This window comes from Marmota flaviventris, chromosome 17 (assembly GCF_047511675.1).
Source record: "Marmota flaviventris isolate mMarFla1 chromosome 17, mMarFla1.hap1, whole genome shotgun sequence".
NCBI lineage: Eukaryota > Metazoa > Chordata > Mammalia > Rodentia > Sciuridae > Marmota > Marmota flaviventris.
Genome location: NC_092514.1, coordinates 26653290 through 26714237, shown reverse-complemented (window position 1 = coordinate 26714237; position 60948 = coordinate 26653290). Strand labels below are relative to the sequence as shown.

General features: G+C 41.1%; 2 protein-coding genes across 2 annotated transcripts in view; both read left to right on the top strand.

Annotated features, from left to right (window-relative positions):
- Positions 1–364: 364 nt before the first annotated feature.
- Pelp1 (proline, glutamate and leucine rich protein 1) lies at positions 365–27599 on the top strand. Its single transcript, XM_027921806.2, has 17 exons — positions 365–816; positions 9705–9769; positions 10490–10595; positions 14758–14907; positions 15157–15228; positions 22282–22341; positions 22612–22762; positions 22946–23075; positions 23210–23297; positions 23747–23835; positions 23916–24032; positions 24146–24293; positions 24420–24579; positions 25259–25314; positions 25481–25687; positions 25800–27308; positions 27457–27599. The coding sequence occupies exons 1-17, from the start codon at positions 568–570 to the stop codon at positions 27547–27549; spliced, it is 3450 nt and encodes a 1149-aa protein (XP_027777607.2). The 5' UTR covers positions 365–567; the 3' UTR covers positions 27550–27599.
- A 31792-nt stretch (positions 27600–59391) lies between these two features.
- The window catches only part of Alox15 (arachidonate 15-lipoxygenase), a 9168-nt gene continuing 7611 nt past the window's right edge, over positions 59392–60948 (top strand). Inside the window, exon 1 of the mRNA XM_027921815.3 lies at positions 59392–59688. Within this exon, the coding sequence (XP_027777616.1) occupies positions 59554–59688 (135 nt within the window). The 5' untranslated portion in view covers positions 59392–59553. The remainder of the gene's footprint in view (positions 59689–60948) is intronic.

Genomic DNA, 60948 nt, shown 5'->3' with positions numbered 1-60948 from the left:
AGATAAACTATTCATTAATGTGTTTGTGCATGGATTAATATTAGGAAAATACACACGTTACTGGGGGAGTGCCTTTGGAAAAGAGAAGGTTTTCTTTATAGTTGATGCCCTCCGTATAGTTTTAATTTGTTTTTCAAAGGCACGTATATTATATCATTTCCGGACTTGAAAGTGTGGTTAAAAATGTGATTTCAGACAAGCGGTTTCTTAAATAGGTAATATCAAATCCCAGAACGAAGGTGTCTAAAACTGTTTAAAGGAAAATTTTCGGATTTCAGCGCCTTTTGTCCGGACCACGTGTTTACTAAGGACCACAAGCCCGCCTCCGTCCCGCCCCGGGCGGGCCTTATAGGCCATCCCGGAACACCGGAGATGCTACACTCCCGCTGCCTCAGCCCCGGGGCCCCTCCACCCCGCGCATGCTCCCACTCAGCCTGAGCCCGGGAGTCCACCTCCATTCAGCCAGTGCGCAGGATCACAACCCCCTCCGTAAGCCCCCTTCTCAAGACGCGTCCGTCGCGGTGTGTTGGCGTCATCGCGCCACGCCACCAGTGGAGCCCGGGGAAGATGGCGGCAGCCGTTCTTAGTGGGCCCTCAGCGGGCTCCCCGGCTGGGGTTCCCGGGGGAGCCGGGGGTCTCTCGGCGATGAACTCGGGCCCACGTCTTCGTCTGCTGCTGCTGGAGAGCGTTTCCGGTTTGCTGCAGCCGCGAACGGGGTCTACCGTTGCTCCTGTGCATCCCCCAGTCTGTTCTGTTCCACATTTGCCCGGGCTCATGTGCCTATTGCGGTTGCATGGGACGGTGGGCGGGGCCCAGGTAAGTCTGAGCTCGCGTGCTCGGGGCTCTGTGGGAAGGTTGGCAAGGCACCCGAGGGCCAGGATTACGCTGAACCGAAGCTGCAGTAGGGAGGTTGAGGGGAGAACGGCAGAAAGCGAATCCAGCCATCATTTCAGACTAGGTTCACGTCTTTCCCCTTTATCCGCCGTTTCTCTAGGGGAAAAATTAGGCCTCATTTTTCTGTTGCTAGGCTATTTGGTAGGCACTCCGGAATGGAGTCAGTTCCAGGCCTGGTCACTGAATAATTGAATGATCTCCAGTCCCGTTTTCTTATGGAGATACCTGTTTTGGGGATTGTTTCCACAGAGTTAACGGACATATTCAACGGATAAATATTTACGTGGTCTTACTGAAAGCCGAAGGCTGTACTAGGCTCTCCATTTACAGACATGATGGCGATGAGCAATGCGCAGTGAAACGCGATGAAAATTGAATCCTAGCAGGGAACCTCTAACCTAATCCGGAGAATTGTCGAGATTTTCCAAGGGAACTGGAATGTAAAATGAGACCTTATGGATGAGTAGGGGTTGGGTAAGGAAAGAAAATGGGAGAGGGTTTTTAGAGGAAAACTCATGTGGGAAGGCCCTGGGGTAGGAAAGAACTGAAAAGGTTATTGTCCAGAGACTCAGAGGTGGAGGGAAAGTGTGAGTAGAGAGTCAAGTGTCATATTGAATACTTTCTTCCTCACACACCTTACCATGAGCACTCTATCAAATCCTGCTGCTTCCCCATAGATTTTCATTCAGCAAATATTTATTGGGTATGGGTTATATGTAACAATAATATTGTTCCTATCTCTAGGTAGATAAATTAGACATGGGTCTTTTCCCTAAGAATTTCTAGTTTAGTTAAGAACAGAAATGAAGGTAAGTAAAAGGGCCTGGAACTTGAGAAGAGAGATACATTGTTTGATCAACCCATTTAAGCTTAATCACCGACTTGACTTTCCCATGGTACCACAAATTTAACAGTTTCAAAATGGTACTACTCCAGGACAGTGCACAATTTCTAGTTCAGATTATAGCAAAATTTTCTCCTTGTCTTCTTACTACCTGAACAGTAGTTGGAGTGAACTTTCTTGCTTGTTTTTTCTTTTTTGGTGTACTGGGAATTGAATCCAGGACCTAACACATTAGTAGGCAAGCACTGAGTTATATCCCAAGCCATTTCTTTTTGGGTACCGGGGATTGAACTTAGGGACACTTAACCACTGGGCCACATCCTCAGCCTTGTTTTGTATTTTATTTAGAGACAGGATCTCACTGAGTTGCTTAGCACCTCACTTTGCTGAGGCTGGCTTTGAACTCTCCATCCTCCTGCCTCAGCCTCTTGAGCTGCTGGGATTACAGGCGTGTGCCTCTGTACCCGGCTTAAATTTTATTTTGAGGCTGGTCTCAGTAAGTTGCCAGACTGGCCTCAAACCTGCCATCCTGAGTAGGTGGAATTATAGTATGGATCACCATGCCCAGCAATGAGTGAGCTTTCTAAAGTAACTTCTGTTTCTGTTTGCTGCCTTTAAAAATCCTTCAGTACCTGGGCTTTCTTTCTTTTTTTTTAAATTTAATTTCAGGGCCTTTATTCTTCTCTTGAAATCCCTCCGTGAGCTGCCTTGGCTCTTGCCTCAAATCTTTTCAGTTCTTTGCTTGTTCCTAACCACCTATGATTAAGAAATGTTTATTACATTGTTTCTTTCATTTATATAGTATATTCAACCTCTCTTCTCTGCAGGAGCACAGCTAGGCTTAGATTTGTTTTATTTTTGTTTATAACTGAAAGAAAAATCTTATGGAAATATTCAGACATACACAGATAATGTTTCTAATCATTCCACCCTGAGCTGTCTCTATCACCCAAATTTAACAATGAACATTTTAGCAGTTTTGTTTCATTCCTTCTCAGCTCTGCCCCCTCCCAAGCAAATCCCAGATATTTCTCCTGTAACTGTATGCTCTTTGAAGGACAGTGGTTTTTCTTTTCTGCCTTGTATCCCTAGGGCTTAGTAGTGTTCTGTTCTAGCCAGTAGCTAAATATCAGTAAGATTAGAGCATTCTTCTGCTTGAAACTCTACAGTAACTTACCATTGCATGAGGCTGTACATGGCATGTTTACCTCTTGAACTCATCTCATAGGACACTCTGCTTGTCTTAATTGTGTTCCAGCCACCGAGGCTTACCTAATTTCTAGGATACACAGAGGCCATTGCTTATTAATTTTTTTTTTAACTCTTTGCTGGGAAATTCCTGGCAAAGTGAGCTTTTTTAAACTTAGATCTCAAATGTCACCATTTCAGAGGAATCTTTCCTGACCACTGTTGTAAAGTAGCCCCTTTTATTTCAGTTATTCTCTTTCATTTTATCCTATTTCTTTCCTAGCATTTACCACTATTTGAAAGAAGAAAATTTATCTACTTATCATTTTCTAAGTTTTCTCTTCCCTTCATTCCCAGTTTAAATTCGGTGATCCATTGTGATCAATTCCTTTGCTCTTCTTGACTTGCATTTACTTGGTAAGTGTTAAATCCAATTCTAACTTATTTTGTTCCTGCATCTTCACAGCTCAGTATAACTAGAGAAAACCGTGAGTCCTTGCTTTATGATTCCACTTTAAATTCATGGCCATTGTCCTCAGAAGTGGACTTTTAGTGTTGCCCAGCAAACCTGTTACAGTCCCACTTTCCTAGACAACTGTTTTGTACCTTCTTCAAACCTCTCCTAATATTTTTTGTTTTTTCCCTACTAATTTTCTACATTTTCACTCTTACTTGGTGACATCATGGAGAAAGGAGAAATGGATGGATGGGAATTTCCATAGACTTCCACCACCATATTTACCAGCTTACCTGTGACAAATGCTTTGCCTTCCCCCCTGTTACTAGTGATGAGCTGTCCATACTCTTACATAAGGCTGGTTCTTCTGCATGTGTACTAGACACTTTCCCTTACCACTTACACAGAACCTTGTTTCAGCAGGTCTCTACTCCACCATCATCAACTTCCCCTATTCGCTGGTGGATTGTTTTCATCAGTATATAACTCAAAGCTGCTTTAAAAAAAATTACCCTCCAGTTCCTGTCCCATTTTTATATTTTATTTTATGGCAAAACTCCTCAAAATAATTCTCTATACTTGATTGCTTCCATTCTTCTTCTTTTTTAAACATTAAAGTTCACAGAAAAGTTGAAAGATTAAAAGAAATCCTACATATCCTTTACCCACAAGTCAACATTTAATTCATTTAATTTATTTATTTGCAGTACTGTAATTGAACCCAGGGTTCTTTTACCACTGAATCTTTACTTCAGCCCTTTCATTAAATTTTTTAAAAATTTATAGTCTTACTAAGTTGCCCAGTTTGGCTTCAAATTTGCAATCATCTTGCCTCAGCCTCCTAAGTAGCTGGGATTACAGGTGTGCACCACCACACCTGGCCCAATACTCTTTAAAAAGGTCAAAATCAACTTGATGGTGGTGGCTTCTGTCCTTAATTCCAGGAATTCAGGAGTCTGAGGTAGGAGGATTGCAAGTTTGAGGCCAAACTGGACAACTTGGTGAGACCCTATCTCAAAATCAAAAGGATTAGAGATGTATTTCAATGTGGTAAAGTGCCCTTGGGTTTAGTCTCTAGTACTAAAAAGAAAAACAAAACAGTACAGGATAGTTGTTTTGTAAGATGCCCTTCCATTTGGTTTTTCTGGGTTTTCCTTAGATTGAGATTGTGCATTTTCAGCAGGAGTTCTGCATAAGTTATGGTGTGTCATTCTTGGAGCATCCACATCAGGAGGCATATATTGTCTATTTTTTTCCATGTTGATATATTAATTTTCATCTCTGGGTTAAGATGTATTTTCTAGGTTTCTCAACTATAAACTTATGATTTTTCTATTTGTAATTAATAGATATCTTGGGAGATGATTTAAATGTCCTGTGTCTTAACCTTTCATCTGTTTTGGCATCCATTAAAGTTCCTTCCCAGAATAGATTATTACTATGATGATTATTTCATTGGGCTAATCTGTTCAGCCACTTTGCCAAAACACTTTTTGGGGGTGATCTGGTAACTCTTGAAGGTAATCCTAGTGACCATTAAGAGAGTAAGTTCATGGGTCAAATTTGAGTCCTTATGTTACTTGACCCATCTATATCATTCAGTATAGTTGATTGTTCCTTCCTTTGTTTTGGGGGGAGTACCAGGGATTGAACCTGGGTATACTTAGCCACTGAGCCACATCCCTAGCCCTTTTTTATTTTTTATTTTGAGACAGGGTCTCGCTAAATTGCTGATGCTGGCTTTGAACTTGGGATCCTCTTACCTCTCTCATCCTCCCCAGCTGCTGGGATTATAGGTGTGTGCCACCGTGTGTCTGAATCCTTCCTTCTTAAAAGACTTTCTTTATTTGGCTTCTGGGATAGCACTCTCTCAATTCTCCTCCTACCACACTGTTTACTCCTTTCCAGTCTTTTCCAGTAAAGACTAGTTCTTCCTTATTTCTTTGACCTCTATAAAGGTTAAAGTTCCCAGGAACCCAATCTTCACATTGCTTCTTTGCTTTATTTATTCCGTTTATTTATTTCTGCTATATTTATTTCATTGGTAAACTGATCCAATGTCATGACCAAAAACTCCCAAATTCACATCTTAACCAGGAATTCTTGTAACTCCAGACTTGTCTACCCAGTGCCTGTTTGGCGTTTCCATTTTGATGCTAAATAAATACCACAGATTTAACATACCTGAAACTGAATTCCTGATTCTTACCTCCAAGACCTACTTCTCCTGAATCATTCCCCTTAGTAAATGGCACCTCTGTCTAATTATCAAGTGATAAACTTTGAGGTTATCTTTGACTTCTCTCAGTATCTCCCATCCATATCCAGTATGCATATTCATATCAAATTCCATTAGCTTTACCTTCAGAATTTAATTGGATTTTAACAGCTTTTTATCCACACTCTTACCAGGTTACAAAGAGATAATACTGGGATCAAACCAGGGCCTCATACATGCTACGCAAGAGCTCTACCACTAAGCTACATCCCGGCCATTTTTATTTATTTTTTTATTTTGAGACAGTGTCTCACCACGTTTTGCAGGTTGGCCTTGTATTTGTGATCTTCCTGCTTTAACTTCTGGAGTAGCTAATAGGTTATAGTATTCACCAGTATAATCTGGTATGTCTGTCTTTGTTTATTTACTTATTTTAACCATAAGTCAGATAATGTCACTTTTCTGCTTAATTCTCTCCTTTAAAAAAAAGTTTTTATTGAAATGTGATTCATATACTGTATAGTTTACTCATTTAAAGGGTACAATAGTTTTTTTTTTTTGTGTGTGTGTGTGTGTGTGCGCGCGCGCGCTGGGAATTGAACTCAGGGCCTTGTGCGTGCCAGGCAGGCCCTCTTCCAACTGAGCTATATCCCCAGCCCCAATACAATGTTTGTTTGTTTTTTTTTTTTTTTTGTATTTGCAGAGTTGTGCAACCATCACTGTGTTTTGAACGTTTTCATCACTCTATATAGGAACGTTGTACCCACTGATAGTCCCTATTTCCCATCAACCCCTCTCTGACTGCTTCCAGCCATAGGTGACCATTAGTCTACTTCTATAATTTTTTTTTTTGTGTGTGTGTGTGGTCACTGGTACTGGGGATTGAACCCAGGGACACTCTCCTACTGAGCTACATCCCAGCCCTTTTTACTTTTTAGACAGGGCCTTGTGAAATTGATGGATATTTGAATTATTTCTACTTTTTCATTGTTAGAATAATACTGTTTTGAACTATATACAAGTTATTGTGAGCACGTGTTTTCATTTTATGTAATATTTTAGTTAATTTTGTGCATAAAACAACCTAGGAGTGGAATTTCTGGGTCATGTATTCACTCTGCATATAACCCCATTTTTGTTGTTGTTGTTGTTCTGGGGATTGAACCCAGGGATACTCTATCACTGTACCACTGAGCCACATTTCCAGCCTTTTTATTTTTTCTTTTGAGACAAGATCTCATTAAGTTGTTGAGGCTAACCTTGGCTTCGCGATCCTCCTATCTCAGCCTCCCAAATATCTAGGATTACCCAGCACCTGGCTTATGCATATTGTTTTGAGGAACTGCCAGATTGTTTTTTCCAAAATGACCATCTTGCATTTTTATCAGTAGCATATGAGGGTGTGTCTTGTTCTCATTTGTCTTTAGATCTCTGCCTACACAGACTTTCAAGAGAGGACTTTTGTGCCCATTTTACTACTTAAGTACTATCTCCCTTCCTACTCAGAGCACTGCTTTCCTTCTTTACTCTGCTTTATTCTTTCTTTAAACATTTAGCACCATCTGACATATATGTACTGGAACATTTTATTGTTATTATTTTTGGTACTGGAGATTGAACCTGGGGTGCTTTACCACTAAGCTACATCCCCAGTTCTTTTTATTTTGAGACAGGGTCTTGCTAAATTGCTGAGGCTGGTCTTAAACCTGGTTCTTCCTGCCTCAGCCTCCCACTTTGTGCTGGCATTACAAGTGTGTGCCACTGCAGCCAGCTTATGTAATATTTTAGTTAATTTTGTGCATAAAACAAAGTTTGGGTACATTGAACTGTAAAGAAGTGAAGCTGACGCTCTTAGTCACCCATGTGGACAATCTGTGGTTGTTTGGTATCACCATCATTTGTGGCAATGAATTTATATGCTAAGCAATCATTTCTTATACTTATTAATACTTAAGTACTTTGCAGTGAAAAATATGATATGACACACCATTAATACAGTAAGTGATAAGGAAGCAGCACAAAAATATCATCAAAATCCCTGCATTGAGTCAGGTGTGGCGTCACATGCCTGTAATCCCAGCAGCTCAGGAAGCTGAGGCAGGAGTATCACAAGTTCAAAGCCAGCCTCAGCAACAGCGAGGCACTGAGCAACTCAATGAAACCCTGTCTCTAAATAAAATACAATAAAGGGTTGGGAATGTGGCTCAGTGGTTGAGTGCCCTGGAGTTCAGTCCCTGGTACCCACAGGAAAAAAGAAAGCAAGAAAAGCCCTGCATCAGTTATTGAATACCAGTATCTGCAAATAATGGCACCTACATGTGTTTTCATTGAAAGGTTACTGTGTACTGTTTTAGTGGTTTTTTTTTTTAACTGAACACAAACATGTGAAACAGCTGCAAGACTAGGAAGTGGGTCCTGAAGGAATGAGAATGCATTTTTTTGGATGACTTTTTGAAATGTTTCCTCTAGTCATCTGCCCCATTAACATTTTTTGTTTTAGAAGTCTCTCTTTGATTTTACAAATGGACATGATTTCTTATTCAGTTATGAATGCATATTGCTTTAGTCCTTAAGTAAATCCTTCACACATTTTCACCATGTCATCTGTAGGTACATTTTCCCCAATATTAACATCATCTTCATCATCACTGTTATCATGAACACCTATGTGTGCTGTAAGTAAATACACATGCTTTTTTCTTATTACGGTTACCTATAGAGGTATCTGCTTTTTTAAAATTTTTCAACAATATCTTTACATTAGAGAGCAGAGAATAAGCAGCAAAATAAAACACTGAGTATTGCATGTAATCCATGTGGAGCATTGTGAGGAACCTGTCATTGGCTGGTCTGGCCTTCATGCCTCCATTTTACAACCTTTTTTGGGTAGGCTTATGTGGGGGAAATTTGAGCTGTGGGAAAGAGAATTACAGCTGAAGGGGGCTGAGAGGGTCCTCTTTTTTTTCCCTTGGGGGCACTGCATAAGCTACTGTATACCTGTTTTAACTGGCCCCATCACATAAGGTCAGGTGTGGAATTTTCCACTTGTGTCATGCCAGCACTCAAAATGTTTTGGATTTTAGATATTTGAGTTAGGAATGCTCAACCTGTTTTTATTTCATCAGTTCTTTATTTTCTGTCTCTAACTAGAAAGTAAACTATCCAGCATCTAAGACAATGTCACATTTGAATAAACATTTATTGAGCTATATGTTCCTTCACCTGACCCAGTACATGATGTGTATTCAGAAAGATGCATGATGTGTGTTCAGAGAATGAGTGATGCTGGGCATGGTGGCACATTCCTGTAATTCCCAGCAACTCGAAAGGCTGAGGCAGGAGGATTGTAAATTCAAAGCCAGCTTCAGCAATTTAGGGAGACCTTGTCTCAAAAAAAAAATTAAAAGGGCTGGGGATGCAGCTCAGTGGTAATGTACCTCTGGGTTTAATACCCAGTATGAAGAAAAACAGAAACAATGAGTGTTGTATACCATTAGGAAGATACAGGTGCCATGAGGGGGGGTGGGGGTCTGGTCCTTCTGCCAGTAGAGAAGTTGTCTGTGGGAGGGCCAATGAGGAAACCTCTTTCATGGGCTTCCACAGTATGAGAGGATGGGGAGCCTTGGAGGGAAGACTCTGGCTGAGTAATCTGTGATGTCCTCTTTACAGCTGTATGGAAATCAGGAACGGGAGAGGATTTGCTTGGGTATGAAGGCAGAAGGATGGGGAATGAGTTCAGTGTCCCTTCAGCTATGGTTTCTGGATATCTCTATGCTGAGTGCTTTCCAGGGATCCGAGGTGAACCTGACCCATTGTTGAAGACTAATGGAGGGATGAGTTTGGCTCTTCTTGGATAGCTCTGATTTGTTGGGTGTGGTATGGTGGAAGGGATCAGGCAAATTAGAAGTTGAGGAAGAGCTCAGAGGCTGATATGAGTGTTACCCACAGGAGAAGAGGACACAGGTGAAAGGCCTCTAGAGGGATGATCTTTTGGCTTCAAAGGAACTGTAACTTCAGAAAGGATTTTGGACGTGCTGGGACAGGGAAAGCTTGGAGAATTCTGCTTGTGTTTAATGTCCTATTACCTAACTTCTTTTTTCTAGAATCTTTCAGCCCTTGGAGCATTGGTGAGTCTCAGTAATGCGCGTCTAGGTTCCATCAAAACTCGGTAAGTCTTTTAACACTTTTTTCTCCCCCTTGATATTAAGAATTTAAGCCAGGGGTGCTAAACCACTGAGCCATATCCTCAGCCCTTTTTTATTTTGAGACAGCTTAGGGTATCACTAAATTGCAGAGGCTAGCTTTGAATTAATCTTCCTGCCTCAGCCTCCCGAGCTGTTGAGATTATAGGCCATGTGCCACCATGCCTGGCTCTTTGGCCTTTTTGATTTTTTGTTTTGAGACAGGGTCTTGCTAAATTGCTCAGGGCTTTACTAAATTGCTAAGGCTGACCTTGACTTTGAGATCCTCCTGCCTCAGCCTCCCAAGTTGCGGGGATTATAGGTGTGTGGACCACCACACCTGGCGTCCCCCTCCTCCTCTCCAGGGGTATGTTCCCTTAGGGAGTGAACTGTATATACACCTGTCCATCTATTATCACCACCCTGTGGATTCAAAAGATTTCTCCATTTCCAGAAGGGTGGGAAGTTTCTTTCTGATTGTGAGCTCTCCTTGAGTTGAATCTACCCTTTCCAGTTTCCAAGTTTCTATTCTTTACCTGGGCCTCCTTTCTTTCCTTGCTGGCGCCACCTTACCTTAGGTCCTCCAAGCATTTCAGGAGGTGGAAAGCACAATGGATCTGGGGTTGAAGTCTTTTATTAGAGCCCATGAGAATAAAAGTGCAGTCAATAGCCCCCACCCACTGTGTCACACCCTTCTTGCTTGTAAGGTTCGAGGGCCTGTGTCTGCTGTCCCTGCTGGTGGGGGAGAGCCCTACAGAGATGTTCCAGCAGCACTGTGTGTCCTGGCTTCGTAGCATTCAGCAGGTGTTGCAGGTAAGGATTCAGCTGCCTACTGCCCTCTCCTTTTCCCACCTGATCCTTCTCCTGGGTCTGGTATTTTTTTTTTGTGTGTGTGTGTGTGTGCCTGGGACATTTAGTTCTGAGGACAGAATGATTAGAGAAGCAATTTCCTGAAAATAGGGAGATTAAACTTGAAATAGAAACATCCTTTCAAACTTTTTTTTTTTTTGATATTTTTATCTGCTGGCTTATTTTAATTCATCTGATCTATCCCACACTGTAACCTTTGACAGCTTCACTCCTTAGTTAGCTTTTGTAATGAATGTCATCGCTAAATCGCTAATATTCCTTTTTCTGGGTTTGTTTTGGTCTACTCCTTTGTCGTTCCCCCCCCCCCCCCTTTTTTTTTTTAGTACTGGAGATTGAATCCAGAAGGGTTTAACCACTGAGCCACATCCCCAGCCCTTTTTTATATTTTATTTAGAGACAGGGTTTCACTGAGTTTCTTAGTGCCTTGCTGGCTTTGAATCCATGATCCTCCTGCCTTAGCCTCCCAAGATGCTGGGATTACAGGTGTGCACCACTGCTCCTGGCTTCCTTTGTTCCTCTTTTAATGTTTTAATTTCTCTTCTCTCCTTTTCCATGCTTTGATGATGTCTATACTTAGTTTTACAGCAAACTGTGTGCTAAGCTCTGGGCAGACAGTGGTAAGGTGTACTTGGACTCTTCTTTCATGGTGCCTAGAGTCTAGTACAGAGGTTGGGAAATTTTCTCAATGAAATAAGTGTTTGCAGATAGTAAATGTTTTAGGCTGGTGAACCACATGTTTCTGTCGTCTGTTGTTTGTTTTCCATCACTTTAAAAATGTGAAAACCATTTTTAGCTTGTGGGCCATGAAGAAACAGGCACCCACAGACCCTAGTTTGCTATTTTCTGTTCTAATGGAAAACACTTTAACTGAATAATGATACAGTTGAATGTGATGTGATAAACTGAGGTAGGTGCTATGGAGGTAGAATCTGATCCCAACTGCAGAGGTAGGGATTGGGGTCAGAGGTTTAGGAATGGCTTTCCTGAACTGATCAGTAGTAGTTAATTGGGCTGAAAAAAATGTTGTAAGAGTGCATAAACCCTGACAGAAGAGAAGTTGCCGTTTGAAGAATTGAAAGCATGCTGGTGTGGCTGGAGTTGATGAGACACAAATGGGAAGATAGATTGTGACCAAAATATGTATGGCCTTGATAGTCACATTAAGGATTTTTAGTTTTATTCTGAGAGCAGTGGAATTCATCCAAAGTTTTAAAGTTGATATCTTAGTATACCAAATACTAACAGACAAAATAACAAAATACTGTAGATAGAGATTTATCTGGGTCACACTTCTGGAAGCTGGGAAGTGCAGGATTGAGAGGCAGCATTTAGTGAGGGCAACATAACATGGTGGGTGGCATCACATGGGAGGTTGGGTGTTAGGTGTGTGGGGTTGTGGGCATGAGTGTGCATGCCCAGAACTTGCTTTTATAATAAACCCAATCCTGTGATAATGACATTAACCCATTTTACCCTCATAACTTAATCACCACCTAAAGGTCTTACCTTCCTAAGTTATTGTGTTGAAAAGTTTCCAGCACATGAATTTTGGAGAACATTAAAACCATAGCAGTGGGAGTGAGGAAATAGTGGTAACAGTGATGGTCAAGTTTTTATTTAAAAATAGCACCCTGGCTGCTGTGTGGAGAAAGGATTAGAAAGGAGAAAATTAAAACAGGAATACCATGTGGAAGACTACTGAAGTAATCTAGAACATTTGCAGTAGCTTGAATGAGGGTGGTGGCAGTAGAATTAACGAGAAATAGATATATATAGAGATACAGAGGCAAAACAGGGAGTCCTGATGATTGATTAGCATTAGGGAGAAGACATGCCCAGAATGACTCACGGACTTGAGAACATTGGAAGACAGCCAGGTTCAGAAGGAATGGGAGAAAACACCATAGATGTGTCTGTCCTTGGGTGTTATATAGAATCCTTCTTCATAAGCATCTCATCTGTCATGACTGGAAGTGTCTCCATATAGCCTTGAAGGGTTCAGAGGGTTGGGGCTTTAGTTGGTATTTTTTTTTTTTTTTTGGTACCAGGGATTGAACCCAGAGGTGCTTAACCCCTGAGTCACATCCCCAGCCCTTTTTTATATTTTATTTTGAGACAGGGTCTTGCTGAGTTGCTTAGGGCCTCGCTAAGTCGCTGAAGCTGGCTTTGAACTTTCCATTCTTCTGCCTCAACCTCCCAAGCCACTGGGATTATAGGTGTGCGCCACCACACCCAGCTAGTTGGTATGTTTCATAAGGGAAGGAGCATTCAATATTTAGATAGCAGTTAACATTGAGAATGAGATATCAAGATGAGTTTTGTACCAACTGAGTTTCAAGGTGTACCACAGGTAATGGTCAGATAGAGGAGAATCAACTTAACAAAGGAGACCAAGATAATAATAGAAAGGAGGTAACTAGGGTGGTAGGTTGGATGAAATCCAACAGAAGAGAGAGTAGCAAGCAGGATTGTGGGTTGGATGGATTCCAAGGGAAGGACTCTTGAGGGAAGGGGCAAGAGTCATTTCTGTTAATACTCCTGTGAGATGGAACAAGACACAGATCTAAAATTGCTTATCATATTAGTAAATCCAAAAGTTGTTAAGACTGTAGTGAAAGTGTTTTTGATGGAGCTATAGACACTGAAACCAGGTTAGCTTGGGATGAAGATAAGTGGGAGAAGGAGAATGGAAGTAGAAGTAGGGAAAATAGGTGAGCCTTTCAAGATTTTAGCTCTAATGATAAGGGAGAGAAATTGGGCAGTTAATGGGATTTGACAAGTGGAACACTAGATGGGATCAAGGAAGAATAATATGTGTGTGTATGTGTAGTTTTGATTCATTTTTGTACTGTGAATTGAACCCTGAACCACTCTACTGCTGAGCTATATCCCCAGTCCTTTCTGTTTTCATCTTTGGGTCAGGATCTCATTGAGTTGCTGAGGGCCTTGCTAAATTTCTGAAGCTGGACTTGAACTTGTGATCCTTCTGTCTTAACCTCCTGAGTCTGGAATTAAGAGGTGTGTGCCACTGCACCCAGCTTGAGGAGTTTTGAAGTTGGGAGTGCTTGAGCACATGTAAATGTCAGTGGGTAGAATCCATTCGAGGGACAGAAGAGAGAGCTGGTTGATGTGTAAAGTTTTGAAAAGAAGGGATGGGATAGTATTTTAAAACATAGTGGACAGGAGGAGGCAGGCAGGCTTTAGCAGAGGAGAAGGATGATAAGGGTTTCAGATTTGGGAACAGGAAACTAAGGTGGTTCCCATCTTTGGGCTTTAGTTTTCTAAGATGTAGGCAAGGCCACCTCAAGGTGGTAGTGGTGGGAGAAGTTGGGTTTGGAAGTTCAAGGAAAAGGTTTGAGTAGCCGAGGAAATTAGCCAATGCAGTAGGATTGCTGGACAGCGTTGAGAGCCTGTGGTTGGTAGGCAGGCCCACCTCGTCTTACTTTCTTAAGAAGTATTCTTATTTATTTTGTTGGCTCATGGTCTCCCCTGGTGTAGAAGGAAATCTGTATTAAATGCTTTGTCCTTAAATAGTGTTAATTTTCTTTCTAAATCCAATGATTGTCTTTTTTTTTTTTTTTTTGAAGAGTAGTATGAGAGATTCAAACAACTCTTTATTATTGAGGACTGAACCCAAAGGAACTTTACTACTGAGCCACATCCTCAACCCTTTTTTAATTTTGAGACAGGGTCTTGCTAAGTTGCTAAGGCTGGCCTTAAATTTGTGATCCTCCTGCCTCAGCCCTGCAAGTTGCTGAGATTACAGGTGTGTGCCACCAGCCCAGCTCAAACAACTCTTGAAATCTTCAGGTGAATTGGATCTTGAGGAGTGGCTTCCTTACCTTTTTCCCTTCCTAACAGATATTCCTGGGATTCCAGATACTTTTAATATTAAAATATTAAGCACAAGTTCTTTCTGAAGACAAATATGTTCTTTTTGGATCTGTATATTCTCTGTGGCCCTTTTTCCCTACAGTAGTAGATTTGATGATACTATTGACACCGACTGTGATGTTTCTCAAAAGCCCTGTGTTGTTATACCTCCTGTTCCTCCTCTTGGTGACAGTGGAGGTGAGGTTGGCAGCATGGTTGTTGTTGCTTTTAGTCCCAGGACCCTCCACCCACCATGGAGTTGGCTGTGGCTGTCCTGAGGGACCTACTCCGGTATACAGCCCAACTTCCTACACTGTTTCGGGACATCTCCATCAACCACCTTCCTGGACTTCTCACTTCCCTGCTGGGCCTTAGACCAGAGGTGAGACACTTCCCCACTGCTTTACACCTAGGAGTCTTTGCCCTTATTTACACTGTTTGGATTAAAGAATGTGGTGAGAAGTAATTAAGGAATAGGATGAAGAAGTGGGATGAGGGAGGAGCAAGAAAAAAGTGAGTGTGTGGAGAAAGGACCTTCTAGGGTAGTAGAGTGCAGTGGGTTGGGGGATGTGCATGGGGCCATTGGGCTCTTGATTTCTTCCTTCTTCCTGACTTTCTGTTTTTCCTACAGTGTGAGCAGTCAGCATTAGAAGGAATGAAGGCTTGTATGACCTATTTCCCTCGGGCTTGTGGTTCTCTCAAAGTAAGTATTCATGGAAACTCTTCTCCCCACCAATATAAGCCTTGATAGCACTCTTAACCTCAGATCCCATTTCTGAGATTTCTAAGCACCTGTCTCAACAACTATAATGATATTACCTTGGAGCACTTGTTTAATCTTCACAGATCAAGAAATTAGAATTAAGCAACTGGCCTAAGATCAGCAGGGATTAGTACCTTTATTTATTTGTTTGATGTTAAGACCTAGGCTGTACCCATGGACTCCTTCCCACAACTAACCACCAACCACCCACCACCCATTTACTCCCTTTCCTCCTTCCTTTCTTTCCTCCTCCTTCCCTTTCTTCTTCCCTCCTTCCCCCTCGCCCGCCTGCCTGCCTGCCTTCCTTCCTTCCTTCCTTCCTTCCTTCCTTCCTTCCTTCTTCCTTCCTTCCCAAACCAGGAATTGAACCCATGGTCACTCTACTACTGAGGTGCATCCTCAGCCCTTTTTATTTTCTATTTTGAGACAGGGTCTCCCTAAATTGCCCAGGCCCTTGAACATGCAATCCTCCTGCCTCATCTCCCAAGCAGCTGGAATTAGATACATGTGCCATTGTGTCTTGCCTTGTTTCTCTTTCTGCCTTGCTTTCTCTGAATCTATAGAATGCCTTGCCCATTTTTCTACATCCTATCTTTGTTCCTGTAGGAGGCCTTCTTGATGTATTGCTTTCCTAGGACAACTCTTCCAAAGTTTCTTTTTGTATTCCTGCCTAAATTCCCTTTGTCACCCCACTCCACACCACTTATCATGATCCATACAAAATGACTATACATGGCACAGATGAGGGAAGAGGCCAGGGGAAGAGTTAATTTTTTTTTTGAGAGAGTGAGAGAGAGAGAATTTTTAATATTTATTTTTTTAGTTATTGGTGGACACAACATCTTTGTTTGTATGTGGTGCTGAGGATCGAACCCGGGCCGCACGCATGCCAGGCGAGCGCACTACCGCTTGAGCCACATCTCCAGCTCCTTAATTTTGTTTTCAGAGCTTGGTGTATGTTGTTCCAGGATCTCCTAGCTTTGATGGTCTGGGTTGAGAAATCTGCTGAGATCTGAATTGGTTTCCCCCTGTATGTAATCTGAAACTTTTCTCTTGTGGCTTTTAAAATTCTATCCTTATTCTGTACGCTTGGCATTTACATTATAATGTGCCATGGTGTAGATCTGTTATAGTTTTGTACATTTAGTGTCCTGTAAGCCTCTTATATTTGATTATCCAATTCATTCTTCATATTTGGGAATTTTTCTGATATTATTTCATTGAAAAGATTGTGCATTCCTTTGGTTTGTATATGTGTGCCTTCCTCTATCCCGATAATTCTTATATTTGTTCTTTTCATGTTATCCCATAATTCTTGAATATTCTGTTCATGGTTTCTTACCATCTTCATTGTGTGGTCAGCTTTATTTTCAAGATTATATATTTTGTCTTCATTGCCTGAGGTTCTGTCTTCCAAGTGGTCTAGTCTGTTAATGATGTTTTCTATTAAAGTTTGTATTTGGTTTATTGTTTCCTTCATTTTAAGGATTTCTTTTCTTTCTTTCTTTTTTTTTTTTTTTAAGAGTCTGTCTCTTTCTTGAAGTAATCTTTTGCTACCTATATTTGCCCTCTTATCGCTTTTTTGGAATGATCAATTGTTGCCTATAATCGCTCTCATCTTATTCTGTGCTTTGCAGATCATTTTAATTATGTACATTCTGAATTCCTTCTCTTTACATTTCATTTACTGTGTTGTCAATGGATTCTATTATTGTAGCATCTTGGTTTGTTTGGGGGCAGTTTCTTCCCTTGTTTTTTCATGTTGTTCATGTGTCTTCCTCTCTGGCAGTACAGATCTGAGGTATTATAATTTTTATTCTGTAATCTTGTAGTGTCCCTGCAGGTTACCAATACCTCGCCTCTGGTTTAACTAGGCCTGCAGGAACCTTGGTTATAGTCTTCCTTGTCCTGGCTGTTGTCTCTAGATGGAAGCGAACTGGGAGGGCCATGCATTGGTAGATGGGGGGCTGCAGTGCTGTCAGTCTCCTCCTCCACGTGTATGTGGTCAGTGTCCTCCTCCATGCATTGGTTGCCAGGGCCATCTCCTCTGCCTCCCCCGTGCGTCGGGCTGGGGTCCAGTTTTGATTTTCAAGGAACTGCTACAGATATGAATAGTTTACAAATTCTGTTAAAGCAGTAACAGTTTACAAATTCTATTAAAATAGCAACAGTTAAGGGTCATTTGTAATTGGCATATCTGTGTAATTGGGTGTGAGCTATACCTAAAAACCAGTAGGTGTTGCCTTGTAGTTCAAGTGTTTTCTCTTATTATATATAAACTGATAGATTTAATGATAATTGGCCTCATGCTGGGAACAAACTAGCATGACTTTCTCTCTTTTTCCAATTTCACAGATAGAAGATTTGTTCATACTCTAGGTCTTAGCAACCTCAGTGTACTTTTTTTTGTGTATGTAAGTGGAGTACCTTTTTACTTAAAGGAGGAACTTTATGGCTTCTCTTTGGCATGTCTGAATTGCCAGTAACACTCCTCTCACTCTATGGGGCCATGATAAAGTAAAATAAGGGTTATTTGAACACAAGCATTATGATGCTGAAATAGTCTGATAACTGAGGTGGCTATTAAAGTATCAAGAGCACGAGCATATGTGAGAATTCACATTCACATAACTTGTATTACAATATGTTGTTAAAATTGTTCTGTTTTATTATTAGTTGTTATTCTCTTACTGTGCCCAATTTAAAACTCACACTTTACAATGGGTATGTATGTATAGTAAAACAAAAACATAGTATATAGGTTTTCAGCTATCTGGTTTCAGGCATCTGTTTGGGTTCTTGAAATGTGCTCCCCATGGTTAAGAGGGAGACCTCTGTAACTGGTTATTTGCAGTATCTGAAAAGTCCTAGAATATGTGCTATTTCTTAGTGAGCATGAGGATGGGTCATGTCCTTGTTGATTCTTTGTTTTCATATGAATGCTCTTAACCACAGCTAATAGAAACTTTGAGTGGACAGGACAGGATTTTGGTAAAGAAACAAAGTATTTGGAGTAACTCATGGATTTTACCAACAATTACTAAAGATTTATTTACTGACATTTTACTAACTGCCTGTCTTGCAAGATGTTTTGTTTGTTCTCAGATTATACAGGTTAGCATTTTGTCCCTAACCAAAATTTGTGAGATTATACTACAAATATCTGTTTTGATTCAGCTTTCTTTGGTATTTACATTTAATTGCATCCCCATGTAAAAGCAGAATGGAAATTGAGTGTTACCTGAAGAGTGGAAATTTGAATAGTCACAGAGATTAGAATGCTAAGTGGTTCCTCTATGGTTGTCTCTTAAGTTTTCAATGTGAGTAGTTGGGAGGTTGATGTGTAATTCAAAGCCTTTTTTAGACAGTATAGTTTTTAGAGTTATGGCCTGTGTTTTGTGTACTCTTTCCAAACAAACAACAAAGCATTCATATGTGGTTGCAGGGTATGCCTACCTTTGTGTATTTATTTATTTATTTGCTACTGTGGATTGAATTCAGGGACTCTCGACCACTGAGCCACATCCCCAGCCCTATTTTGTATTTTAGAGACAGAGTCTCACTGAGTTGCTTAGTGACTCACTTTTGCTGAAGCTGGCTTTGAATATGTGATCCTCCTGCTATAGCCTCCTGAGTTACTAGGATTACAGGTGTGTGCCACTGTACCTGGCCTGCCTTTATTTCTCTAAAAATAATGTCATCTGGAAAACATCTTTCCCTCTGTTGAGGATTTTGGCTTCGTCTATTGCTTTATCTATTCAGATAAGAATCTGTTTTGTGCACAGGCATTAGGGGCAGTCTATATTTGTGAAATCTTGCAGACCAATACTTAGGAAACTGATAGTTGCCATTTTGAAATATTTATCAATTTTTTGTCTTGTCTCCCAGATGCTCCCAGGGCAGTTGCAATCTTCCATCTCAGGGGTATACTTCCCAAATGAAGAATCTCAAACATTCTGAGTTCCTGAAGTCAGTCTCTGCTGAGGCTTTACCTCACTTCTTCCTCCTTGCCAAGTTGATTAGTAGTTACTTGGAATGAGGGGGGAGACAAACCCTACCCTTGTGATACACCTAGGAGTGTGTGTGTGTGTGTGTGTGTGACATGTATATTGTTTCTTTTTCTTTTTTTTTTTGTGTGTGTGTGTGGTATTAGGGATTGAATTCAGGGACACTTGACTATTGAGCCACAACCCCAGCCCTGTTGTGTATGTTTTAGAGACAGGGTCTCACTGAGTTGCTTAAGGTCTCAGTAAGTTGCTGAGGCTGGCTTTAACCTCACAATCCTCCTGCCTCAGCCTCTTGAACTGTTGAGATTAGATGTATATGCCACTGCTCCCGGCTTCATGCATGTTTTAAGTGAAATGTTCAGGTGAGCTTGGAACAACTTTGGCTTGCTTTATGGGTTAGCCAGGGCAGACCTTGTGGTTGGCGCCATGTCACTGTACTGTTGTTTGTTTTGTTACAGATACACAAGCAGACTTCTGTTGGCCTCAGTCCAGCCATTTGAGCCAGAGTCTCAAAAAAAAAAAAAAAAAAAAGCATGAGTAATAAGTTGGCCCAAAAGGCCAAGTGCCATTAATAGTTGAGGCTTTCGTATTTCTTAATTTCTTGAAGACCTGTCTTCCTTGGAGAAGCAAGTGAGTTAGGAGACCTTGGGTACCACATAAGACATACAAATGCTTTCCGAATCCTAAGGGAAATGGTCCTGCATCCTCCCCTACCTGGGATTAGCTGTAACAGTGCTTGTCTCATGGTTAGTGAGAATCTTGAAGTGTAATATGGGAAACTATATGTGGCTCCTGCCACAGGTAGATAGGGAACCCTTGGGAACTTGGTTTCTGAACCACACACTGGCAGAGGCTTCTATTCCTAGTATCCTCCCTAGTGTTGGGCCTTGTGCCTGGTGCTACGGCTTATTTGTCTTCTGGAAGTGCACCTTTGTACATAGGGTGCCACAGAGTCCAGGATAAAGTTAGTACTTCCCAATCCAGAATTCAAGATTTCAGTCTGCTTCTCTCTTGGCATTTTGTGATTTTGTAGCTTTCCTTAGCATTTTTCTTTCTCTGGCCTCATGATCTGGATTGTAGCCTTTTTTCCTAAACCAAGCTCAGTTCTATTCTCTAGCCTCAGCATTGTTCCCTCCTGATCTTCTTTCTGTCCAGCGTTGGCTATTGTGTCTACCTGATTAACTCTTACATCTCTCTGAAAGTAGAAATGTTATCTTCTTCCTGTTTATATTTCAGTTGTTGTATTCTTCTTCTTCTTCCTTTTTTTTTTTTTTTCCATGAACCCTTCTGAGAGTAATGTTTGATTGTTTGGTACTGGGGATTGAACGAAGCACTTTACCACTGAGCTACATCCTCAACTTCTTACTTTTTTATTTTGAGACAGGGTTTTATTAAGTTGCTTAGGGCCTTAGTTGCTGAGGCTGGCCTCAAACTTAACAATCCTACTACTTCAGCCTCCGGGGTCTCTGAGATTATTAGCATGTGTACACTGCACCCAGCAGTGTAATGTTTTTATTGGAGTAATATTTTTGAATTCGTAAAATAAAATGCATAGAATTTTAAGGAAAGCTAGTCTCTTAAAATAGTTTTTAAAATAGAGTAGTATGTTCTAGTTTATTAATACATTAAATAGCAAGGTCTTATTTTAATCTAAGTTGTCTTAAGATGAGAGTTTTCCTTCAGTGATTAGGAGAAACCTAGAGAGAACAAAGATTTTATTACTTACAGGTCCTACCAGGGACCTTATAGGATACATGGCATACCTGGAGGCTACTTACACAAGAGGTTAGGGAACATGAGGAAACAGACCAAAACACACGCACGCGTACACATACACACACTCTCACTTCTGACTCTAGGGCATTATTCAGACAGATTTCCCTTGGAAGTTTTAATTGATGTGTTTAAAGGAATCAAGCATGGGTTCTAGGAGGTGACAGCAAAGCAGTCACTCTGGCATATCTTCCCAGCCCATTCATGGTGTGAAGGTCAGCGGGGCCTTGAGTCCAGTAGGCTGGATCTGGGGGCTGGCTACCAAGAGAACAAGACACATACCAGGATCACTTGCATTGAGCAATTGGGAGAAGGTGGAGAATTGGACACTGTTGGAATGACTGAGCCCTGCTTCTGGTATAAGAAAGTTCAGTTTGTATTCACAGTGGATATTAAGGCAACATAAAATTAAAAGAATTCATTATAAATCTAGAAGCAGGTCTTCTAACTACTGTAATTTTAAATTTGTCATGCATATGGATGATATTTCAAGATATGTTACCATTATAATATGAAATAAAAATAAGTATGTTCTGTTGGTGACAGTCAAAGGTACTGCTAACACTGCCATTTGTCTACATTTCCAATTGAAGGGAACACTACATTTCACTTATAGTTAGTGAAAATAATGATGTAATTTTTTCACCTTCTATGTTCAAGGCCTCTGATTTTATTTCCAAATAAATTGTGGCCCTCAGATTAAACACTCCTGTGCCAGAGTTTTCTCATAGCAAGCAGAGATGATGTTTGCTGACTGTCATGTTACTGCTCAGATTTGCTGCCTTTGTTCTGCTCCACTGGCCTGTCCCTCATAACCTCTAGAGAGTGCCTTGATTCCTAGCTTTGGACTCTGGTTTCTGTGTCTGAGTTGGTAGAGGGTTGGAATGTAGAGATTGTTTCTTAGGACTGTGTCCTTGGTTGAGGGAGATGATTGTAATTTTGTAAAAACTGGCAGGACGGAATCCAGTTGTCTGTAGTGCAGGACCCAGGTTCTTTTCTCCCCAGACAGGAGGCTAAGGAGCAGATGTGACATGCAGGGTGTTTTCCTGCTATGAAAGAATGTATGATACCAGGCTTCACTGCCCTGTGTAGGCAGTGTGCTTTCTGCATCTATAGGAAAGACTGGGTGGAGAGTCTGCCACTGGGAATGGATGGGTGTGCATCTCTGGATCATGGGGCTGCCTCGCAACCTCTTCCTTCTTTTCCCTTCCAGGGCAAATTGGCCTCGTTTTTCCTGTCTCGAGTGGATGCCTTGAGCCCTCAGCTCCAGCAGGTAAAGGAAATGGGGAGAGAGGTACAGAACTCAGGGATCTGAGCCTCTTATGGTTTATTATTAGCTTTTCTTTTATAGCTTTTGGGTTGTTTCCACTTCTCCATGGTTAACATCACTATTCTCGACTTCTACTTTCCTATGCCCATCTGGACCCGAAAGCCTAACTGTCCCTTGAGCTTCCTTTGATTTCCAGCTCTTGGGTTTAGAGGGGTGGGGGCTCCGTAGCTGAGCTAGTTCCATCTGACCAGCTTTCTGCCCTTCCTCTTGCAGCTGGCCTGTGAGTGTTATTCCAGGCTGCCTTCCTTAGGGGCTGGCTTTTCCCAGGGCCTGAAGCACACTGAGAGCTGGGAGCAGGAGTTGCACAGCCTGCTGGCCTCACTGCACAGCCTGTTGGGGGCCCTCTATGAAGGCGCAGAAACGGGTAGGGACCGGGGCTGGTGGTCAATAAGGACTGGGGAGCTTGACAGGAGGGAACAGGAGGGAGGTCCAGAGAGGGGCAGTTGGTTGCTAGGCAAAATGGATGAACATAGCTGGTCATGTACCACCGATGAAAAAGGAAGGAATGGAAAGAAGATAGTATATGAGGTGATTGTTTGCTGCTCAGCTCCTGTTCAGAATGAAGGCCCTGGAGTGGAGACACTGCTTTCCCCTTCAGAAGATGGTGATGCCCATGTCCTCCTACGCCTTCGGCAGAGGTTTTCAGGACTGGCCCGCTGTCTGGGGCTTATGCTCAGGTGTGTGGCTATTGGAAGGAGCAGGGTCTTGGAATGGGAGAGTTAACTTCAATGTGAAGAAGGGAGATTGAGGTGGGTGTGGAGCCATGCTGGGGAGCCTGCTCTGAGGGTCTCCCTGTTCTTATTTTCTTTAGCTCTGAGTTTGGGGCTCCTGTTTCCGTGCCTGTGCAGGAAGTCCTGGATCTCATCTGCCGGACTCTCAGTGTCAGTGGCAAGAATATTGTGAGTGGACTTTGTCCTTTATACATAGCCTTTGTTCAGGACTTTGGGCAACTAGGAAAGCACTGTGACTTGAAGCTCCCCAAACAGACTCATCTCTGAAGCTGTCCCAGATGGCTCCTTATTTTGGTCCAAATACCATAACTCACTGTGCTTCCCTGACACAAGTGCCAGTGTCAAAGTAGATTTTCTCACATAGCCAGTGCCTCCTTATTGGAGGATGACTTTGGGGATCAACTGAGTCGTTACTGAGAAGCTTAGCCATCCTCTCGTTACCCTCCATTTCAGGGTCTTATTAGAGGATTGGAGTTTGTTTTTGTGTGAGCTGTGGCCAAGGAGTAGGTTCCTAATTATTTGTACATAATGTATAAAGTCACACTCTTCTGCTCTGTCTTTCTCTGGCTCTTGCTTTCTTTTCCCACTCCTTACGTTTGCTGATTTTTTTTCTCTAGAGCTTGCTTGGAGATGGTCCCCTGAGGTTGCTATTACTGCCGTCTATCCACCTTGAAGCCTTGGACCTGCTCTCTGCACTCATTCTTGCGTGAGTGGGATTTAGCTGGGTGTGGAGAAGGATCTTGGGCCTGCTGGAAATTAGCATCACCATTCCATCTCTGCCCTTAGGTGTGGAGGCCGGCTCTTACGCTTTGGGGCTCTGATCAGTCGCCTGCTCCCCCAGGTCCTCAATGCCTGGAGCATTGGTAGGGATGCTCTCTCTCCTGGCCAAGAGAGGCCTTACAGGTGATCATCCAGGAGGGGATAAAGGGGAGAGGGTGAGAAGGCATGCAGGTGGACCTGGGGCTCTGGCACAACCAATTTCCATTTATAACCTACCCTCTTTGCTCATACTATAGCACTATTCGGACCAAAGTATATGCTATCTTAGAGCTGTGGGTGCAGGTTTGTGGGGCCTCAGCAGGGGTGCTTCAGGGAGGAGCCTCTGGAGAGGCCCTGCTCACTCATCTACTCAGTGATATCTCCCCACCATCTGATGCCCTTAAGGTGAGTGAGAACTTATCTCCTGTGCCCTTTGTCCAAATGTGCCTCTTCACTACACTGTCTCCTACCTCTGTCCTGCCTTTCTGTTGGCCTCTGTATAACCTGATTAGTGTTTTCCTCTACCATCAGCTACGCAGCCCTCGGGGGAGCCCTGATGGGGGTTTGCAAACTGGGAAGCCTAGTGCCCCCAAGAAGATAAAGCTAGATGTAGGGGAGGCTATGGCCCCACCCAGCCACCGGAAAGGAGAGAACAATGCCAACAGCGATGTCTGTGCAGCTGCGCTGAGAGGTTGGTGATGCCTGGACCTGTGTGGCTCTGGGAAGGCTTGGAGCCATAGCCTGCAGAATGACCAGAAGCAGCCATGCAGCTATGAGGGCTGCAGGTGGCGTCTTGGGTCCTGCTATTAGACTGGGGTTCTGATAGTTCACCTTGCCCTTCCAGAGTTTCATTTCTCTCCTTTCATTTACTTAACAGACACTTTGTACCCATGTATTAGATACAATTCTAGCCCTTGGGGGAAATCCCTGCCTTTGGAACTGACATTCCCCTATAAGGCAGGATGCCTGGTGGAGCTTCCTTGCCTCCAGTGCAGCCACTAATCTATCAACAGAAGTTAGTAATTGGATGCTATGCAGTTAATGGGTGATTTTCCTTTGGCTCCCATGTATTTCACTCTCCCCCACACCATGTGAAGCAGGGAGTCAACTGTCCAAGTACCTAAGGGCGCATTTATAATGGTGTACCTCCATTATCTCATTTAAGTATTATCAATAGCCTTATATCCTAGAGGGGCTTTTATGGTCCCGATTTTATACATGAGAAAGCAGACCAAGGGAAGGAAATAAATGCCTTGCCCAGGGTGCTCAGTGGCAGCCGGATTCTATTGTTGGTCTGTGTGCTTCAGAAGCCCTCAGTCTTTATCTTGTCGGTAGCCTGCCTACAGGTCACATACTATTCTTTTTGCCAGGCCTCAGCCGGACCATCCTCATGTGTGGGCCTCTCATCAAGGAGGAGACTCACAGGGTTAGTGGAACATGTTCTCCATGGAGCCTGGGGGTGGGGGCTGTTGCTCTTTGCATGTGTATGGGGGGTGCCCCTAAGGTGGGTCCATTGAAACCTGGGAGGAGGCCCTGGAGATGGTCTGGGCAGTCTTGGCCAAGTTTCTAGGTGTGCTCTGTGTCCTTTTCAGAGACTGCATGATCTGATTCTGCCTCTGGTCATGGGTGTCCAGCAGGGTGAGGTCCTGGGCAGCTCTCCATATACCAGCTCCTGTTGCCGCCGTGAGCTCTACCGCCTGCTGCTGGCGCTATTGCTGGCGCCTTCTCCTCGCTGCCCACCTCCTCTTGCCTGTGCCCTGCAAGCTTTCTCCCTTGGTCAGCGAGAGGACAGTCTTGAGGTAACTGCTCACTGGGCCCGAGACCCTCTTTGATTATTGGATTCTCTTGTTATGCTGGCCCGTGAGACCATGTATTCCTGAGGGTCACAGTGGCCTTTTCTTCCTTCCTTAGGTCTCCTCTTTCTGTTCGGAAGCACTGGTGACCTGTGCTGCTCTGACTCACCCCCGAGTTCCTCCTCTACAGGCCATGGGCCCCACGTGCCCCACACCTGCCCCTGTGCCCCCTCCTGAGGCCCCGTCTCCATTCAGAGCTCCATCTTTCCAGCCCCCAGGCCCTATGCCTTCTGTAGGTCCCATGCCCTCAGCAGGCCCATTGACCTCTTCAGGCTCTATGCCCTCAGTAGGCCCAATGCCTTCCGCAGGCCCCATGCCCTCAGCAGGCCCCATACCCTCTGCAGGCCCTGTGCCCTCAGCACGTCCTGGACCTCCAGCCACAGCCAACCACTTAGGCCTCTCTGTCCCAGGCCTGGTATCTGTACCCCCTCGGCTCCTTCCTGGCCCTGAGAACCATCGTGCAGGCTCCAATGAGGACCCTGTCCTTGCTCCTAGTGGGACTCCTCCACCCACCATCCCACCAGATGAAACTTTTGGGGGGAGAGTGCCCAGACCAGCCTTTGTCCACTATGATAAGGAGGAGGCATCTGATGTTGAGATCTCCTTAGAAAGCGACTCTGATGACAGTGTGGTGATTGTGCCTGAGGGGCTTCCGCCCCTGCCACCCCCACCACCCTCGGGCACCACTCCTCCCCCTGTTGCCCCTACTGGGCCCCCAACAGCATCCCCTCCTGTGCCAGCCAAGGAGGAGCCTGAAGAGCTTCCTGCAGCCCCCGGGCCTCTCCCTCCGCCCCCGCCCCCGCCCCCACCTGTACCTGGTCCTGTGACACTCCCGCCACCGCAGCTGGTCCCTGAGGGGACTCCTGGAGGGGGAGTACCCCCAGCTCTGGAAGAAGATTTGACAGTTATTAATATCAATAGCAGTGATGAAGAGGAGGAGGAAGAGGAAGAGGAGGAGGAAGAAGAAGAGGAGGAGGAGGAGGAGGAGGAAGAAGAATTTGAGGAAGAAGAAGAGGAGGAAGAAGAGTATTTTGAAGAGGAAGAAGAGGAGGAAGAAGAGTTTGAAGAAGAATTTGAGGAGGAAGAAGGTGAATTAGAGGAAGAAGAGGAGGAAGAGGAAGAGGAGGAGGAAGAAGAGTTGGAAGAGGTTGAAGACTTGGAGTTTGGGTCAGCAGGAGGGGAGGTAGAAGAAGGTGGACCCCCACCCCCAACCCTGCCCCCAGCTCTCCCTCCTCCAGAGTCTCCCAAAGAGCAGCCTGAGCCAGAACCAGAGCCTGGGCTGCTGCTGGAAGTGGAGGAACCAGGATCAGAGGAGCAGCATGGGACTGAGACAGCCCCTACCCTAGTCCCCGAGGTGCTCCCTTCTCAGGGCGAGGAAGAGAGGGAAGGGGGAAGCCCAGAGGCAGGGCCACCTCCTCAGGAGCTTGTTGAAGAAGAACCCTCTGCTCCTCCAACCCTGCTGGAAGAGGGGACTGAGGGTGGGGGTGACAACGTACCACCCCCACCAGAGACAGCTGCAGAAGAAGAGATGGAGACAGAGTCAGAGGCTGCAGTTCTCCAGGAAAAGGTGAGAGCCAGGTGGAGAAGCACTCTGGCTAGAAAGGTGGGGCTGGTAGGGAAATGGGGTGCAGCTGCTTTTATTAGGGAAGAGGTTTGCCACTTTTCTATGTATACCTATGTATCTGTTTCAAATCTTATGTCTTTGTTCCTAAAAGGAGCAGGATGACACAGCTGCCATGCTGGCTGACTTCATCGATTGCCCCCCTGATGATGAGAAGCCACCACCTACCACGGAACCTGACTCCTAGCTCTCTTCCACATCCCAACACTTTGTTTCCAATAAAGTTATATCCTTAGATATTGATGTGGCTTCTGGCTCTTGCCACAACATATCCCCGGCCAGGAGCCCGGAGTTCTGCAACTGTCATGTTGTCTTTATTGTATAGAGGAGGAAACACTGATTTATAGAAGAAATGAAGGTCTTGTCACTCAGCACATTTAAGAGTCAGAGTTTTAGAATTTTTGCTCTCTGCTCTCATATAATACTAAGTATATGCAAGGATGCTTTTATGGCTAAGACTGCAAGGAATTAAAAGATGCAGCCCTGCTTTTGAGTTTGTAATCTAGAGGTGGGAAATAATGTAAGAATTTAAGGGAGTAAGCAGCCTGCTGAGTGAACCTGTGCCTGTGCACATGCAGTCTCTTGCTCTGAAAGCAAACAGATTTTTTGTGGTAGTGCGGGGACACTGGGGATTGAGCTCAGGGGAGCTTAACCACCGAGCCACATCCCTAGCCCCTTTGTTTTTTTAACTTTGAGATACAGTTTTGCGGAGGCTGGCCTTGAACTTAGATCCTCCTGCCTCAGACAACTGAGGCTGGATTACAGGTGTGCACCACTGCGTCTGGCTCAGACTGAAGTTAATTGAAAGTTTTGTCATTAAATTCTGTGCACTGTGAACTTTGGGTACCCCATATTAAAGGGGCATTATCAGTGGGGCTGGGGAGTGAACTTTGTCCTGGGGCCATCCTTTGACAATCTCCCTGTTCTCCCAACACCTCATGGGCAGGAATTTCATAAGCATACCCAGGGGCTGCCCACTCTTGATACCTGGGTATTCTCCAATTAGTGTGTGGTGCATTTAATTAAATAAATTTAATATTTATTCTAGGTCTTGTTTAGGAACCATGAGCCTGAAGCTGTTTGTGAGGTACCAAGAGTTATAGGCTTGAGATGGGGCCCCATGATGTCTTCATTCAGTCTATTGATGTATGAACACAAGTAAAGATTTTAGGAATGCAGAAAAGAGAGTCATTTCTTCTTTCTGTGTATACCTTGAAAGCATTTAAACTAATTTTTTTTTGAACTAGTATGGTTTAAAAAAATTTTCCCCAAACTTGTTTTGAAAAATTCCAAATCCCCAGAATAGTTGTAATAATATAATATATAGGCCATTCCCTGGACTCACCAGTTGTTAATATTTAGCCCATGTAACCGTCTACATGTAGACAGAAATCTGGAGGTACACATTCCTCTCTGTGAGACCATGTGAAAGTTAGTTGCAGACATCATGCACGTTTTCCCCTCAATTCTTCAACATTCTAAAGATTAAGAACACTATCATGATACAATCATCAAATTTAACACAAGTAACTAATTCAATAATACAGATAATCCCTTGTGACGACGATAGTTGACTTTTTTTTTTTTTGGCTTTACATTGATGTGGGCTATTTGTTTTAAACTGACTGCTAAAGATAATAAGGATTGCATTCCTTTTTTTCACTCTCAGTTTACAGTATTCAACAAATTACATGAGATGTTTAATACTTTATTATAAAATATTTTGTCAGATGATTTTTGCCTAACTGTGGGCAAAGAAGTGTTCTGAGCACATTTAAGGTAGGCTAGGCTACTCATGGTCAGTAGGTTGGGTGTGTTAAATGCAATTTTCAAAAACATTTCAAACTTATGGGTTATTGGAATGTAACGTAAGAGGAGGAACATCTGTATTATATATGTTGTGATAAGTCTCCCTTATTGTCCCTAAAATGTCTTAGAGCTGGTTTTTTTTTTTTTTCCCTTCCTTCTGAATCATAAGAGTTCTCATTATGTGAAGAAGGCTGTTTAAAGTCCAAGGCTCACTGCAAGGACAGAGGTACAGAAGTGTAAGACCTCAGGCAATAGTGATTTTTCAGAAAAGAACCAAACCTGATGTCTGGAAATTGTAGATAGGTGCAGTTGATATTGACCCTGGGAAGAGGCTAGCACAGGTATTTCTCAATTTGAACTGTATTCTAAATAGATAATATATTTACATGGTTCAGAATTCAAAAACTACCAAAAGCTTGTTAGGTAGCCACCCAGATTTTCTCCTTAAAGCAGCCAGTACAATCAGTATTCACATATTCTTCCAGAGATATTATATATTTGTGGATATATTTATGTATACACACACAAATATACATCCTATTTTTTTTACACAAATGATAATATCCACAATTTAGTAGAGCACTTAATTTCACTGTTGTGGGGAGTTATTCAGGAAATATTTAGTACCATTATGCCCTAGGCACATATATTAATATATGTATATTTGAAATAGTTAAGATACACAAGAGTTTGCAAATATGGTACAGAGGGGAGGACTGTTGAGGTGCCCTTTACCCAGTCCCCTCCTTCCCTCCTGGTTACATGATTTTAGTACAATGTCAAAACCAGCCATTTGATGTTGATACACTGATAGGTGCTATTTTCCAAGCTGATGATGAAGCTTGGAAATGGACAAAAATCTCTGTCCAGTCTTTATGGGATTTGTTTTCTAAATGTGACCAGGTGTGGTGGTATTCATCTGTAATCCTAGCAGCTCAGGAGGCTGAAGTGGGGATGATCACAATTTCAAAATCAGCCTCAGCAATTTATCGAGGCCCCAAGCAACTCAGCAATACCTTGTCTCTAAATAAAATACCGAAAAAGGGGCTAGGGATGTGCCCCTGTTAGATTGTGACAAATACCTTAGGAAAATAAGGAAAGGGGGCTTAGGTTTGTGAGGGTATGTGTGTTTTCCAACATGTCTTACCCCGCTTCTGGGGATTGAATCCAATAGTGCTTTTACCACTGAGCCATAACTCCCAGGCCTTTTAAAAAATATTTATTTTGAGATAGTGTTGCTAAGTTGACAAGGCTGGCTCAGATTATAGGTGTGCACCATACCCTGGGTTGCTGAAGGGTTTTAAGCAGAGAATTGACAATGTGATTTGTATGTTAGCAGGATTCATTGGACATTCTTGGGGAACAGATGAAAGGGAGTAAGGGTGGTAGCAGAGACCCCAGTCAGGAGCTCATTCAACCAAGGTGGTAAAAAATGGTTGGATTCTAGATAATCTTTGAAGGTAGTATGGACAAACATTCCATTTCAGTTCATAGGGAGTTCCCCATTTCTCTTTTTGACAGATGCCTAGAATTTAATTATATAGTAATTTAAGAAACCAGTCCCTGGCCTGTGGATATTTAGGTTGATTATCTTTTACTGCCACAAAACAGACATGTACATGTATATGCATGATATGTGTACGTATCATTTTTCATTTGAATATGTGTTAGATAAATTCCTAGAAGCAGAATTGCTGAGTCCTTCCTTGGATTTGTACCAATTTTTGCTTCCATCAAGAATATGTTTCCCCAGATCTTTGCCAAATTGTATTGAATCATGTGATCCTTTGCCAGTCTGTTCAATGGCAAATCAACATGTTTTGAACTTTTTTTTAAAACATGTTTAAGATATTCTAAATTTCCTTTTCTCTGAGATGTCCACATTCTTTGCCTAATAAGTTTTCTGTTTTTTCTTGCATCATAACTCTGTGGATTAGGAAATTTAGCTCTTTGTAATAAGGTTGCTTTTTGTCTTTTAATGGTTTATACTGTTTTCCATGCTGAAAATTTTTCAGCGTATTTTTATTTTATTTTATTGAATTTATGTGTTTTAGGGCTATTGGGTTTGGCTTGATTTTCTTTTCCTATTTTTTTTTTTTTCCTGGCAGTGCCAGGAATTGAATCTAGGACCTCAAACATGCTAGAGAGTAGTAGAGCTAGATGCTCTTCTACTAAGCAACACCCCTATCTCTTCAGGTAATATTTTTAAGAAGCCTAGAGTGAGATTGGGAAAGTCTCACATTTTTTTCCTCTAAGATTTTTATGATGCCATGCTTTTGTAGTACTAATTTTTATGGTTTTAAGTTTTAGGAGTTTTTGTGCAAAAATTGAACACAGGGGTTCTTTACCACTGAGCTATATGCCCAATCCCATTTTTAATTTTTTAGTTTGTTCTTTTTAAATATACATGATAATAGAGTGTATTTTGACATATTATGCATACATGGAGTATAACTTCCCATTCTTGTGGTTGTACATGATATGGAGTTACACTGATCGTGTATTCATATATGAACATAGGAAAGTCAAATCTGGTTCATTCTGTGATCTTTCCTATTCCCATTCCCCCACCCTTCCCTTCATTCCCTTTTCTTTAGTACAATGAACTTCTATTCTTCCCTTCTCTTGCCACTCCTCCCCGCCTTATTGTGTGTTAGTATCTACATATCAGAACATTCGACCCTTAGTTTTTTCCTAAGATTGGCTTATTTCACTTAGCATGATAGTCTCTACTTTCATCCATTTACTGGAAAATGCCATAATTTCATTTTTTATGACTGAGTAGTATTCCATTGTGTGTATATACCACATTTTCTTTTATCCATCATCTATTGAAGGTCACCTAGTTTCCTTTTTTTCTATTTTAAGGCAGGTTCTTGCTAAGTTGCCCAGGCTGGCCTTTAACTGCAATCTTTCTGCTTCAGTGTCCTGAGTCACTGGGATTATAGGTGTGCATCAGTGTACCCTGCTCTCAGTTTTTAATTTTAAAGTTTTCTTCCATTTGGAATTTATTCTAGTGTAAAGCATGAGGTACAGATTCAACATTGCACTGGGTGCCCACCTGTACTCCTTCCAGTGATTTGGGAGGCTGAGACAGGAGGATTGCAAGTTCAAAGCCAGTCTTGGCAATTTAGTGAGGCCGTAAGCAATTTAGCAAGACCCTGTCTCAGAAAAAAAAAAAAAAAAAAAAAAGGTGGGGGGGACCTGGGGAATATAACTCAGTTGGTAGAATGCTTGCCTCACATGCACAAGGCCCTGGGTTCCATCCCCAGCCCCACAAATAAAAGCGGGGGTGCTGGGGATGTGGCTCAGTGATAGAGCACCCCTGGATTCAGTCCCTGATACCAAAAAGCCCCCAAACAATAACAACAACAAAACCAAATCCAACATTGCTGTTTTAACCAAACCTCATTTTGTAAAAATGTCATCTTTTCCAAGATATGAAATGCTTTTATTATAGTTTCTACATGTATTTGGGTGTTTTTTCCCCGTGTGTTCTATTCCATTGGTCTGCCTGTGCACATATAATTATTGGAGCCTGGAATGGGTCCATAATTCAGAACAGGAGTTGTCCGGCTAGTCCTGGATTTCTGGATTATTTGTTGAGGAAGTAAGGTCAGCATAATGACTTCAGCAAGCTTTCCACCAGATTTTCAGATGTGCTTGTGGCCAGGGTAGTGAAAGGTTAGTTAAATTATTCACATATTTAGTGCCCTAATTTGTTGACCCTAATTATTAGGGATAACAAATCAGGGTTATTAAGAGAGGGTTTTTTGGGGTGTTCTCCAGACTTTGGTCAAAAATCCTTGTAAGTAGCTCAATTGTGAAGCTGTTTATTAAATATTTATGAGACAAAGTTGGAAGGCTCATATCTGGAATTATCTGAAAGGGATTTTTAAAAAGTTCAGTGACAGGGTGTTACCTGGCATGGGTGATGCCCTTGATTCAATCCTCAGCGCTACTGGGGGAGAAAAGACAAAGCTGTAGGGTGGAATTTCACAAGGATCAGACTATTTTGTCTTTGGACCCCTCAGTTAAGTGAGCAGGAGGAGGATATGGTTCAGAAGAAATAGGGAGATTCAGAAGTGTACTTCCATGCATAGCCACCTGAGTACAAGAGAAGGCTGAAGCAGGTGGTGTAGTGAAGAAGGTGCTGGATGGTTTGTGAGGATCTGGTGGTGGAGGGCATCGGAAGCTGTGCTTCAGAGTTTAAACTTTCTTCTAAGTTGCAGGGATTCCCTCCCTTGAGGAGGTAAGTGTCTTATTCTATTTTCAGTCAGCTCTGACAGCCTGTGAAGAGAGTTGGAGCCCAAGAGATCAGAGACTAAGTGTGCAGGGGCTCAGTGGGAGGGTGGTGGGAGCTGACTGTAGGCAGGAGCCCTGGATGGAGAAAGTGAGGTTGAGCTGTCCTGATATGTCAGAGTGCCCTTTGGCCCACCATCCTGGGCTTGACTGCCACATAAGCCATGAGAGTATCAATTTGGGGGATCCTTGCCAAAGCCTGGATGGGTCAAGCAGTCTCACTGTTCCTACTCTTCCTTGGAGGAGCTGGCTGCGTAGCCAGGCTTTGTGTTTTCTTGTCACTCTCAGTATGATGAATCAGTGTCCTTATTGCTTACACTCTGATAGAGATGGGACTTTGGGGGAGTAGGTAGATGAAAACCATAGGTAATCCCCCAAATGGAAGGGACTGTAGCCAAGATTAGTTTGGGGAATAAACGGGAGAACAATTTATTTTTTTTTAATTTTTATTTATTTATTTTTAAAGAGAGAGTGAGAGAGAATTTTTTAATATTTATTTTTTAGTTTTCGGCGGGCACAACATCTTTGTTTGTATGTGGTGCTGAGGATCGAACCCGGGCCGCACGCATGCCAGGCGAGCGCACTAACGCTTGAGCCACATCCCCAGCCCCGGGAGAACAATTTAAACAAGCATTTATGTCCTTATGGTACACAAGCAGGTATGAGGCATCGAGGAAGCAGTATATTATTAAGATGTCTCTCCAAAGAAATGCACAGTCTGGGCAATAACATTTTGAGGGAACAGTACTTCTGGGGTGATAAGCAGCTGTCTGTGAGGTTGAAAGTTCAAGAGAGGGCCCAGGGCTGGAGATTTGGGAGGCAAAAAGCCACCCAGGGAGTTGATTGGAGTGCAAAGTGATGTTGTCTGTGGAACCTAGATAACAGCACATTTAGGGTTAAAAGGGCCCCTTTGAGGAGAGGAAAGGGAAATTGGAGAGGGCAGTGTCCCAGAAAATAAGAGCTTCAAGTCAATATCTGTGCTGTTGAGGAATGTCCAACATTCGGTGGCATCATCTCACAGCCCGAACATCATAGAGAACCGGCTGGGGCTGTAGGGCACCAACGGGACTGCACACCCTCCTCCCTCATTCCTTGCAAGCCAAGAAGACTTTGAGCTATCTTTCAGAGCACAGAGCCTGTGGAGCCCACAAGGTGCCATTTCTCTGGCCTGTAACTATGTGGTTACATTAATTTTCAGCCCTTGTGCCTGGTGTTCTTTCTCAGTTTCTGCCTTGTGGAAATCAGTCTTAAAACCCCGAAGGAGTGGCCTCCCTACCACCTGTCCAGTGGATTTCCCAAAAGAGTAACTCATCTAGCATCCTGTGGATGCTAGATGTTGAGTGTTGGGTCTATTTTTTTAAGAGAGAGAGAGAGAGAATTTTTAATTTTTTTTTTTTTCGACAGACACAACATCTTTGTATGTGGTGCTGAGGATCGAACCCGGGCCACATGCATGCCAGGCGAGCACGCTACCACTTGAGCCACATCCCCAGCCCTAGTGTTGGGTATTCTTTACCTAACAAAATGCTTGGTATCAAGAGGCTGTTGGTGGCTGGAAGGTAAATGAATGTCCCTTTGTGTGATCCAGATTTGAGGAGGAAATGCCCTTTCCAGTCCTTGGTGATTGTGCTTGGCCTTCCTCTTCTCAGGCTGGTTTTGTTTCCAGACACTTTAACTCCATTTGACTCCAGATTCCACCACCTTTCTGACCACAAGTCCTTCAGGCCTAACCTATCTTGTGTTTCTCTAGCTCTCATGTTGTAGTGTGTAAGCAATACTTTTAGGTCTCTAACACTAAGAATCTGAACTCGCTTTTTCATTGTTTTAGCCCATCAACCAGCCTGGTGGTTACTTGCTTTCATTTGTCGTACTTCAGCTCTCATCTCTGATGAGACATCCAGGGAGCCATTCACTTGATTTACAAATTCATTTCCTAATACATATAGTGCTGTAGGCCACACATCATGCTATATGCTAGAGATAACAAATGGAAACAGTCACCATCTCCAAGGATCTCATAGTCCCCTGTGTAGGAGGAAGGCAAATGGATAAATACAATGAAATGAAATCCTTGAGTAATTATTTTAGTGTACAATGGGAGCCCCAACAGAGAGCTGCTGGCTGGGGACAGTAGGAAGACCTAAGGGTGTTAGAAGGTTATTGGAGAGCAGTGCCAGTCATCTGAGCATACTGGGGTCAGGCACTCTAGCCAGAAGAAGGTTAGGGAGCTCCATCAATCCTAATGGCTGGAGCCAAAAAGGAGGATATTCACATTATATAACAAAGTATTTAGCTTTTAAGAAATTTTAGGGCTGGGGTTGTGGCTCAGTGGTAGAATGCTTGCCTAGCATGTGTGAGGCACTAGGTTCAATTCTCAGCACCACATATAAATAAAATAAATAAAGGTCCATCAACAACTAAAAAATGTTCAAAAAAAATTTAAAAACTTCCCTTTTTCCCTAACTTCAAATCCTAGAAAGCTAACAGAATAACAGTACAACAGATATCCATATACCATTAACTTAGGTCAGTTAAATATTCATTCCACCATACTTTTTTCTTTATATCTCAATTTTCTCCTTTGAACCATTTGAGCGTAAGTTGCATTATTATGATTCTTTACCCTCAAATACTTTCACACTCTAATACACTATACTTCTACAGTATTTCCTAAAATTATGGATATCATCTAATACAATCACCATAAAAATCAAGATTTTTCTTTCCTTTTTATGGTATGGGGATTGAACCCAGGAGTACTTATCACTGAGCTGCATTCCCAGTTCTTTTTAACTGAGATAGGGTCTTGCTAAGTTGTCCAGGCTGGCCTGGAACTTGGATTCCTGCTGCCTCAGCCTCCAGAGTTCCAGGTGTGTGCCACTTTGCCAGGTACAAGTCAAGAATTTTAACAGTTGAGAGAATATTATTACTTAACATGCTGTCCACATTTGAATTTCCCCAATTGTCCTATTAATATCCTTTATGGCTGGTTGTTAATTTTGGCTTTTTAGTGTCACCAAGTCATAGGTACCCTTGCCCCATCTGACAAGACTTCCCTGACCCCCATTTGAATCTTTACAGCATGAGCCATCTCTGCTAAGTCCTGCTTAGCATTAGATTCCCAAGTTAGTGTTTACTTTCTTTTCTCTCCAGTTAAAAGTAAATAAAACCCTAACTAACATATTTGTAACTTTTAAAAAAGATTCCCATTAAATGAGAATGCCATATATGTCCAGCCAAGATAAGGCTTAGGTTGTGGCAGGACTGCTAGACTTGTTAGCTCTGTCCAAGCATCTCTTTCTTGTCATCTGGCCACATAGTCATCAAGGTTGGAGCCTTTGCTGGAATGCAACAACAATGATGGCGGTGCAATTCCAATTTAGCTGCTAACATTCCTTCAGTTTCTGCAGAACACCAAGGGCTGGCAGTCAATAAGACTTTAGAATTTATGGGTCAGGCTGAATAGGTCATAAAGATTGCTATTGTAACAACATGAAAGCCAGTCATTTTTGTGGAATGAATGAAACAAACATAAAGAAATGGGTAGAGAAGCTAGGGATTGACAGCAGGAAAGTTGTAGCCATGACATCATCAATTAACATTGCAGATGAGCATAGGAGAAAATATTTAAACTATTATACAACAGAGAATTTAAGGGGAAACTATATATTATGGCTTATCTTTTGCTGTGATTTTTCTACAGTAATTTTTTACACACATTTTAGTAATTTATATTTAATCAAAGTAAGATTTCATTCATTCATTCTTAAAGACATACCTCTAGCCCCACTCTGGATCCATTGCTCTCTAGACCTGTGATAAAAGTGTTATTTGGGGATGTCCGTTTGCCTTTACTGTTTTTTTGATCCCAAGCCTTTCTCTTATTTATTTCCATGGAGCACATCCTCCAGTAGCTTCTTGAGAAAGGGTGTGTAGCAGGTAAAATGACTTTATCTTCACAATTTGTTAACAATTTAGCCAGGTATAGTGGTCAGGAATTACTTCTCCTCAAAATACCTGTAGACATTTTTCCATTTCTTACAGTTTTCACAGTGTTATCATTGAGAAGTTTGATGCAATTTTGACTTACTTTGTCTATGTCCTATTTCCTCCTCCCCTTCTTTCTTTCTCGCCCCTCCCTGCATTTTTAGGTTTTATTTCTTGGTCCCCAACATTCTGAAATTTCACTACAGTATGCTTCGTTCCAGGTCTGATTGTGTTCATTTTATTGACAGCTTGTGGGCTGAATCAATCTGGCACTAATATTCCTTCCCTAAGTTCTAGAAAAATTTCTTGTTCATGTGTTTTCCTCACATTTTTTGTTTTTCCTCTTCTGTCATTCAGGAAGTGCTATTATTTAGATGTTGAATTTTGGATGTATTCCCTAATTGCCCTTACTGATGTTTTCTATTTCTTTATCTTTTTCTGTGAGATTTCATATACTTTTCCTACCAGGCTTCTTTTGAAATTTTAGATTCTACTACCAATTTTTTATTTCCCAAAACTCTTCCTTCTTCTCTGGCTTTTTCTCTCTTTTTTTCCAATAAATAGATTCCTATTCTTATTTCATGACTGCAATATCCCCCTCTCTTACCTTTCTTTTTATGTTAATGATAACTTTTCAGAAAAATTTGTTTGGCTCCTTCTTCTCTCTCTTTTCTCTAAGTTTCCTTTCTGTTGGTTCCTATATTTCTACACTTTTCTCAAATATCTGGTGATATTTGTCTTTTAGATTTTAAGTCAGGCTCTATGAGATGCCCATTGGAAACTGTGGTATGTTAATGGGACTTTTCTACTAGAGGGCCTTGTTGCCCGTGATGGGGGCCTGGTCATTTTGCGGGAGGATCCCAGAAGCCAGTATTTACAGGTAATTTTTCTTGGTTATGCTCATTTTCCCAAACAGGAGTACTCTTAATTTTCACAGGGAATAAGCCTGGCTGCTGGCACAGGAAGCTTGGTTGGGCTGGGTGCTGGAAATTTCCTTGTTCAGTATGTTTTGAGCACAGAATCACATCCTGAGAACCAGGATGAGACATCCAGGGAGCCTGGTGTCCCCAGAAAGTAAAACTTTAAAATTTTCCCCAGTCTTGGGTGTAGATTGTTGCCAACTGTGCAGATTAAGGAAAGATTTCTGGAGACATAATTGCTATTTTAAGGATTTTTAGCTAATTTCCCAGTATATAGTCTTACTCTGCACCTGCGCCTTCAAGGAACTGGGTATGTTTCATTTCTAAGCCTTTCAGGACGTTTTGTCAGGAATTGGCTTACATTTTCAAATTAATTTTTTGTATTGAGGATTGAACCCAGGGGTTCTTTACCACTGAGTTATATCCCCAGACCTTTTTATTTTATTTTTATCTTGAGATAGGGTCTTGCTAATTGCTGAGGGTCTCCCCAAATCACCTAGACTGGCTTCAAATTTGTGATCCTCTTGCCTCAGCATCCTGTGGCACTGAGATTACAGGTATGAGCCATTACACCCAGCTGATGTGCTTTTTAAAGAGGATTTATGACCCTGGGTCTACCCCCTCCATGGTTCTAATGTTCATCTTTTTCCAGGATGTTAAAGTAGTTATCACCTCACTGCTTCTAGGTGATAAATTTGTTGAAGCTCTCATCTATATATGTTACCTCTCCTACTACCTTTGTTCTTGTGGGTTTATATGTTTAAAAAAGTTCCTTACAGGCCAGGTACACAGTTGTTATCCTAGCTACTTGAAGGCTGAGGTAAGAGGATCCCAAGTTTGAGGCCATCCTGGGATGCAGCTCAGTGTTAAAGCACTTACCTAGCATGTCCAAATCCTTTGGTTCGATCCCTTAGAACTCACCTGCCTCAATTCTTTTTTTGTAACAATATTGGGACTTTAGGGTGGAGTGCAAAAATGCATTAAATCATCCATTTTTTTTTATCAGAAATGTCTGCACTAATTCTTTGGACTGAGAAGTAGTGCCCTGATCGTGGTTACAAAGGCCAGCTTTCTTAGGTGTAATGTGGAGTGGATGGATGTATTTATTGTCTTGGGAATAAAAAATGGCAGCTGCTAAACTTTTGTGTCTTTGTGCTCTATGTTTGAGGCAGGATATAGGGACTCCTACACAATCCTGTCCCTTGCTCCATCCTGGAGTCCTGCTCTTTGCCACAGAGAGTTACAAAGGATCTCACACCATCTCTGTTTGCATAGGTGTTTCAGGTAACGGCACTGTTGGAAATCCTGATGAATTTTGACCTGACTCACACTTATTCTTCAGGTTCCTCTTTCTGCTAACATACTCTTTCTTTCTTTTCTATTTTTGGTACTGGGAATGAACCCAGGGGTGCTTTGCAACTGAGCTACATCCCAGTCCTTTTTACTTTTTATCTGAGAGTCTTGTTAAGTTACTTAGGGCCTGGTTAAGTTACTGAGACTGGCCTTGAATTTGGGATCTTTCTGTCCTCACAAGTCTCTGAGATTATTACCATGGGCCACCATGCCCGGCAAACACACTTCAGTTAGAATATTTACAAGTTCTGCTTCGCTTTAATTTTGCTTTTTGGAATCTATGGCCCAGGTTACCTTATATTGAAATTGAGGTATTTCCAAAATTCCACGATCACACATTCATGATTTAATAAATGGATTTGGATGGTCCAACTTTCTTACTTCATCTTTCACTTTTAAATCCACACCCGAAATTAAATCTGAGCTGAACTGAAAAACATCTAATTCCTTGTAAGTTGTTTTCATGATTAAGTATCATTTTTAAAATGACCTCACATTATTTGGAATTTCACTAGAAAATTTTCTCTTTTTCAGATTCTGAAATTAAAAACAACAACAACAGTATCTCCTTCCAAGTCACTGATCCAATTCTCTTAGCAACTTTATTTTCCAATGATATTACAGCCAAATTTAAGATTATATTATTACTTAGTCTTAATAACATCACATTTGTAGTTTGAGCCAATATTATCAATAATTCAGTAAGTCTTATTTTCAATGACTTGGATTACATTCTGACTAGGAGTGAACACACACATATATCTATCTATACATATGAATTTCATAAAGCATTAGATAAAATCAGACAGAAATCTAATAAATTGAATTATGTTGAACCATTCTGTTTCAAGGCAAAATCCAGAAGATGAAGATAGAATAAAATAAATTTGCCCCATTTGCTGTATTCTTTACTTTGTGGTATTTTCATTAATCTCTGTAAACCTAATAGATTGATTTATCTAATCTATTCATTGCTTCTTTGGTTTTAAAATTATTCATGGGTTTTATTTGAAGTATTTTCTTTTATAATCATTTCCTAGACATTTCTCATAGAAAGACTTGGGACTTAATGAGAATTCTGATATTCATTTTCCTCAGTCCCGCCCAGATGATGGACAGAATATTTATCCCAACACTGAAGCCATCATCTTTGCAACCAATGATGTCTTTGCTTTTACAATATAGTTCCTTGGAACTATATTGATTGAAAAAGAATGTAGGGCTTTGAGAAACCAGGGTTAGTAGTGAGCATCAGAAGTTTTTCATAATTAGCTGAACCTTCAAGCTTATTGAAGAGCTGCAGGATTCTGAAGAATAATCAAATGACAAATTGTCACTTCTTTCCTTCCAAAAAGTACTCTCTGCATCCACTGGACACATTTCTGCCCAAGTCAGACTATGAAGGATAGACTTCTGTGGCATTTTGATCTTTCTTACCTTTTTTGGATTTTGAATGAGGAATTTTTATTTTTATTTATTTATTTGGCACTGGGGATTTTACCCAAGGGTGCTTTACTACTGAGCTGCATCCCCAGCCCTTTTTATTTTTAAATTTTTAATTTATTTTTAAATTTTGAACTGGGAATTGAATCCCCAACCCTTTTTTCTTTTTTCTTTTGATCCCCAACCTTTTTTTCTTTTGATATAGTATCTCACTAAGTTGCTTAGGACTTCCCTAAATTATTGACGCTAGACTTGAACTTTTGATCCATCCTGCCTCAACCTCCCACGTGTGTGCTACCACACCCAGCGCTCGCTCGTGCTCTCTCTCTCTCTCTCTCTCTCTCTCTCTCTCTCTCTCTCTCTCTCTTTTTGAGGGTGGCTAAGCAATAATCACATAGCCCTAAAAGAAGTCTTCATGTCAGTGAGTAGATTTTTGCCCATTGATTTTTTTTTTTTTAAGATGGGATCTTGCTATGTTACCCAGTCTGACCCCCACTTGTGGTCTTAAATGATCCTCCTGCCTCATCTTCCCCAGGAGTTGGAATCACAGGCACCTGCCACTAAGCCTAGCTTACCCACTGATTTTTAAAAATATCTATTTCTTTTTTGGCCTGACACCTGAATGTTTTCTTTGAAACGTGTGCTGATTTTTAGACTAGATTGTTCACTATTATAAAATACAGAGTCAGGTAATTTTCTTTTTACAATTTTCTTATCTTTTTGTCTTCTCTGCTCCAATATACATCTCCAGTTGATGTTTGTTGGTTGGGGGCTGGAAAATAAGGGTGACTGGGGAACTAGTAGTATATCCTACCCTGTTTTTTGCCACACTTGATTCACCTCAGGGCTCTATAGATCTCTTGACTCCACAAAATGGAAGAGCACCTGGTAGGCCTATGCCCTGTGTACAACCATATGCCTTGCTATCTCTGGTGAAGCAAGGGATCTGTGGTTTCTGTCAACACTTTTTGTGACAAGCTGTGAGTTGGTTTCTTTCTGCAGGCCCTCTACTTCCTGTTTTGGCTTCTGCATGTCTGTTCCAGTTATCTACTGCTGTGTAATGAACCATTCCCAAGTTCGTGACATAAGATATTATCAATCATATTATTATTATTTTGTACAGTGCTGGTGGTGGATGGGGGCTCAGTTAAATTAGTCTCACTTGAGGAATCTCACGTGGTTGTATTCAGTGGCTTAGGCCAGAGTCATTTCAAAGGCCTCCTAACTCACTTATCAGCTGGATGATATTTTCTATTGGGATCTTGAGTTAGGGCTGTCAGCTGAACATCTATGTATGGTTTCTCCATGAGATCCAGGTGTTCTCACAGTATGGCCACTAGGTTCCAGAAAAAGCATCACAAGGCATCAAAGACTCACATAACCTGGTCTCGGAAATCACATAGCAGTGCTTCCTTGTAACCCCCTGGTTGAGACATCACAAAGGTCCACTTAGGTGCATGAAGAAGAGCAAATAGAACCTGCTCCTCCATGAGAGGAGCATCAGTGTGCAGAGACACGCAACTAAATCAGGGTCACTCCAAGTGAATTTGGGCTGACTAAATAAACACACAGACACAGAAAGTACCTTTTTCTTTGGATTCAGTGACTGCTCCTAGCCACAGCTCCCACAAGTGAGGCAAGGCAGGCAAGAAAGGAGGAGCACACCTTGAACCTGGATTTATTAATGAAGAGAGCTAATCCAAGGAACATTCTATCTCAAAAGGGCAAAAGGATAGGATTACAACAACAGGTGGGTGTAATTCAACTATCTTATGACACCCACTCGCAGAGCTGCACCTTTCTTATCCTAGACGAGGTGGCACCTGACATCAGTGTCATAGAAGAGAATGCAGGGTATTGTATATTATTGTGGCTAAATTAAGGGAGCACCATCTGTCACAGTCCACCCTCCAACCACAATGAATCACATTCATTCCACAGTTAAGTCCACTCAATCCTTCCCTCAGGTCATGTTCCATAATAGCATCAGCTTAAAGTTCAGGGTCCCATCCAGGTTAGATGAGGCCTCCTAGGTGTGTTTCTCAGGGACAGGTCTTTGATTGGGGCTTATCTGTTGCTTGTGAGGTCTCTGTAGCTCCTGGCTTCATCCTCTAGGATCTTGTTTCCTCTTCTAAGTCATCCTCCCTTTTCCATAAATAGTAGCCTATGTTTGTAGGCAAATAGATTTCTTAGCTTGATTCTTGCCTATAGAAGTTTTCAGGTCCAAAATTTTTTTTTGTTTGTACTTCTGTATTTCACCACATATTTGTTGCAGATTTTTATGCCAATTTTTTTTCAAAAAATATGGTGTGACCATTATGTGAAGCTTTGTGTATGTGTGTATGTGTGTGTGTGTGTTGTATTCCTAAAAAATAATTTATTATTAAACTGTCTTTGGTGCAAGATTAGCATACATGGAATACTTGTGAATACATGTTAAATATGTTTTGAGTAGTCAAAATCAATGTACATCATTTCTTGATGACAGTTTAGCAAACATTTTCTCATCTGAAAAATACAGGTAACACATTAGTTGTTACTGATTTATGTATTATGCTAAAAATATTACACTTGAGAAAATTTACTACAGTGTTGTGAAACATGGATTTAAAAATTTAATCTTCTGTGTCCAAAGATTCTGTACTGTTATCACTGGTTTCCTCATCTGATACTTGGACCTCAGTGCCACTCACCTGAGATGTGTTTACCATCAGTACTGGAGCACTCTAAAACAAACCATGCCAAGTTGGCTTTCTGGAATATACTGACAATGTGGGTGCTGAGAATTCTAGCTCTTGGCTCAAAGTGCACAAGAGGACTAATGCACATCTATGTGTCACTCGTGAATACACTGCTGCTCTATTTACCTTTTAAGTGGCATGACAACAAAATTATACCAATTACAAGATGAAAGGTCCAATTTTGGGACTGAAAAAATAGGTTGTGACAATTTTACAGTGATGACAATTATGTGGTGAAGTATGATTTTTCTGTTTCTTTCAGATCAAGCTCATTAATTAAAAAAAAACCTTGTGTGTATGTTTGATGTTTCAATTTTAATCCAATCTATCAGACAGAATCATAGAATAGCCCCATCTAGTTTGGACTCCTTGCCCTTAATATCCTTAAAGTCCTATTGTTTAACAGAGATGTTTTGCCAAGCATACCCTTAAGATTCTTAGAAGGTTTGTTTGTTTAAAGCACTAACTTAAATCTTTCTCAGGTTTTAATAAAACTATTTTACAGTTATACATTTGGCTTAATCTTTAAAGCATGTTTCCTGAAAACACCTTGGATTTGTCCCTTCCCAGAAACCATCTCTTAATTTTGGCATAATTAGTAATCTAAAGTGATTAAGGATGACAAAAAACTGTATATATACACACATAGGCATGTGCTACCATACCTAGCATAGCATCAATTTTTAATTTTATTAAATAATTAATTTATTTTTTTTCTTATTTGGTACTGGGGATTGAATCCAGGGGTGCTTAACCACTGAGTCACATCCCTAGCCCTTTTTTATTTTTTATTTTGAGATAGGGTCTCTCTAAGTTGCTGAGCTGACTTGTACCTTGTGAAGCTCCTGCTTTAGTCCTGAGTTGCTGGAATTACATGTGGGTGCCTCCATACCCAGTATCATCCATTTTTTAAAGGTGGTAAATATCAGCACTGAAATTTCTCTTAAGCCCTAACTTTTGTAAATTTTCAGTGGTTTTTCAAAATGATTGCCTAGCATGTATAACATCCTGGCAATTCCTGGTACTGGAAAAAAAAAGAAAGAAAGAAAGAAAGAAATACTAAAATATATCTAAATAATCTAAAAGAAGGCCGGGAATGTAAAATTCAGAGAACATAATAAAATAGTAGACATGAATCCAAGCATATTAATAGTCATATTAAATGTAAATGGGTTAAACACATGGAAACTATTGGATTGGATTAAAAAACCAAGAGCCAACTATATGCTGTATATAATAAATCCACTTCAAATATTATGCTATAAATAGATTATAAATAAAAGAGTTGAAAAAGATAATAAAAATACTAGTAGAAAAAACTAGAGTAACCATATTAATATTAGACAAACTAGACTTTACATCAAGAAGTGTTATCAGTAAAATAAGAGATGTGACACAATAAAAAACAGGTCACTTCAACAAAAAGCCATAACAAGTGTTTAAAGTATAGGTGCCTAAAATAAAGATTAAAAATAAACTAAGAAAAGCTAACATAACCAAGGGATAAGTAGACAAATTTATAATTATATATATATTTTTAAAAAGTTTTTTAGATATTGATGGACACAATACCTTTATTTTATTTATTTTTATGTGGTGCTGAGGTTCAAACCTAGTGCCTTACTTGTGTTAGGTAAGCGCTCCATCACCAAGCTACAACTCCAGCCCTATAATTATATTTTGAAACTTCAATCTACTCTCCCTATCATCAGTAGAACAAACAGAAAATCAGCAAGGATACAGAAGACTTGAACAACATTTTTAAGCAACTTGATCTAATTAATACTCAGAATACACTCCACTCAAACAGCATCCAAATAAACACTTTTCAAGTACACATGAAAAATTCACCAATACAAATCATATTCTGGGCCACAAAACAAAACTCATCAAATTTTAAAATAGTTGAAGTCATATAAAGTATGTGTCTGACCATAATGGGATTAAACTAGAAATCAGCAACAGAAAGATTTCTAAAAAATCTCTAAAATATTTGGAAATCAAACAATAGGCTTCTAAGTAATTCAAGGAACAAGAAAGAAATCACATTGAAATAAGAAAACATAAATTGAATAAAAATGAAAAAAAATCAATTTGTGGCATACAGCTAAGGAAGTACTTATTAGTTGCTGGCAAATATTTAATAAGAGGTTTTCTGGGGAAAATAGACTTGATTGGCAGTATCTTCCACCTTCTGGGATGTAAATACCCTCATTGCATACGGATTCAAGGCACCACGTGACATGACCGAACACAAAGTTGGGAAGATATGCATGGATCTGACTCTCATGAGTTGGTATAGGCCAGCCTATACCACTACTTTTTGGAAAATTGTAGCATTGAATGTATTAGAAGAGATGAAAACCCTCAAATCATAGTCTAAGCTTGCATCTTTAGGGGGAAAAACACAAAGGAAATCAAAATCAAGCAAAAAAAAAAAAAAAAAAAAGAGATTTTAAGGAGCAGAAATTAGTGCAACCGAGAACAGAAAAATAATAGGAAAAAGCAGAAAAACTAAGAGTTGGTTCTTTGAAAAGATCATAAAATTGATAGATCTCTAGTCATGACCAAGAAAAAAAAAAGAGACAAGTGACAAATTGCCAATATCAGGAATATAAATGTAGATATCCCTATGGATTCCAATCATATTAAAATGATAATAAGGGATTATTATGAGCAATTTAATATCTATGTATCTGAGAACTTAGATGAAATGAGCTACTTGAAAGACTTAAACCTGCCAAACTCACTCAAGAAGACATAGGGTAACTTTTGATTTATTTATTTATTTTTGGTACCAGGGATTGAACCCAGGGATGCTTAACCACTGAGCCACATCCCAGCCCTTTTTAAAAATATTTTATAGAGATAGGGTCTTGCTGAGTTACTCAGGGCCTCACTAAATTGTTGAGACTGTGTTTGAACTCAGGATCCTCCTGCCTCAGCCTCTGAATTCTAGGATTAGAGGTGTGAGCCACAATGCCTGGCCCTAGACATTATAACTTCTATATCTAGCAAAGAAATTGAATTATATGTAGAAAACTTCTAATCATGGAAACCTCAGGTCTAGATGCTTTCACTATTAAACATTCAGGGAAGAAATAATACGGATCCTATACAACCTCCTTTGGAAAACAGGAAATAACACTTTCCCATTCTTTTTATGATTTTGTTTTTAAAGTTTAGTCTTATCCTATTACCAAAGCCAAGGAAAGATATTACAAGAAAGAGCTGGACACGGTGACGCTCGTCTGTAATCCCAATGGCTAAAGAGGCTGAGGCAGGAGGACTCAAGTTCAAAGCCAGCCTCAGTAAAAGCAAGATGCTGGTCACTAAATAAAATATAAAATAGGGCTGGGGATGTGGCTCACTTGACTTATGTGTTTTGTTTCGTTTTTCCCCAAACTTATTCTCCTTGATCTTCTTTTCCCTATCCTCCTTCCTGATCTTTTTTGATGGTTCTGGGGATTGAGCCTAGGGCCTTGTACATGCAAGGTAAGCACTCTACCAACTGAGCTATATCCCCAGCCCCTTCTGATCTTCTTTTCCCTAAACTTTTCCCTGATCTTCTCCTCTCTGATCTCCTTCCTGATCTCTCCTCGCTAATCTCATTTTCTCTGAATCACCTCTTTAAACCCGCCCTGTTCTTGCTGATGGTCAGAATCACAGCCCTTGGGACAGAAGCCCCCATGTTTCTCCTTTGCTAGCAAAACAATAAACTGTCTTTTTCCTTTTCCTCAAAACCGTGTCCTCGTTATTAGATTTTCATCAGGGACAAGGACTGAGCTTTCTGCAACACCCTGGTATAAAAAATAAAATAATAAGAAACAAAAGCTGCAAACTAAGATCTTTCACGAACATACAGGGGAATATCTCTAATGCTATGTTATTAAATTGAAATCACCAGTATATAAAGTGTATAAAAATCATATCTAAGTGGAGTGCATCCTACACAGTGAATGAACAGTTCACCAAACTCAGGCTGTGAGTCAGATTGAGAAAATTAGAAATTATGGAAATAAAGACTCAATTATGGATGGAAGCGGGACATGGTGGGCAAGCAGCTCTGAGGGAGTCTGGCTTAACAAAGAAGGAGGGTCTGCAGGTTTATTTACGTAGATATGAACACCAAAGGGTTTTGGTGTAGAAAGGCTTCTTGAGGTAAACAGGATGAAGTTGAGCAAAACAGCTTGGCTGAGGCTTATCAGTTTACACCCATTGCTTCTACTTCTGGGCAGCTGAGATTTGAATCCAAGGTTTTTGAACTAGTAAATTCCATGGAAAAAAACACAGAATTCTTCCTATCAACAGGAGTCACAAATTGCATGCAAATGGGCTCTTCCGTGGCATTCACTGAAGGATTCCCAGAAGTGGCCACTGTCCAGAGTTACATGGTTCAAAGCAATGATTTATTTATTGCTTAAAACAGTGGAATGCACCTTGGAATACAAGGATGATTCTACATTTGAAAATCAATCAATATAATTCACTATCTTAACAGAGTAAAGAGGAAAGGGAACTTCCTCAACCTGATGTTGAAAAGCTACAGCTAAAATTATACTTAATTGTGAAATATTGGATACTTTGTTCCTAACAATGGAAACAGGAAAAAGCTGTTCATTCTCACCATTCCTATGTGACACCATATGGGAAGTCCTAGCCAGTGCATCGTTGTAAGGAAAAGGAATAAAAGCTATTCAAATTGGAAAGGAAGAAATAAATTTTTTCCCATTATATTTGCTATGATTGTTGGTAGGGTTTGGATGTATTTCCACCCCCTTAAGTGTTCACATGTTGGGGGCTTGGTTCTCTGTGTGGTGACATTGGGAGGTGGTGGATCTTTTAAGAGGTGAGGCCTAGTTGGGAGGTCTTTGTGTCAATGAGGATGCAGCCCTAAATTAAGGTAGTTCTATGAGATTGTCTTATCACAGCCTTGTTGTGAAAGAGCAAGACTGGCCCTTCCCTGCTCTCAGGCTTTCTGCCTTACAAATGATCTCTCCCTCTTATATGCACTCCCATGATGATGCCATCTACCAGGTGATGCAGCCTTGTGGGGCTTCACCAGTGTTGAGCAGATGGTGGTGCCATGCTCTTGAACCTCAAAAATCTGTGAGCTAAATAAACCTCTTTTTTATATAAAGTTCCCAGCCTCAGGCTGGGGATGTGGCTCAAGTGGTAGCGCGCTCGCCTGGCATTTGCAGGGCGCTGGGATCGATCCTCAGCACCACATAAAAATAAAACAAAGATGTTGTGTCCACCGAAAACTAAAAAAATAAATATTAAAAAAAATTCTCTCTCTTTCTCTCTTTAAAAAAAAAGTTCCCAGCCTCAAGTATTTTATTGTAGCAGCAGAAAATGGACTAATATAATTATTTACATAGAAAACTCAAAGAAAAAAAAGCTCCTAGAACTAATAAGTGAGATTTTTTGAGATTGCAGAATACTTGATCAATATACAAAAATCAAATGCATTTCTATACAGTAGTAATGAATAACGGGGATGTGGAATAAAAGAGTACTATTTACAACCTCACCAAAGAAAGAAAAACTTGGTACAAATCAAATAAAATATGTGCATGATCTGTATGCTGGAAACTAAAATACTAATGAAAGAAATCAAAGACTAAATAAATGGAGAGAGAAATCTTATTCATAGATTGGAAAACTCAATTTTGGTAGAAGTCAGTTCTTTACAAATATATCAATATATTCAATGTAATCACAATAAAAAAGAACCCAGCAGATTTTTTTTGGGGGGGGAGGGGACCAGGGATTGAACCCAGGGGTGCTTAAGCACTAAGCAACATCCCCAGGCATTTTTTTGTATTTTATTTAGAGACAAGGTCTCTCTGAGTTTCTTAGTGTCTCTCTAAGTTGCTGAGGCCAAACAGAAATTTTTGTTAATAATTTATTTTTGATACTGGGGATTTAACCCAGGGGTACTTCACCACTGAGCTATATCACCAGTCCTTTGCATTTTTTGAGAATGTCCCCCAAAGTTTCCTGTGTTGAAGGATTGGCCTCCAATGCAGCAATGTACAGAGGTGGGACTTTGGGGAAATGATGGGATCATGAGGGTTTTAACGTACCAGTGGATCAATCCATTGATGGATTCATAATTTGATGGTATTATTAGATGATGGAAACTTTTGAAGGTGAGGCCTCATTGGAGGAATTAGGTGTGTTCTTAAGGGTATATCATTTCTCTGGCCCCTTTCTCTCTGTCTCTCTGATTCCTGATGTCAGTGAGGTGAACCGCTTTGCTCCACCACATCCTCCCTGCCATAATGTTCTGCCTCACCACAGGCCAATCAATGGAGCCAAGTGATTATGGACTGAAATCTCTGAAACTATGAGTCAAAATAAATATTTTCTCTTCTTAGTTGTTTTTCTCAGGTATTTTGTCACAGAAATGGAAGTCTAACTAACACAGACTCTCAGTATAATTAGTCATTAGCAAAATGTAAGTTAAAATGACAATGGCATATGATTACACATCTATTTGCATGGTGAACTGCACATCTCCAACCCCCTGCCCAAAAACCACCTTTCATTGACAAACTGATGATACCAAGTACCGGCAGGAGTGCAGAGTAACTGGCACTCTCATGCATTTCCAATGAGAGACTAAACATATAAAAGAACAATGGCCAGAATTATATATAAATATAGAACTTTGTCCTATAATCTTTGTAGTAACCATCCAGGGAAGTCAAATCACACTGTGGCAGAAACCAAACCACAACTTCTGCAGCAATTGGCTCAAAATGGTTAAGACTAGGTCAATAACACTAGAATTTTTGTCCGTGCTTCCACTTAAGACCAACCACAGAAAGCCAAATATTCTCCCCAAATCAATCACATAGCTTCCCCACACTACAGACCCCAATCAGCTTGTTTTCAGGAAACTTCTACAAGAAGTGGGAAACCCACTCATCTCTATTCCCCTCCCTGAGATCTAAATTGTTGAGAATTTGTCTTTAGGAGTGGAATCAGATACACATCAATTTCATTTCCCGAATTTGATGAGGTTCCTTTAAGGCCAACCCTAGTGTTTTTTCCTATTTTCTGAGAGAACGAATGTCCTCTCCTTCTCTTATGTGAATTCAGGAAGGCCTTAAGGTCATTTTGAAGCCTGAGTTTTCCAATTTGAGCTTTCTCTGTAAGTTGCTCACTCTAACAAATCCTATTTTTCCAAACTGTATTCCATAGCATGTGGGTGTTTTGTTCATTCTGAAGCTCCTCCAGCCTTAGTGCATATGAACAGAGTGGTCTTTATTCTGACACGTGAGAATGTGTTTATTTGAAATCTGATGTCCAATTTCTGAAAAGTCATCATTGAATACCCTCTAAGAACTTTTGGGCAATTACAGAGTTGGAGGCATTCACAACTCCAAGGTCATTTACAATTTCTGACACTGGCTCTTGTAACTTTTTATTAATCTTTTTCTTCTTTCCCTCATGCCTACATTTCTGTGGCATACTCTGACCACAATCCCAAACCCTCTTATTCGTCTCAATCCTGTACTCCTTGAAAACATATTGAGTTTTTGGTTGCAAGTGTTCTTTTTTTTTTGGTTTGTGGAGGTACTGGGGATTGAACTCAGGGGCACATGATTTGAGCCACATCCCCAGCCCTATTTTGTATTTTATTTAGAGACAGAGCCTCACTGAGTTTCTTAGCGTTTCCCCATTGCTGAGGCTGGCTTTGAACTTGTGATCCTCCTATCTCAGTCTCCCGAGCCACTGGGATTACTGGTGTGCACCACTGTGCCTGGCTATCGCAAGTATATTTAACCAGAGGTTCCGATGTTTACCTCATGTACTGGAGTCAGCCTCCTGGGAATCCTGTCTCAGTAGAAGAAAGAGTAAAGGCTGATCAATTTTAACCATATCCTATATGTTTCCTGGAAGATTCTAGTCTCATAAGAAGTGAGATACCTAAGAAGTTAGTTAGCACTAACTGGGGATTAAACACAGGGCTTTGTGCATGCTAGGCAAGCGATTTACCACGAAGCCACATTTCCAGCTCCAAGAAATCATCTTTTTCAAAACTTGAAATTTTACTTTACAGTCAAGTAGATGATCATGTAGTTGGTAGCTGCTATTAATTGGGGAGGAATATCTGTGTGAGGATTAATTTTGAAAGTGGTCAGTTCATTGTGAATATTTTTGGCTTTACAGAAGCTTGTGAGTTTGGGAATTCAGAAAATAAGTACATGGTCTCTATTAGTTATCCATTGCTGAATTACTATTATCTAAAAACTCAGAGGCATTAGACAACAAACATCACCTCCCACAGTTTGAGGAATCAAGTGGTTGTAGATCAGGTCTCTTGGTGAGGTTTCAGTTAAGATGTTGGCTGGGACTGCAGTTATCTGGAGGTCTGAAAAGGGCTGGAGGATCTGCTTCCAAGATAACACGCTCACAAGGTTGTTGGTGGAGGCCTCAGTTCTTGGCTGTCTCGTGGCAGAAATGTTCATTTCCTTGCCATGTAGACTTCTCCACAGAGTTTCTTTTTCTTTCTTTTCTTCTCTGCCTCTCTTCCTATTCCTTATTTTCTTCCTTCTTTCCTTTTTTCCCTCCTTTCCTTCTTTTGGTACTGGGGATTTAACCCAAGAGCATTCTGCCGCTCAGCTACACCCCCAGCTCTTTTGATTTTTTTTGAGAGGGCCTCACTAAATTGCTGAGGCTGGACTTGAACTTGCAATCCTCCTGCCTCAGCCTCCCAAGTTGTTGAGATTTCATGTGTGTGCCACTGTGCCTGGCTCCACAGAATTTCTTGAGTGTCCTCATGACATGGCAGCTGAGTTCTTCCTCATGAGAGAGAGAGAAAGAGAGGGGAGGTAGGGAGAAGGAAAACAATGTTTTAAAGACTTAGCCTTGGAAGTGACTTCCATCACTTTTGCCATATTCAGACTAACCCTGATAGAATTTTAGAGGAGACTATCTATAAAACAATAAAAATAATATCTCTAATACTATGGATGTTATGTGGTAGGGATCCCTGGGGGCCATTTTGAAGACTGAATGCCCTCTGACTCTCGACTTATGTTCCTCCCATGTGCAAAATAGACTCAACCCCTTTCAAGATGCACCAAAGTCTGATCCCATTATAGAATCATTACAGAAGCCCAGCATTTCACCATTCAAGTCAGCTTCAGGTATGGCTAAGATTTCCCAGTGTATTTCATTAAGTACAGCATCTCAAGTATAATTCCTCTCCTTCTAAAGACCTATAAATTAAAGGGGAGTCATCTGCCCTCCTCTCCCTAACATGCAATGGTGGAAAAGACATAGGATGACTTTGATAGATATTCCTGGCCAAAAAGGGAGAATTGGCTCAGGTTTTACCTCTCTGGGTCATAACTGCATCATTATCGAAACTCACTGAGGTTACCCACAAGTCACTGAGTGGCTTTTGGATGTCTTCCCAACTCTTCAATTACACTTTTAATCTGTAAGAAAATTACTGGGTTTGTGTCATAACTATGGATGATAAATTTTGTGACATTTTGATTTTTCTGAATTTAATCTGAAAGAGAAAATTTGAACTTCGCTTTTGGGGCTTTCCTGACAGCCATGTTTGATTATAGTTAATGCCCTTATGATAGTTTTTATAGTCTTACATTTTGCCCAAGATTAAATTTTTGGGAAAAACCCTTCAGGCTTCTTTAAAACTTTACAAATTCATTCCAAATTATATAAGAAACGAGAGTCCTTTCCCCACCTTATCCCCATTCTCTAGAGCTAACCATTGCTAGTTTTTGATGAACACCCTTTCAGGTATTTATTTATACTTATTGTTCACAGTTTATGTTCAACATTGATAAAGTTTTTAATGTCTGAGGATATTTTGTCCATCCTACAATATTCATCTTATTTAATGCTCAGTTTATTAAACATCTCTAAGTAGAAGTTGGAAACCTAAACTTCAAAAAAATATTTACACGTTGCAAACTTCATTGCATTGTGTTAAACAGTTTAAACTGCAATTGCAAATTTAATTTGATGATTCTTTTGAGTACACTTTAAAGGGTACACAAAATAAACACCAATACAATGATTATAAGACTTACTACAACTGTTCTTAAATCTATTTTAAAACATCAACCCTATGGATTTAATTCATGACTTCATTGGTTTTTACTTGTTTTTGTTTTTCCCTAGGAATAAGGTTTCCTTCTTTCCTTCCCTTTCCTTTCCTGATGGTTTCTTGGTATGTTTCCCAGGTTGGCCCTGAACTCCTAGGCTCAAATGATCCTCTTGCCTCAGCCTCATGAGTAGCTGCAGACTCCAGGGGTATGCCTTTACGCCTGGCTTAGATTCTTCCTTAAGGTTGCTAAAATATTTCTTTTATTGTTTTCTTCTTGACACTTAAATCTTGTTACTTGTTAAACCTCTAATATCCTCAATCCTCAGATCTTCTAAAGCTCAAAATCACACTTCCTAACAGATTAATTCATGGTTGGGGTACTGAAGCTTGTTTCTCCCAAGGAACTGTCTTTTCCACCTTCCTCAATAAACCTTTCAGTGTTTGTATCTTTCACAGAAGTCTTTGTTTCTGCAATCTGTCTTTTCCCTTGAAATGATGCACTCTTTTATTCACTTGGCCAGAGTTGTGGAAACCCTCATTCTCATTGTCCTGTTTTTTTTTTTTTAATATCTATGTGCTCTTTTTTAAATATTTATTTTTTAGTTGTAGCTGGACACAATACCTTCATTTTATTTATTTTTATGTAGTGCTACGGATTGAACCCAGGATCTCGAGTACTCTACTGCTGAGCCACAACCCCAGCCCACATTATCCTATTTTGTTATTAGTATTAAAAACATATCTAGCCAGGCACAGTGGCACAGGTCTGTTATCCCAGTGATCCAGGTTGAGGCAGGAGGATCGCAAGTTCAAGACCAGCCTTAGCAACTTAGTGAGGCTCTGAGCAACTTAGTGAGACCCTGTCTCAAAATAAAAAGTAAAAAGGGCTGAGGATGTGGCTCAGCGGTAGAGCACCCTTGAGTTCAATCCCCAGTACCAGAAATAACAACAACAACAGCAACAACAACAATAAAACATATGCATGCATTGCTAATGTATTCTCATGACTAATGGGGCATCTATCTAATAGGTTCTTCTCCTGGGAGAGATGGATTGCATTTACCCATAAGTTTCTCTTTAGGAAATTTGACTACCTGTCAACTCAGGATCCCCTTCTCCTTGGTCATGAAGTATAGGCACCAGCACTCGTTAACTGTTTGAACCTCCTTCCCATCTGGTTATCATGTGTAACCACATGTGCTGATCAGTCTTTCCTCTTTTGGGAACAGTTCCAATTTTTTCCAGATCTATTTGGCTCACATACAATTATCTGTTTTTATATTTTTCTATTTACTAATGGAAATAAACATACATCTCTTAATTACAATGGATGAACTTTGAAGAAATACACCATTCTTTTTTTTTTTCATTAAAACCTGTAAAATGTCAAAAGTCCTAATTATTCACTCTTTTGCATTATGTTATTTTTTGGTAACAGTTTATAACAACTTTTTTCTTTTGAATATTATGAATTCAAGCCTTTTATAAACTATAGCAGACACTCTTTGGCACCTACCTCCCAATCATTAATCCAAACTTCTCGCTTATTGGAGGAGCCCCAAATATGTTTGGGTGTCCATAATTGCTCAATTAAGTTAGGGCTAAGTTCTAACTAAGTCAAGAGAATCACAGTGGTTCCATCTCCTTTGCCCATTTAATGGTTTCAGGCTTGACACTCAGTTTTGGGAAAAGAGATAAGAGGAATGTGATGTTTTCAGATTCAAAATGGAGTCATTTATGTCAAATCCTAACCAAAGAGAGTCAGGAAGCCATGAGCACATTTGCCTGATAACAGGGAATATCCCAAGAGACTCCGGAACTGCAACTTTCTTGCTGAGGCCATTAAAAAAAAAAAAAAAAATGTCTGTCCAGTAGTAGCCTATCCAGTCTTGGACTGATACTACTTTTTTTAAAATTAATTTTTGTAGCCAAGGATTATTGTTTCAAAAAGCTTATGTAATAATCCTCATTTGCCTTTAAAAACCTTTGTCTCCCACCCTCCTTCTCTTTCTTTCTTTGTGGTAACTGAACACAGGGGCACTCTGCCGTTGAGCTATAGTGTTAGCACTTTTTATTTATTTTTTGAGACAGGGTCTTGCTAAATTGCCCAGTCTGGCCTCCAAATTGTGGTCCTCCTCCCTCAGCCTCCCGAGTCTCTGGGATTACAGTCTTTGTCTTTCTATGCCCACCTGGTTATTTCTATGAGTTGCTATGACTTGCATATCCAGGATTCAGGAACAGTCCCCTGCTGTTCCTGAATTAACACTGTGTTCTAGAGAGCTGTTTTTTGTTTGTTTGTTTGTTGTGGCTCATTTTGGATTGATGGAAAACAGCTGGATGGTTTCTGAGAAAACTTTCTCGGCTCTTAAAAAGAAAGCATAAAATGCTCCTTCTTTTTCCACTAGATATTGTGTCTATATGGGATTATTGGAACGATAGCAGTTATTACATGGTGCCACCATAACATAATTAAAGAGGTAACCTATTGAGGAACTAACCGATGAAGAATGACAGAATGGAAAGATCAGGGTAAACCCAAAAGAAAGCCCCCTAAAATACCTTGGGTTGCTTGGTGATATTGTTGAACCAGTGACCCAAACAACCCTACAGCCAACCTACCTTATGAACTTCTTATTTCCTAATTTTTCCCAATTGTTTGAATCATTTTGAATTTTTATGTTAGTTGCAATCAAAAGTATTCTGACACACGTATCTATTTTTTAAAAATATTTATTTTTTAATTGTAGTGGGACACAAAGGTATTGTATCTTTTTAAAATTTTTTTTAATATTTTTTAGTTGTAGTTGGATATAATACCTTTATTTATTTGTTTTTATGTGGTGCTGAGGATTGAACCCAGGGCCTTGAACATGTTAGGCGAGTGCTCTCCCGCTGAGCTACAACCCCAGCCCCTGTACCTTTTTTTTAAAATGTATTTTTATGTGGTGCTGAGGATTGAACCCAGGGCCTCACACACACTAGGCTAGTGCTGTATCGCTGAGCCACAACCCCAGCCCCACATATCTATTTTAATGAACCCTATTTATTGTTTTTTTTTTTTTTTTTTTTTTTGCTACTCAAAATATAACAATGTGCCTAGTGGGAGCCCTTATAATTGAACATTAATACCTCTTAATACTGTCTGTGACTTTTTTGAGAGAACCCTTACCTTTTAACCACAACAGTATGTTCTGGGCTTATTCTATGTTGTTTATACCTGCCAAAAGACATGGAATCAGCTATCCTCCAAGGGTCCAAGTTTCTTTTAGTGGAGAATAATATTGTAGAACAAAATCAGGGCTTTAAGAAGCTGATGTAGGTGGGTTGGGGTGGTGGCTCAGTGGTAGAGCATTTGCCTAGCATGTGTGAGGCACTGGGTTCAATTCTCAGCACCATATATAAATAAATGAATAAAATAAAGGTTCATCAATGTCTAAAAATATTTTTTTAAAAAAGAGAGAAGCTGATGTAGGTAAAAAAAAGGACCATTATGTCTTTTTGGACCCTGTTAGTAGTGCTAGAGTTGGAAAGGTTAATTTTCCTTATATAAATAGTTGCTACAAGTAAATAAGAAAAAGACCAAAACCCAATAGAAAAATGAAATAGCCAGTTCACAAAAAAGGAAACATAAATAGCTCCTATAATATGAAAAGATGCTCAACTGTAGCCATCAAAAAATGCAAATTAAATTAAAATGGGGGTGCCATTTTTACCTATCAATAGAAGTGGTTATTATCACGCCATTGACATAGGCATTCTCATATCTTGGCTACTGGTGAAAGTGTAAATTTGTACAACTTTCTATGGCAGGAAATTTATCAATTTCTGCCAAAATTACACTTCCTTTTGGCTTATAAATTCTATTTCTAGGATTTTGTATTACAGATATGGTTACACAAAAGAAATGATGTATGCACCAGATTTATTCCTTTCAACAACAACAAAAGTTACAAAAGATTGTTGATTACTTAAAGTCTACCAATAAGGGACTGGCAGAGTATATACAGCAAAACTGTAGTTACCTTCACAAATAACAAGGAAGTTTTTAATGTTTTAATGCTAATATGAAATGATTTCCTGATTTATGTTGCACTATGGAAAAAACAAAGTGCAGAACAGTGTATAAAATGTGCTACCATGTGCAGGAAAAGAACAAAAATTATAGGTATACATTTGCTTGGGAATGTGCACAGAAGACACTAGCAACAGTGTGAACAGGGTGGATTGGAACTAGCAGAGAGGAAGAACCTAGTGAATATCACTTTGTACATTCTGAATTTTGAATTATGCGAATGTACTTTTGCCAAAAAGTAAATGAATCGGAAAATATGTGTTACCAACATATTTCCATCAACTTCTTTAGTGTTACTAGGTGTGCAGTATTCCATGGCATGGTGGCACCAGTTTATTTAAAATTTGTGTATTATTTACATTGCCTAATAGTTATTTGTTTACCTTATCTCCCCAAAAGGAACAATTTATTTATAATTGATTTTTTCAGCTCAGTGTGTTTCAGAAAATGCTCATTGACATCCTCAAGCCCAGACAGTGTGCTAATGCCAGGGGAGACAAAATTGAATTGTGTGGAGAATGTGGTTCCTGCCTAAGAGGAGCTCACATTAGTGGGAGTTATAGACATATAAATTACCACTATGCATTATGAAGTGTGCAATAATAGGAATATGTACAAGAGGGAAAGTCATAGAGGGAAAGTTGATTTGCTCTGCCTCAGTGAGAGGGGTAGAATTGCCAGGGAAGACTTTGCTGAAAAACTGGAGTTTAATCAGAGTTTGGAAGGATACACAGAATGTTCTAGGAGTAGGTCCTTGGAGAGAAGAGCATGGGGCATTCTGGGGAACTCATGGTTTCAGTCCAATGTGGAGGACCAGGCAATGAGGAAGGAATGCTGTAGGATGAGGAGAAGGAGGGCAGATGGGGATAACATAGGTGTTGAATATCAAGAAAGTTCATATCTGCAGATAACAAGGAAGGCAGACGCTTTTAAGCTCCAAAGTAATGAGCACAAAGGAAGCAAAGTGTACAAAAATTGATCGAATCCTTCAAATGCTGCGGAAGACCATGTCTTCTCGCCCACTACCTCTCCACTGCAACCTTAAGCGCGTCCTATGACCTGGGAGAAGCAATTTGCGAGGAGTTCCTATGTGTTTAGGTGGAGGAGGACTTTCCAGTCGTTCGGATTTGCCCCAAAGTCCACCCTAGGCGCTCACTCTTCTCACTGGGTTTTCCCGGGATTAGGTGTTGATTCCTTCTTGTAGGCTTTCCGCTCAAATCCTCTTCTGCTTCCTCCTCCCATCAAGATAATGGTTTGTACGCCCTGCCCCCAATAGGGCCCCGCCTTTTGGGGACTGGGGCTGAGCTCTAAACTGATAGAACTGGGGGCCCCTGATCATATTCTGGCGAGGTCGGGTGGAGACGTGCCACTGACGACCCGACTTTCGAGAGGGCGGGGTCTCGGGCTCTATTATTTAATGCTTCCACCCTTCTTCGTTCTCAGAACCCGTTAAGCGGCTTTGAGCAAGATGGGTGTCTATCGCGTCCGCGTGTCCACTGGTACCTCTCTGTACGCGGGCTCCGCTAACCAGGTGCAACTGTGGTTGGTCGGCCAGCACGGGGAGGCGGCGCTCGGCGTGCTGCTAAGGCCAGCCAGAGACCAGGTGAGCTGCAGGGAGTCGGGTGGGTGGGCTGCGCCCTTGGCCTGAGATGCGTCAAGTCCCGGTGACTAGGCGCGTCCCAGCCCGCCTCCTCTTTATCCGAGCTGAGCGTGCGAGCCTACGGCTCCAGGGGGTCTGCCGCGTGCAGCGGCCTAGAGGGTTTCTTAGAGGGCTTCAATAACTGTCCTCGCTCCTGGCTTCCTTGGAATTGACTTGGCTCCCCCGCACACCTCATTCCACAGAGTTCTATTGTCACCAAACACTGCGGTCACCGGAGCAGCCGTCTGTCCTGTTTTCCTATTTTTAAAAGCTGCTCTCTCAAATTTTCTCTACTGGTGCTAGATCTCTGATCTTGGGGACTTGGAATGGGGGAAGGGTGGGAGAAAGGAGGCAAGACCTGTGAACTCTCAGTTTCCTTGCCGTTTCTGTTACTTTTTTTCACCTGCTGACTCCCAAATTCCCATCATCCGTCCAGCTGTCTCCCAGCCTTCCAGATCCGGATGCTGGCCCCAAGGATGTTTCAGAGGAATGTGTAGAAAGGAGATGCCCCTCTTTTTCACTATTAACCCTCCCCTGTCTTTTCTCTCTTGGGCATGTCCCCCATCACTGTTCTGATAAATGCCTCACCCCGATCACCAGTGTCTCCTTGACCTTGTGTCACCTTCACCCTCTTAGCTGGCTTTCCCGCCTCTGTTTCTAACCCTTCTGAAGCCAGTCAATTTCTCCCCCAGTATATTCCCGACCTTAAAACAAAATTCTCCTGCTGAAAACATTTGAATGGCTCCCGCTTGTTTTCAGGACCAAATCCAAAACATTGGCTTAACTTTTAAGACTCACCATCGGATCTTGCGCGTCTGGCGCTTTGTGCTCCAGTTCCACGAAGCTGGTGGCCTTCTCCGCCTGCTCTCTCTGTGGACTCTGCCTGGAACACCTTTTCCTTGCCTTTGCCTCGCTCTCACTCCCAGCTGACTAAGCCCTCTCCACCTCAAGGCTTCCGCTTGGATAGAATGTCTTCTGGGAAACCTACCTCCAGGAGGGGCGGGGTGCCTGGCCGCCCTCAGCCTTGGCTGGGGTCTCACCGCTGTAACTATGGGATCGAGCTCCTCTGCCAGCATAACAGTGTGCTCTTCAGCCTGCAGCGCAGGGTTCCCAGTGCCTGATCCTTGCGAGCGCTTGACCCAATCAATGAAATAGGGAGGAAATTAGTAAGGAAAGAGAGCACCTTTCCATCTCTTGTCCTTTACCTTCTCACTGTGGGTTGAG

Excerpts from the sequence above, each read along its gene's own strand:
- Pelp1 (XM_027921806.2), top strand. The coding sequence starts at position 568 with ATGGCGGCAGCCGTTCTTAGTGGGCCCTCAGCGGGCTCCCCGGCTGGG. Across the intron at positions 23,836-23,915 it reads CTCTCTGCACTCATTCTTGC|GTGTGGAGGCCGGCTCTTAC; the intron begins GTGAGTGGGATT and ends CTCTGCCCTTAG. Across the intron at positions 27,309-27,456 it reads CTGCAGTTCTCCAGGAAAAG|GAGCAGGATGACACAGCTGC; the intron begins GTGAGAGCCAGG and ends TGTTCCTAAAAG.